Source organism: Plectropomus leopardus, chromosome 6 (genome assembly GCF_008729295.1).
Source record: "Plectropomus leopardus isolate mb chromosome 6, YSFRI_Pleo_2.0, whole genome shotgun sequence".
Classification (NCBI taxonomy): Eukaryota; Metazoa; Chordata; class Actinopteri; order Perciformes; family Serranidae; genus Plectropomus; species Plectropomus leopardus.
The window spans coordinates 12,197,800-12,261,530 of NC_056468.1; the positions used below are offsets into that span (position 1 = coordinate 12,197,800).

General features: G+C 39.5%; 3 protein-coding genes across 3 annotated transcripts; 1 reads left to right on the plus strand and 2 right to left on the minus strand.

Moving 5' to 3' along the window:
• Positions 1 to 3,203: 3,203 nt before the first annotated feature.
• On the minus strand, positions 3,204 to 32,466 carry mfsd3 (major facilitator superfamily domain containing 3). The gene is made up of 6 exons (XM_042487478.1): positions 32,037 to 32,466; positions 30,731 to 31,560; positions 19,650 to 19,797; positions 11,959 to 12,059; positions 9,275 to 9,384; positions 3,204 to 6,036 (listed from the first exon to the last, which is right to left on the minus strand). The coding sequence occupies exons 2-6, from the start codon at positions 31,428 to 31,430 to the stop codon at positions 5,830 to 5,832; spliced, it is 1,266 nt and encodes a 421-aa protein (XP_042343412.1). The 5' UTR covers positions 31,431 to 31,560; positions 32,037 to 32,466; the 3' UTR covers positions 3,204 to 5,829.
• Positions 32,467 to 33,066: 600 nt separating this feature from the next.
• anxa1a (annexin A1a) lies at positions 33,067 to 39,876 on the minus strand. The gene is made up of 12 exons (XM_042487479.1): positions 39,773 to 39,876; positions 39,139 to 39,210; positions 38,275 to 38,365; positions 37,301 to 37,395; positions 37,074 to 37,187; positions 36,702 to 36,792; positions 36,497 to 36,576; positions 35,156 to 35,300; positions 34,161 to 34,256; positions 33,998 to 34,056; positions 33,769 to 33,891; positions 33,067 to 33,611 (listed from the first exon to the last, which is right to left on the minus strand). The coding sequence occupies exons 2-12, from the start codon at positions 39,196 to 39,198 to the stop codon at positions 33,552 to 33,554; spliced, it is 1,014 nt and encodes a 337-aa protein (XP_042343413.1). The 5' UTR covers positions 39,199 to 39,210; positions 39,773 to 39,876; the 3' UTR covers positions 33,067 to 33,551.
• A 15,314-nt stretch (positions 39,877 to 55,190) lies between these two features.
• Positions 55,191 to 59,619, plus strand: LOC121944109 (kinesin-like protein KIN-14E). Its single transcript, XM_042487787.1, has 9 exons — positions 55,191 to 55,223; positions 55,339 to 55,531; positions 56,000 to 56,180; positions 56,329 to 56,566; positions 58,346 to 58,506; positions 58,606 to 58,710; positions 58,841 to 58,938; positions 59,355 to 59,433; positions 59,569 to 59,619. Exons 1-9 carry the CDS (start codon positions 55,205 to 55,207, stop codon positions 59,617 to 59,619), a joined length of 1,125 nt encoding a protein of 374 aa, XP_042343721.1. The 5' UTR covers positions 55,191 to 55,204.
• Positions 59,620 to 63,731: the final 4,112 nt, after the last annotated feature.

Below are 63,731 nucleotides of genomic sequence, written 5' to 3' on the forward strand. Positions count from 1 at the left end.
AAATGTTGCATTCTCTGCCCCTCTCCTCTCCCTCTCTCCCCAGAGGTAACTCTACCGTGCGAGAGATGCAACTGTCAGTGAACTCTCTCTCTCTCATCTCTGGTAGCTCATAAAATCTGCCTTATTATTTCTGTGTATTCTATTGTTTGGGTGTCATTGTGGTGCGTCTTGTGAACGCTGTGATTAGCGGATCAGCCTTGGCACCGAGTGAATGAGCAGGCCTATCCTTTCTGCTGTGTGATACGGGTATAAAGTTGGTGATGTGACCAGACTTGTGCCCCAGCCTGATTGTTAATGACCGAAACTGAATAGCTGTTGACATAAAAGAACAGCCAGCCGTACCTCTCCATATAAGGAATCTGACTCTGATGATAACAGCGCAGGAATTCGCACATGAACAAACACAAGTGCCGTGTGCCCTGCTGCTTCATAGTGAAGTATCCACTGAATAATTGCCTGATCTGTGCACTGTGATAACACTTTTAGGTGTAAGCTACACTCAGTGTTTACAGCACATGCCTGGCAGACTGACCCAGCTCCTCTCACTCTCTCTTGGCAACAAGTCTTATGCAATTCCCATAACTGTTATTATTCCGCAAAATTCACAGACGACATGTGAGGCAACACGCACATCAAATCCACCAATCTATCGCTACAATGGTAGCCGTAGCAGGGAGAGTGGCCCAGAGACACGCACTCTCTCCACGGGGGGTTTCTGCCAATCTGGCAACCGCAGTGGGAGGTCTCACTCTCATCAGCGCTGTAGGATCCAGACCACTTTTCTACCTTTCCTCACTCTGTCGTCTGCACACAGGCTTTAATGCAGAGCTAGCTAGTGATGTGCCTGCAGTTAACACATTTCTTTTTCTTTTTTTTATTTTGTGAGTTTTATTGGAACTACTGTCCTCCGAGGAAATAGTCCCAGTGAAAAGTGTTTACAGTGAGCTCAGTGGATGTTGAGTTTTTCAAAGGCCATTTCTCAGTACAATTAATCTTCATTGTATTGGGATAGCAGCAGAAGCTGGAGAGCTAGAGATCTCAATCCACCCAAAAAAACAACTTTGCATTGATAGATATCACAAAATTACAAAATGTATACATTTCTCTCCAACCACATCTCTGACCTCTTTAAATTACTTTCCTATAATTCGATGACAACTGCTGAGGGAGATCAGATTATAAAAAGCCAAAAGCTCCAGAACACTTACTAAATGGACCTTGCAGACCTTTCAGTTTGTAGACATCTGACACTAAGTCCCCTTTTTCTTTAGCTTACTCCTGCCAACATCACTCAGCAAAGAAAACTACATTTTGGTCTAATTTCAAAGAATGTATGAACTCCAACATTTCAAATCCAAGATGGCATCTGGGTAAATAAAAAAATAAATAAAACCTGATTCTTGACTGAAAGAAGTCACTTCTAGTAAAATGAAAATCTAGAAAGAAAGGGATCGTTTCTTGATGATTTAGAGCATTGATAGTAAAGTTACCGCCAAATCTTGCCCACTATATGGTGCTGGGTGGCCTGTCACCCGTTTTCAAATTCTCATTGAAAAGACACTGATTCACAACGATACGTATTCACAATGATGGATAGATAGATAGATAGATAGATAGATAGATAGATAGATCGATAGATGGATAGATGATTAGATAGATAGATAGATTTTATTTTAAATTTTATATACAAAAACTGCCAGAGTGCATAACAAAAAGCATCACAAATAGCTTGCTTATCCAAAAACACTGCCGGGACAGAGATCTGGACTAGGCCACCAAGGTTCTTAAATCCTAGAAACGCCCCTGCAAACATCTGACCTGTGCAGGGCTGCTGCAACAAGATTTCCCTTTTAACAAAGATGAGTGAGGACAGCAAATCTCAAAAGGCTGAAAACAGGCAATTATTTACAAGCAAGTGGCAACCTACAAAGCCAATGCAGCAGTGTCAAGAACTGCAGCTCCTCAGACGGCCACTTGAGGCTGGCTCCAAAAGTGACTCAGTCCCCAGACTTCAAGTAAAAATGCCCAAATTTACAGCAGAAATAAACACGTTTACAGCCAAACAACAGTTTTGGTCTCTATGGTTAATTTCAATATCCATGATTAAGGAGGGTGGATTTTTATATAACTCAGTCATTTACATTTTATTAAAGTCCAAAGTTACTCATGCATTCTTGTCACTTTGAGTGACAGGCTGTCTGCAAGGCAACGCTGCAGTCTGAGTCAGATCCACCCCTTGCTCCTCCACAACTCCAACCCTCGCCAGAATATGGTCACTTCTGGCTCCAAAAAAACAGCAACAGCCAAAATGCCAAACTTCCACAAACCATTATTTGGTACCAAGGTAGCTATGCTCATTATTTTATACAGCCTATGTATAAAAGTATTATACTGACCATTTTTATTGTTTTTTTAATAAACCGGCCCGTGGCCTCTTGCCATTTTGCAAAAGTGTCCCCGAGCAAAGCAAGCTCAGTATCGTGGATTTAAAGAATGTGTTACTGCTGTAAATACTGCAGTGGGAGGCAGAAAAGGTCAAGTGTAGTCAATTTTATTTAAATAGGGCCAACTCCTAACTAAAGTTATCTCAGGACACTTCTCATATAAAGCAGGTCTAGACCATACTATTCAGACGATAACAGGGAAAGAGGCCCTACTGCCTTATACACAGCATAAACCTTAACAAGTTTGGATAACGCAACACACAGTAGTCCTAGTAGTAGGTTTCATGTGACTTTTCAAAAGACACCAAACTAAACAGGCCTATCACTCTCACCACTCGCTCCTCTCTGAGGATAAACATAAGCCTCTCTCCACAAACCCTCCCTCTTTATCCCTGCGTCGCCTATCCCGCTACACAAACAGTACGCCCAGATAATGAGTCCGGGTGAGAAAGTGTAAAGTGGAGGTGTATTGAGGGGCCATGTAAGCTGGCCTAATCCTCCTTCACTGCATTTGTTGTGTCATTAGAGCTGTAAGGGTTGTGGATCCTGTGACACGGGCCCTATTCACTCCCATAGCCCTCAGCCAGGGCACTGCGGAGAGCCAGTGTTGTGTTCAGAGCCGCTATAAGCCACGCCGGATTTTCAAAGGTGGGAATGTCCTCATAGACCACACAGGACCTCTCCCCCGAGGACAGAAAGTGTGGTAAAATCTGTGAGAGGAGGTAAATACCAGAGGTCACACAAACAAACAACACACGCTAAGATTCACTCAGCAGCTTTATTTTTTGTGCAAATCTCATGACAGAGGACCTGGCTACATGGATGAATCAGAAATGGTGTGATATGGCATTCCTGTAGTTATGATGTAGGTGAAAGCAAGTTTATTTTGGTTGAAATTACGGAGATTACTGTCTTTATATAAACCAATCCGTACTTGTTTTATGTGCCTGTCTCCTTTCAACATAATTCTTAATTTTAGCACCTCTTCCTAACGAGATGCAATGCCAACAAGTGGACATTGCTGTAGTTTTTCCCAATGAAATGAAAAAAAAGCTCGACTTGGCTCTATTTTTGCAACGTTTCTCGTCTTGCTCCACCTCAACTTATTTTTATTGACTAAAAGCGACACTGGCGCCCTGAAGTCCTTGACGTTTCCGTTTCCATCCCAGTCAGCAGTCAACATGGATAAAAAGTCATTTCATCAAGCACAGATTCTTAAGAGAGAAATTCAGAGAAAGAAATCCATTGTACCTGATGTCATACCTCCAGGTCATAGCTAGCTTGCCACCAAATGGAGGGAAGACTTATTAATTTGGTTTCTCAACAGCCAATATTGCAAGGCAAACACTCACGACTAGCTCAAAAACCAGAACAGTTTATGGCTTGATATCACCTAGCAGCTGGGATACAATGTAGTTTATATGCACTTGCTAATGTTTTAAGTTGGGCATGGCATCAAATTTGGGGTCTGATTAATTTATGTATTGTGCAGTCAGCATTGACCCTATGGAATTTCTCTCTCTGGCTCACAGACTGTAGATATAGATGGACGACATGACAGTTCCCCTGCAGCCCCCTGATGGCTTACTGCAGTTTAGGTCATAAAGCCCGCCCCCTCAATGTTAGTGGATTGGACATCAAACTTGTACATGTCAAATTATTTTTTCCCAAAGATGGTTTCTGTCATTTAAGGTTGTTTTTTGTTACTTTGATCTATATCAAAGTCAAGTTTCAGACAGTTTTTTGATGCTATAAAAAGGGGCTTTGTCATCATGATTGACAGCTGTGCATCCCAATCGGTCTGCTTAAGAACAATTAGGCTACTTGCAACTGGCGGCTGTTAGACTTAAAATTTGTTTGTGGACTTCCAGTATTCCAACACTGCAATTTCACTTTGCACTGGTCAGAAACGGTTTGAATAAATATTCTTTCCAAGGTTAAGAAGTGGCATATCTGATATTATCCACAGCAGGAAAGCCATGAATAATAACTTAAATATCTACTCATTTGCAGAGGAATAAATTAGGTTGCAAAAACAATCTAATCCACTCCTCATGCTGCAACATCGATCAAAGAATATGTAGACAATTTTTTGTACTCCATCTGCTAGCATTTGCCTGCTCGCTGTATGTTAGGAAGAGGTCTAAGATTTAATTTCTAGGAATACATTCACCTACAGTACAGAGCCTGATGAAAAGAAAACATTCTGTGCTGCTTTCATTCATATTTTTAGCCTGGAGAATTATTCTATATAGCGTACAGTACCATGGAGCATTACAATATATTTTATAGTACATATTATTAATATTTTCTAAACATAGAACACAAAAGTGACTGCAGTTTGCCAGTGGTATTGGTCTTTTAGGTTTTATCAAGTTATTCAAAGAGTTTATTGATGCGTCTCATTCTTTGAAAAACGAAGACAAGATGGCACCATGCAGTGTGTAAGGCTGACATTTCGCGCAAGGCGAAAGCAGTCACCCATTTGGGATTTTACTCTGAAAATCTGTGGTAACTTAAACAGAATAAATGCTCCCTATTCAACAGCTAAACTGCATTGTTATTCTCTTCCTAAAAGGAAACAGCTGCACTAACTGCAAACCTACTTTGGCTAACTGTTGTGGCTAATAGGTAACATATAATGTATGTGCTGTAACTATTCATCGTGAACAAGGGTTTGCTCTACTTGGTGCAGCTACTGTACATTCGCCTCCTGTGTATCGTACCATACAGCGCTGATACGAGGTAGTAGAGATTCATTTGTTTAGAACTGTAAACCATACAACTTGGGAGAATGACGAATATATTCACATACAGTACAACATGATAGAACGAGCGTCACAGAGTAGCAATATTGCTTTTGGCTACAGCTCTTATTGCTGGCTTATCAAATCAGAAAAATGGCTCAGATGACTAAAAAAAAGCTTAGATTATATTTCCTAAAGTACTTCTTAACTCTCCACAGTTTGACTGTGCATCACTGCCGGTTCTGCTCATCCTTACCTATGTGTTATCTGCAAGTTTCCTCACGCTACTATAAATATTAAGACTTTTCCAGACATGGTCAAATGCAAAATAAATAAATCATAAGGCCAGTTTTGCCAGTGAAATGACAATTGTGCAATTTGAAAAGACAAACTAAAAAAATAAAAGCACACTCTGTAAAAGAGTAATTTACCGCATGGCTGATTTCTCCTTAAAAATGGCAGAACAAGAACTCATTCAAGATCTTTTAGACGAAAATGATTTGCTGAAGTTGTGAGTGTTATATTTATCGGGATTCAAAGACTTTTGAGGTGTCTGAATACTGGTTGTCAAGTTATTTCAAAACATTTCAAGCACCTGCCAACGCCCCGTGTAAGGACCTATCGCCCCGATGCTGATCTCACTTGGGCTGTTCTTTGAGCTGGTGTTCCCTGAGAGCACCAGTGAAGGTAGCCGTCCACACATGCAGGGCCGTCCCAGCGGAGAGGGTGAGGAAGAAGAGGAAGGCAACTTGGAAACCAAACCAATCCACCACGCCTCCAGCCAGAGCGCTGAATGTCAGCTTCCCCAGCACCTCCAGAGTCGCCAGGAAACTGTAGTGGGTCGCCTGACGGAGAGAGGAAAAGCGGGGAGGTGAAATGTGGGGGAGAGAGGAGCAGGAATGATGAGAAAAGAGAAAGAGTGGGAGGTAAAGAAGAGAGAGGTGAAAGGACAAGGGAGAAGGAGAGGGTTTGGAAAATAAAGGCACATTGTAAGTTAACAGAGGGAGTAGCTGGGAAAGTAGAGAGGCAACACTTTATCCTATCAAATTATCAGTTTTTAATCCTGGAATACAGAATAATTTGCAACAACAGACTGTGTGATTTTCAGGAAAAACCACCGCAAAGAGAAACGATATGAGAGAGAGAGAGAGAGAGAGAGAGAGAGAGAGAGAGAGAGAGAGGGAAACAAAAGATGGAAGCCTGAAAGAGAAAGCGTGAGATCATGGCCTGAGACGATGGATGGAGGCCAAACGAAGACGAGTATCTGATCTCGGCCTTGAGGCTTTCAAGATGGAGAGAGGGACAGAGATTACCTAATCTCTCCAAACCTCCTCTCTCTGCGCTGAGAGCAGGCATTCAGGTGAGGCAGGTAAAATAAAATGAAAAAAATGAAATAGTTAACCTTCAGTTGGATGTTTTGATGGCAAGTGTATGAAGAAAAACAAGTGTGAGCATTGTAAAAGTTTCTATTGCAGGAATAAAAATGTTTGTTTTGCTATGCACTATTTATATTGTTAATTCAGAGACAAGCTGCAACGATTAGTCAAATAATTTAGAGTAGATAAAAAAAAAGCAGAGTGTTTTGAAAATCAGTTAATCATCATTTCTTAAGCAAAAAAAAAAAAAAAAACTGGTTCCAGCTCACGGTGTAAGAAAATACTTAGACACTTGAGTATTGCAAATTACGTCTTGTGATACCACATCACTTCTTAGCACCGCTGTGATAATTTATGAATAATAGCTTACATGCAATGATTTGTGGCAGTGGTGATTTTGTGTTGTGCTTTAAAGCCCCGATGGCGAGATAGCAGAGCTGTAATCTATCTGACATCATTTGATCTTCCACAGCAATGTAACAACATATGCTAGTGTGTTACAGGGAGTGTGATACAATAAATACAAATGTAGATCCCAGTGCTCTGAGTTTATAACTCAGATTTTATGAATATGTTGGCGCAGTTTTCCTAAAATTCCCTATCCCCTTGCTTACAGTACCATAATATATGGCAATATAGTGAATCTCGTGCCTGTATTGTGACTCATATCGTATTGCCAGATTCTTTCCAATACACAGCTGAAATTCCAGCTCTACAATGTGATAATTTGCTGCTGTTCTTTCCTTTACATTCTTGTTAACTGAGTATGTTTTAATTTTATACTGAGACAAAAAATAATTATTTTCTTTTATTTTCTGACATTTTGTAGTCTCAACGAACGATGACTTGCAGCTCTAAATTCCCCCATAATATATATATATGAACTGAACCATGCTGATGATTTTGTAACATTTTCATCTATAAACGCTCACATAAATGTCTACGACATAACTCCAAATTCAAAACTGTTTGAGGCTTCAAAGCTTCTTTATAAAGGTGAAATTCAAATTTGCAGCTTTTTTTTTTGAACGTCTATTCATCTATTTACTCGTGTGATTTATGCACAGTTACAGCTAAAATTAGGCAACACTAATATTTTTAGTTTGATTTTTGTTGGCATTGAGCCTTTCAAAAAACATTTACTCTCCTGCTTGCAGCACGCAAAGGGAGGCATTCAACTGTATGAACATGGCAATCTAGCAGCACCATAAAATACATTTATTCATTAAAGGAAGTTGATTTGATTCAAAAAAGAATAATTTATTTAATTGGATGAATCACTTTATTCAAACTGAGGATTTTGTTCAAGGACTTGAATTTTTTATGTTATTTTATTATTTAATTTTTTTTTAGGGTGATGACATCATAAAATATGACAATAGACATTTGGAGCGTAATTGGAATTTAAAAAAATAATATAAGTTTTGAATGTAAAAAAAACACACACATACACACACAAACACACATTTGGAACAGCCCTACTCGAAATTGGCTTTGTTTTCTACCATTTCTATTGACCACCATCATGACGGTCAATACAGTAGAAAAGAAAGACTGAAAATGAGTTGATATCAGCTCAATGAGAGTTGAGGAAGTAGTGGTGAGTTCAGACTATCTGAGCGCTAACTGTGGTCAGTACACTGAGGTAGAGAGCGCTGAGAGGCTGTGTGACCACAGCTAAGTGGAGTGCCTTTATTCTGAGCAACTTGTTTAACAGATTGGGTTTCTTTCTCCTGGGGATCGTTAACAAGCACTCACACTATCAGCTTTCTGTCACTGGATAGCACTACCTTCAATAACACACACACACATGTACACACAACGAGCACAGGAGAGCTCATGCTCCCCCCTCCTGTGTGCGCACATACACACTGATTCACACTCCGACACACTAACAGGCAAACAGTATACTGTATGTGTCATGAGAACCTCTCAAATTAACCGTGGTTCTCATCATCACAGGTTGTGATTGGTTCTCTCCTGTTATTTATTTTATTAGACACCAGATCCTGATATTTGTGTTACAGCCTGTGATTTGTCTCCCCTTTCTTCTCCACTTTGAGAGTGACAGCAATTTAAATGATAATTTGTCACCTTCAGAGATTGACTGAGTGATGTCTAAATGGTTGCGCGAGCAGCGATCACCTCCAGGCAACGATGGCCCAGTTACGATGGGGACAAAAGGAGTTATGTCAAAGAGGAGAAAATGGGAAAGGAGAGGAAAAAGTCAGAGAGCATTTAAAGGACTACAGCATGACAAAGAAACAGAGTGAGGTGGTGAGAGGGACAATGCCAGTGAGTGGGGGGTGAGGGACAGAGAGAAAAGAAACGAGCAATGAATAGAAACTGGGTCTGAGATTTTCCAGGTGGAAACAGCTGATGAAAACTGACAGGTATAGGTGACGGTAGGTGTGGTAATGTATGCTGAGGATTTCCATCTCTGGCTTTTGACATCCAAAGGAAATGACCTACAATTACATAATGGCACAATTAAACCATGACAGAGGAGAGGAAATAAGGGAAGGAAGGAGAAAAGAGAAGAAAAGTTTGCGTCGTCTTTTTACACCACAGGAGATGACCTAACACCAAAGAATGAGACAATTAATACTAAAAAAAATAACGAAAAGAGAGAAAGAAAATTACATAACGGCAGTCTGGGTCTTTAGAATAAGGCTGCTGACAGGTATGAATAAAGTCTGCGTTTTACCTGAATGCTTTCCTCGGCCCTCTGAGTGCAATGCATCATGGTAGTGAAGGTGAGCGTGGTGATGAGCCCGCCCAAGAAGTGCTGAACACTCATGCTCAGGACGGCCATACCTGAGGGAGCAAACACACACGAGTAAAATCAAGCAAAAAAAATCAAGATAAGTTTATCTGAAAAAGGCAGAAAACTAGCAGTTTTACACTGCTGTCTGCTCTGCTACTCTCACTATACTATTCTATGTAGAAGTCAAAGTATGGAGACAAAGCAGCGAGAAACAGTAAGCTGCTAAAGTGTCTCCTCTCCGTTCTCCCACCACCGTCACACACCACCCCCCCCCTCGTCCCCAAAACACATGTAGTGTATCCTCTGAGGGGAAGTGGCAGAGCGGTGTTAGTGGGGAAACACAGAGGAACCACAGAGCCTATCTGTCTCTGCTCCCGCTAACACTGAATTATTCACTCAAGCCGCCAGAGTTTTTCCCGAATAAGACTCTTCAGTCAGCGACACAAGACTGTTGGAGTCACACAGATACACCGACTGATCAGACTGGAAGTGGGAAGCGGAGGGTTATCATGTAATATTGAAAAATCTGAAACTGAATGTTTTTTATTTTTTTTTGGTTGAGTTTTCCTGAAATCTTTGTTCTGGGTTTAAAGGAGGGGGAGAGGGGGAGGCCTCAACTTTCAGCGTGAGAGTCTTGATAGGGGAACAGACAACTCAGACGGAGATAAATGGCGCGAATCTGAATCCCAAAAGCTTTGCGACTGGCTGTGTAACAGAATTAGATGTGTCATTCAGACATTAATAACTGAATGGCTCTCTGGAGAGAGAGAGAGAGAGAGACAGAGACAGAGAGAGAGACAGAGACAGAGCGAGCACCTGTCTGTCAGTGTCCTCGGCATCACTCTCTCTTATAACACTGAACATCTGGCTCAAACACTTGCTGCAGGTCAGTGGTTCAAAACCTTTTTCTGATGTGAAGCTGTGTCCGACAATTTTTGTAACAATCCAACATTCACATAGCGATTGGCCAGATGTGCGAAGGTGAGAGAGTAAGCAGTATATAAACTTCTCTCCAGCTAGTTTTTCATGCTTTAAATAAATATTTCTGTCGATTTTTGCATGTACAAATAAGTGCAACATGATGAATGCCTTCCTGGAGAGACTGTCTCAAAGAGTGCATTGTAATCCCCATATGTATTTAACAAGTGCCGCGTCTCTTACCTTTTGACAGTTGCAAATAAAGTTCATGTCAAATCAAATCCGCCGCCTATAAGATGAAGCGATTTCTCCTTGTGTCCCCTCATCACAGGTTTGAAAATGTCTACATGATCTGTGAGAAACTCAACAAAGCCTGATTTCTGCCTCTGTGACAATTTGATTCATTTTGGAGCGATGAAGAGATAAAACTTTTCTAAAGAAAACAACTAAGTGTGAAAGAAAAAAAACTCACCATTTTATATAATAGAAATATGTTCTTCTGTTATTTTTCCTGTTTCATTATTTATCCTTCACCACCTTTAAAAGTTTGAAAACTTCTGTTAAAAGCTTCAGGTCACTCAACCAAAGACCAGACAAGGAAAGGCGCCAGTTATTCTACTGACAGTTTTACAGCTTTCCCTACGAAGTGAAGCATCTATAGGAAAACTGCGCTGTACAAACATTGTCGAGCTTTAATATGCAGTTACATACCTGCCAGCCAGGCTGAAAGAAATCAGGCGACATTAGAAAAATTGGACAACACACACCTTATGTCACTAACATCCAGGGGCTGAACACACTAACAAAAACACCACAATACAATAGCAGAGTAGTTACAGTGTAGTTTGTGTTGAGATTGTCAGAGGTGTTGGCTCAACTTAAGGCTCATTTTTTAAAATGCAGTTTGTTGTATTGTTGAGTGTGTTTCAGTCACTGTTGTGTAAGTGTTGAAAGTGCCTCTTCAAATGCAGTTTTGCTGTGCTTGGTCAACAATTCATGTAACACGTGTATATTGGCAGGCCTTCCCTGACCGTCGAAAACCAATTCTGGAGGGGTACCTAGTGTGACATACTTCTGATGTGTAGGGCCACTGAGCAGGCATCGGTATTAGGGAGTTGGGAGTGCGAATGTGTTATGTATGGCATTATTAGACTTTTTTTAATTCACCACATTACATGAGTCTGTAGTGTTTATGAATAAGGAGCATACTTAAACAGTAACCTTTAAACAATGTGACTGAGTTGAATAAACAGTTCTCACTCTTAACTAATATATCCCATTTCTAATTAGAAGCTCATGAAGTTCAATCAGTGTGACAGTTTATCATACTCTCACTTCATACATCTGCAGCCTAAAGGCCTGTATTTACATGTACTGCATGTTAATAACTTTATATTCTGTGTTTATTCAAGAAACTAGCAGGTCAAATGAGAACTGTGTGCGTATGGGATCAATATCTGGGAAGCTTAAATATGCGAATCAACAGACTTCAGTAAACAGCATGTGGTGTGCTTATACACTATTAATGGAGAAGATTAAAAGACTAACAGGGTCACTCAAACTTCTTCAATGAGTGATTAAACACTTGGATAGAAAGTTTTATTTTCTTCCTTTCTCCTTTCATCACCTTCTTGCATCATACACTGGACTATATAGGATCACTGCAATTGGTAGAATTTGACTCTGTATTTCAGTCTGTGTCTCACCTTTCATAAGCGGTGATGGTTCCAGTACTGTGAGTAGTGAGCTCTGGAAGACCATGCTGATGGTTCGCAAAACAAACACACGTCGCATCAGAGCCCCGATGCTGAGGAGAGAGCAGCAAACAAGCCAAGTATCAGAGAGATGTTCAGCAGCTTTCATATTTGAGTGTTATTGATGAGCACTGTGACATGTGGAGACAGTGGCTCAAGGCTGTTACCATTACATTTGGAGACATCCCTCTCATGTCACACACAATTACACACACACACACACACACACACACACACACGTATGCGCACACACATTAACATGCACGTGCTTAAGTAAACAAGTCCCCAGACACTAATTGATTCCCTGTTAGCGCAAGAAAATCATCCCCCTGTGGGTTTGGTTCATGACGTAATCAATAACCTAAGGAGATCCCCAGCATGAGGAGGATAATTAATCACTGTTAACACACACGCACACACACAAACACATACAAACATGCGCTCACACTGTTGTGTGACATCAGGGATTAGTGATGCCAATCACTCAGAGGACGCCTGCCACTCAAAGGACTGTGTGTGTGTTTGTTTATGTTTTTTTGCATGTAATTATTTATGTGTAAAAAAAAAAAGGCAGTGAGGAAGAAGGAGCCTGTCGCACAAAGCAGGATATCTGATTTAACAGTTTCGGTCCATGATTGAGATTTTAACATCCATGTTTTTCTCAGCTAAGTTTACAATTTAATTTGATTACCCTAAGAGGTAACCAAACACTGATTCGACACACTTGTTTTGTCTCGAGAGCGTAAACCTGATGAAATCCAGCATGCCCTGGTCGACCTTGGTTACTGTTTGGCTGTTTACCTTTTGATTCACTGTTGATGAGTTTTGTCAGAGTTGTGAATAACAAGCTTCCTTCGATATACCTGAAAAGTCTTTTCACATGTCTGACCATATTTTTGCTATTTGATTACAGTTTGTGTTTCCCTATAACTGTTACCTTCCTGTGGCTTTTTTTAAGTATGTAGTACAACATGGATGACTTCTGAATGTGTTCATTTATTTAGTGGACAGAAGATATGGGACAAGAAATAAGGAGAGGGCAGCTGAAATGCAACAAAGGTATTTGACCACACTCAAACCAGGTACATTAGTATTGTCTAGGGCTTTTTTTGTGATTGATTAATTTGCTTTTTATTTTCCCAATCGATGGTTCAATCTAGAAAACATCAGATAACTACAGAAGCCCTAAGAGGCAAGTGAGAGAAAAACAAGAGAAATTAGAGATTCAAATTGTTTTCTTTCCTGTGTTTATGACTTAAAAACAGGTGGAAAAAAATTTAATCTCAATCACAATGCCAATCATAGTTTCCTAGAACCCAAGGGGGCGTCTTCAAATGTTTTGTTATGTCTGACCAACAGGATCCTATACCTTAAAATCTGTAGACATTGTGTAACATTGTAAATAGTTTTTCGAGTTGTGAACAAAAGCTTTCCTGTCTGTATTCATTTTTTTTATTAAGAGAAGGAAAATATCATTTAAGTGGGTTGTTTAATTTTGAAACATGTACAGTGAGAACCAATGTAAAATACAGATGTATTTCAGTTTTGGGAATCAAATTATGGAATGGACCCAGTGCTGAGTAGAAACTGTGCTGCTAACTGCTGATTTGTAAAAAAGCATTAGAAATGTAAAAAGAGTACACATTATATGGTAAAATGATTATAGTGTAAAAATCATTTAGAATTATAGTGTTGACTATGAGGGTTTTTTATTCTTTTTTTTCAGCTATTGACTAAGAACATTTGTGTGAAATGTTTGTTTCTCATGATGTATGTAACCGAAATAAAATTATTCATTCATTCAACCATTTAAATCCTGAAGATATTCAGTTTACAATAATGTTCCCACACTGACAAGCTTGAACCATCAAATATTTGGTGATTTTTGCTTGAAAAATGAGTAAACGATCAGTCGGTTGTCAAAATAGTTTTAAAAATGTCTGATGATTGACTAATCAACTCACTGTTGCAGCTCTAGTATTGTCAGTGTCTTTGACCACTTTATAAAAAGATACCATCCAGGTGTCAGACTGTAAGCAGCAGGCATCCAAGACATGCTGTGCTAAAAAAAAAACGCAAACATAGTGAGATTAAACACCAAATGAGTATGAATCTGGGGTTGGCTTTAACTTTCACTTTTGTCTGCGAGCGTATTTACAAACTATAACCAACAATTCTGCATAGTATACCTTTCATATTTGCTCCAGTGACCACGGATGAAAAAAAATAAGCCTTTTATGCTACCCCCAACAGAAAATTGTATTCACTCTCAAATACCATGATAAAATAAACTCACCTGTGTTTCAGAGTAAATAGAGCATGACAAAAAATCTGCTTATATAAGAAAAGTAGAGAACCATGACGAATGAACCTTTTTTTTCACTTAATCATAAGTAATTATGAAGAAAACCTTTTGCACATCCTACCTTAAATTCATCTTTAAATCAACTAAATTCTCTTTATTAGTTTACTTTATTTCTGTACGAGACATTGCTCTTTCTCTCTCTCTCTCTCTCTCTCCTCCACCCGTCTCTGTATCCTCTCCCCTCACCATCTCTCCCCCTCTGCACAGCCTTTCCTTACCTCTCTGCTGGAAAGCCAATCCTGCATCATTCACATGCTAAAGACATTCTTCTTCTCTGCTGCTCCTTTACCTCCCTTCTCAATGACAGTCTTTCATATCGCGCACTCTCAAGAGATGCTAAGGTGTGTGTGTGTGTGTGTGTGTGTGTGTGTGTGTGTGTGGCTGTGTGTGGGTGCATGTGTGCGTGTTTGTGTGTGTGTGTGAGAAAGAGAACCTGCCTGGCTGCCACCTCACACGGGCCAGGCCCAGATGAGAATAGCTATGTTCTCAGGTTGCCAGTGGCGGTTGTAAAGGGGGTCACTCACTGACCACTCAGCCGTTTCTGATGGTGGGAGGATAAACCTTCCAACTGAGCTTTTAGAGGTGGGACCATAGCCTGGTGGACAGCACTTTCTCTGTGTGTGTGTGCGTGTGTGTGCGTGTGTGTGTGTGTGTGTATGTGTGTGAGAGAGAGAGAGAGTGTGTGACAGGAAAAGGTGAGGAAAGAGAAGTGCTCATTAGGGTACATACAAGCAAAAAATATAATCTAATCTAGAACATAGTTGTTAAATCTTGGCTTTGCAGCCAGTGTGCTGATTGATCACTGAATAATTCAATATACCGAGGTACTGTCTGATTCTTTACAACAGACAAAGATTTCATGTTTTTTTTAAGTTCCAGTGTGCAGGATTTAGAGGGATAAACTGGCTAAAATGGAATATAATACATTAAATAAGACAGATTTTCTTTTCTTATAATCACCTGAAAATAAGAACCATTGTCTTTTGATTACCTTAGAATGAGTTATTTATATCTACATAGGGAGGGGATTCATCAGTGGAGTCCATCTGTTTTTACAGTAGCCCAGAACAGACAAACACAGGTTCTAGATAGGGCTGCACGATAATATTAACACATCATCAGTATTAGCAAATATCAGCTTTAAAATCAAACTTTGGAATGGGCAAAAATGCTGATTTCTGCCAATATGACAAACCGATTTTTTTGTTTTTTACTGACAAAGTGAATGTGGTCAATACATGAAACCCTAAGTTGAAGTTTTGGGGTTGTTTTGCTCAATGAATGAATATCACCTGCTTTGACAGGCATTGTATGTTATGTCTCCATTTGCTGGTGGGCCACCATGATAAGGGTGTACGTAATATGATGTGAATTCCACTACAGAAGAGACCTGATGATCACTAAAATTAGATGGGGGGGGGCTTCTGATATCTGCATCGGTTATCAGCAAAATGAGTTGTTACATATTGGCATTGGATTTTTTTTTTAACATCAAGCTACTTTATTCAGTGTTTCTACTGGTTTAAATCACCAGGTCTTTTTGTTTTGGAGAGGAAGAGACCTTTGCAGATAATTTGGCTCTTGAACAACAAACACTATAGGCTTTCTAACCGGGAGAAGTTTCAGCTAGTTATGATCAACACTAAATGCCACTAAATCCTCTTAAATCTTAAACACTACTCCTTTAAAGAATGTAAAAATAGGTGGAATAATCAAGTTCAGTTTTTCATCTGTCATACAATATTTCATACAGTGATTGCAAACTGAATTTAAACAAAGGTTGGGAAATTATTTAATGATTCAATGGCTGTTACACTTACTGACCTAACAAATGTGCTTCAATTACTGGTCAAATAAGCTGATGTATAATTTTCTTGTTCCAGTTTATTGCATCATTTGTGGGCTTAAATAGTTGACTGTTGCCTTGAGTTAAATGCTTTTAAAGGAATAAAAAGACATATTCTCACACATTCTTTCCCAATACAGACACAGACACCTTCACTCATGGCAGAAACCGTAACCAGTAAAAGCTGAAATACTAACTATTAACACTCCTAAGACCGATGACTCTAAATGGCTTTTAGAGTGTGTCTGACTCCCAGAGAATTTCAGAGGAGATGAAGTCATTTAGACTGTTTTCTTTCTTTGTCAGTGTGCAAACATTTTGCTGCCTTTACAAGTGAGACAGAGAGAAGAGTGAAAGATCAAAAGGCCAAAGTGTGGCAGTGACATCTTTTGAAAGTGCTTTTCCCCTCAACAAAAACATACTGCATTTGGAGGCTTGTTCTGTGTTAGCTAGTGAAACTTTACAAGATGAGAAAACCTGGAAGCCAGCTGAACAAAAATACTGACATCGGACAGAGCGCAGAGCAGCTGACGTATGTCGACGAATAGGACAGCACATAAACACAGATACCAACACACAAGCTTATCACCACTGACTGACATACTGTATCCCAAATCCTCCTGATCCCTTAATGAAATACATTGGCTGCATCCCAAAACATTTTCTAGATGTACAAAAGGAGGGAGAAAAAAATGGTTTGTTAAGAGTACAGTAACGCCCGGTGTGAGAACTAACACACTATCCTCCATAAAGGCATTGTTGTTATTTATAGCTCTCATTACATCACACTGGCCATAGGCAGGGCTGTGCTATGATGTGATCCTAGTGTACGCAGACGTAAAGCCTTATGCAACGATGGTCCAGTACAAATGGCACAGTGTCGATGTGCTGAAGGGGAAAAACTGCAAAGGTTTACATACAATCGGATTACAAATATTTGCTATAAAAATTTCTCTTCATGCATTCTCATCATCAGTATTATAATTATGCATCAACTGACTTTTTAACACTGTATTTTAAAAAATAGCACATTTAAGGAGAATACCAGAGTTTAAAAAGGGTCATTACATCTAATCACTATAATCAAACTAATCGAACACACTGACACGCAGCCATTTTGTTATATTAATCAGAAAGTCTAACATCTCAGTATCTGTCTGTAAATCTGAGAATTAAATTCCACCAGAGTTGCACGTTGTTTCTGTGATCAAACCCTGAGGGGTGTGTACGTGTGTTTGAGTGTATGTGCACGCATGAGTGTGTGTGATGGATTTGCTGCTCATGCTGTTCTCACACCACACACCAGACACAGGGGGTCCCTGAGCTCTCAAACAAGGCTATGTTTACTTAAATTACTGTACACACACATTCAGACAGGCAGAAACACACACACAAGAGCCTATGAAGAGTGATAAAAAAAATAAATCTGGAAGAACGGGCCCAGAGTGAGGAGGACGAGATAAAGGAGAGGGAAGAAAGCTGCAGGAAAGAAGGAGTCAGTGTACACAAAAAGCTTGGAGGAGGAGGAAGAAGAAGAGGAGCAGGATGAGGAGGAAGATGATGATGATGATGGTACTGTAACATCTGACAGGATGAGAGGACAGAGAGTGAGGCAGTAAGATACATGCTCCTGTGGTGCAGTGGACTAGACCTTATCAATCCTCACCTCTTTCCCAATGCTAGAAATTCCAGACCAGTTTTATATAAAAACACTGGTCTGCTTTTGCTTTCTCATAACAGCTCATGTTCAACACACTGACTTGTTTTTAATTACTGTGTTAAATTGTGTTGTAGGGTTAGGTTAAAACTGTATTCTTCCACTGGTTGTACGGTGGTAACAATTTTCAACTGCATCAGGCTGGCTTGTTTCTATTTTTTTTTTAAAAAACAGTTGTAATTTTTCCCCCTCAAAAAAGAATTAATGTCAAGAAATACACATCCCTGCTGACCATGGCCGCTCAATGTCCGCATTCATGCGTAAACACTGAAGCAAAACAATTTTAGAATCAGTAACTTGTCTAAAAAATTCAATAATTACCCCATTTCAGCTTCTCAAATGTAAATTCTTGTGTTTGTTGACTTCAATGACAGTAAACTGACTATGCTGGGATTTTTGACTGTTGGACAGACTAAACAACACATTTTAAGACTTTTTTTTTGGATTGTGGAAAATATTTTTCAGTATTTTTGGACAACAACATCAAAACATCAAAAATACAGACTCCTACTTCTGTTTTACTGAGATGGAGATGCCTTATTATGGGGATGTACTGTGGTGCACACACACACAAGAGTTCAGTCTCTACTGGAGGAACAGGCAGCTGAGCTGAGAAAAATGGCGACTCTGAAAGGTGGGGATAAAGCAGGCCTGTGCGCAAGGCTTTAAGGCCAATTTTCACAGTGGCCAAACAGTGTTGTTATATCTGTCAAATGCTGCTCTGTGGCCCAAACAGGCTAGGCCTAACTTTTTTTAAGCATCTACCCCAAGAAATGACTCGCTTCACAGTCGGGGGTTTGATTCATTTGCTACGATAACATTTAGAAAGTCTCGAAGATGCACACAACTGAAGCATTTCATCCCCATTAAAGTCAGCGAAGGCTGAACTGGACGAAGACATCTCAAGTCTGTGGAAATGTCCAGAGCGCCTGCTGTATGAACCACACATACGTGGCAGTTGAACTCTTTTGGCTTAATGCACCACTGATCAACTTTCATGAGAATGTACTGTGTCTCCACCTCCAACGCTGTATCCAGTTCTTTTTATACATTCATGGGATAAAGTTACAGTACAAAACCAGCCAGCAAAGCGAGAAATGGCAGGGGAATATCTAATGCCGGGTTCAGCCTTCACGATATCAGCCCAAATACAGCCCAACACGGCCGTCCCATGGTGTCGTCTCAGATCATGAATGTCAATGAATTCCGTGCACGATAATCGATCGTTTTATCCCATGTAGTGTGTCATAGTATATGACAACTGACGCTGTGTCTGGTATGCCTCACAACAACCCGAAAAAAGCCTGGCATGTGTGATTTTTTTTGTCTCTATGTCTCTTTCAGTCACAGCTGTCACTTTGACCATCAGGAGCACAGAGAGATCTGCTCCAAGCCTTTTTGATATTTCCTCTAGGGACGACTATGGTGGTATTTTTCTGTTTAATATGGAAAATAGGTGTAAAAATATTTTCTTTTTTTGCTCTAAAAAAAGGAAATAAACCTCAGATTAATCCATTATTAAATTTTTAGTTGCAGTCTAGTGAATCCTGGACAACTCGGTTGAAGAATGTATAATTAAGTCTTTGACTTTTGATGCATTTTATTCATTGAAAAAAACTTCAGTCACAAAATACTACTGCTGTAAAAAAAAAAAAACAATAATGCTGAAGCCAGTGATATGACCTGGAGGGAATTACAGTGTTTATGAAGGCTACCTGAACTGGGCGAGCAGCAGGCCTCCAAGGGATGACCCACAGATGGAGAAGCCCATGGCGATGACGCCGTTCCAGAAGCCAAGCTCCCTGGCGGTCATGTGATGATCCAACAAGAAAAGAGGAAACATTGTCACTGCACCCTGCTCACCTGTACAGATAGTGACAGGAGATCCAGAGAGGGAGAGGAAGATGGAAAAGGGAAGCATACGAGAAATATAAATGAGTTATCAGTGAAATATAATGATGGCAGAACATACAATCAATACACCACGTACTATGTACTGTATGTCTGTGACTAAGCATTACTGTTTTTCACCTACAGTAAATATGTGAGACACCTCCTGAAAACACACGCCTATTCCAATCACAGTCAAATACGATGAGGATATTGTAGCGAACTGTTTAGCCTGCAAGACTGAACAACATGGTTTTCCTGAGATGACAACTGCAGAATCAAATACAGCACACCGACACGCGGCGCACCTAGGCCTATTCCTGGAAAGTGTCAATAATAGATGCCTGACAAGAAAAAGAATACCCTCAGTCACTTTATCAAACGGGGGCCTAGCACTTTTCCTAAAGCACAAAAAGGAAAACACAACAAAAACACAGAAACTTCCACAGATGAAACAGACCTCACAAAGACCTTTCAGTCAAAATAAAAAGTTTCTGTCAGACAATAAGACTTTCTCTGTGTGGCGTTGAGTGTGGGGGTAATGTTCTGCTGAACATTACAGTAAAATATTCAGTGGCGCCGACTATACGCCATTATTATATTAATGGAGACTGACTTCAGAAAGACAGTGGGACCAAGGAGCTGCGTGAGTGACAGCTTGGCTCCCAGACTGCTGTCAAAGACGACGCAACACAACCAACGACTCACTCACTCAGTCAGCCAGGAGACAAACAAAAATAGAGGAGGAAAAAAAGACAGATGAAACAGACTGAAATAAAAAAAATAATAAGAGAAAGCTGAGAAGCTCCCAGTGATAGGGAGTGCAGCAGCAGAACGAGAGTGTCACCGCTGTAACAGCGGTGTGACAACCCAGCAGAAACGTGGCGTAGGAAATGGATTCTCTGTGTAGGAAACACTTGTCTCTCACTTCTGTCACTCGTGTTTCATTGTTGGCAATAAACACATAGTTAATACATGGGTATGATAATGTTAGAAAGATGATCATTATAATTAAACCCAATAAGATATGCAGCATAGTGACTTTTCCAGAACTGATCTGTTTTATTTTTTCTTTCAGAAAAAGTATCATTGAAAGATAAATGAGAAAAGTAAGTCTACAGAGGTTTTTCACATCATAGCAGACGTACTGACAGTGCCGGACCAAACACAGTAGGGGCCCTTGGCACCCCCCCCCAATATTTGAATATTATTATTATTATGGTTATCATTATTATATAAACTGTATTTATTTCTAAAAAGAACACAAGAGAACTAAACCCAAACAACTCAACTAACAATGTATAATAACAAATAAACAATGAGAAAATACGGTATATGCCAATTTTCACTTCTTCTTGTTTCTGTCCTGCACCTCCGATTATGAGGCCTGGTGGCAGATGTTGGCGGATGGGCCTGCTCATTTCTATGAGAGTTGCTCAGTGGTGCATGAAGTCAAAAAGAATCAATTACTGCGTATAAAATTACCCAAATGATCTGCATCATTGGGCCTATAGAGCAAGCGCAAGAGAGACCTCCGCCACCCGAACCAGCTACTTCCGGTTTAGCACTCTGCTAACTTAAATGGTGATAAAACGATCTAATCTTGTGATGAGTGAGATGACTCATTTTATGGGGGCTGTAATGCTCAAAAATGTACTGATTTCTCTTTCACAGAGTAAGTCTTTTGAAAAAAAGTTTTTTCAGGCCCCATGGCATCATGTGATGTACTTGAGAGTTGTAATTTCCTCTGTTTGGCAACTACAAAAATTGGCCGCGAAACCTTGCGCAACCTCTGGTATCCTGCCCTGACGGCTTTTGCCTTTGAATTTTTTCTTACTCTAATGCTCTCCACATACAGTCAACTCCATCATTTTCCTCATGCTATATTTTGACCCCCTTTGGGTGGCACCTTAGGGGGCTGCATATGCCCCCTTTCAGAAGATCAGCCACTACATACTGAGCAGTATGTAGTTTGCACCAGGGCTACGCAACAAACGAATTCTGTTAACTGGAATGCAATTTTATAAACAAGTCACATGACAGTAGCGTTTATAGATTTTACTCCTCAACCCATGATGCGGTCAAACCCAAGATAACAAGCAAACAGAACGTCTTTATAATATATCACATCACATTACAATCACTCCACACACCCAATGGGAGCTGCACTGATACACTTACACCCTCTCTGTGCATTATTCACATTTTAATCTCCATCATCCTCTGTGCTGAACTGTTTTGAGCTGCATCAACTGTGCAGTAACCATATTAGTCATAATAAAGTAAACATTGGCAGCAGCAGTACCCATGATGCCTGGGTTGTTTACCCATGGTTCTGTGCTCCCGTTCCTGTCTGCCTGTTGTTTAGCTCAAAGCTCCGAGCTTTCACAGTCCTGCCTTCAACTAATTATTTCTTTAAAGAGGGGGGTAGGGGGAGGGCGTGCAGACAAACACAACCAGGCTGATTATTCCTTTCTATAAATATTCTCAAAGCAACAATTGTCCATTTCAGCAGGGATTTCATTAGACATACGCAAAGATTAAACAAGCAGAGTGAAGGGGAAGGAGAAAAGGGTGGAACAAGAGCGGGGTTGGGGGGGGGGGGGGGGGCAGGGCGGGGGGGAGAGAGGGGAAAAGGGGGGCCTCAGAGGAAGTTCAGTGATAACGAGGGAAAATGAAAAAACTCGCCCCAAAAATAAAGAAAAGGGCAGCAAGAGAAAACGCATTAGGCAAAAAAGGGCAAGAGAAATGAGATGTAGAGCAGGAAATCACGATCGAAATGCATTAATTTAAAAAGAAAAAGATGTGAGTTAAACATGAGTGGAGAGATTCGAGAGCAACAAGGGATGGAGACAGCTAAAGACAGAGTTAGAGGAGGGGGGAGGCAGATGAACAGAGACATTGTTAGGAGGTTAGTGAAGAGGAAACAGAGGAGGGATGGCAGGCTCAAAGAAAACTCTGTTTATGTTTACATTAGAGGCAGACAGCACAAAAAGACAAAACAATTTAACACCAAGAGAAGTGACAGGGCTCTTGTATTTTTCCTAGTTATTTAAAGGTGCGTCATGATGTCAATCATTAGAAAAGTGCTGCAGAGTCCAAGCACCCTGACACAAAGACATGGAGACAAACAAAACTCTTATTTTCTGCTAAAGTTTAAACAATTTTGGTTATTTCATGTATAAGAGATTTGTTTCTTTGCTTTTGTTTTTGCTTTTTCTTATGATCCAATTGTGGGTTTGTTTCTCTTTGTGTTGCTCTTCAATAAAAAAAAAACATGCATCTCTGAGGTGATTTAGATTTCTTAAAATAAATTAGTGGTACTTTATTTGATTTAGTTCCCAGGCAAAAAGAACCATTTAAAACCCATAGTACTGGCTGAAAGATGCACTGTCAAAAAGCTGCAAGCATAACTTTTTTATGGTAGATCATGAAAAGATGGCATTTTGGAGAGTGTTACTCTCAATTAATACAGATTTTTTTTGTTAAATTTTTCTTGTTTATTTAGTCATATCTAAGCAATATATTTAATCTTACAAATACTAGAAATAAGAAACAAAGTTTTTAGATGCTCATACGGGGAAAGTGGCACAAAGGCGGGAGACAGGGTTGATTTTTTTATCTTAGTTATTAAATATGCTTTGTGGCAACAACATTGGTGTGTTAACTAGCAAATTAGTACAATTTCAACATGGATGTGATAAAGAATCGGCTGACAGCTTTACTGCACATAAGGAAACTGTTTCATGGCACAAAACAGAAAGAGGTCACTGTATTAGCAGTGCAAACAGAGCTAAAGCTAGAGTTTTTCCAAACAGCCGATGGCTCAGACAGTTAAACACTGATGTTTGTCATTTTGAGCAAAACAAAAGACACAAGCAAGTGTGGCAACAACTTTATGAGGAAACTGCTCTTATTTTGATAAAACACTACCACAAACAGACACAAAAGTTTTTGTTAACGTCTAGTGTGTGGGATTTAGTTGCATCTACCGATGAGGGCTGCAGATTGCAACCAAGTAAAACTTATCCTGCGTGCTCAGCGTGTAGAACTACAGTGGCAGACGAGAAAACGGGAAAGGCCCTATGTGGAATCACTCTTTGTCTATCTTAACCAGTTCTGGGCTACTGTAGAGACCTGCTCTGAACGTAAACAGCTCATTCTGGTGAGGAAAACACGATTCTTAGTTACAGGCGAGGATTTATAATAAAAACATGGCTGTGAATACTACATCCTATTTCTGCTAATAGATGCCCCTAAATAGATGACAACAGACCATGAACTGGCTGCTCAGTTTTCCTTCATCAACACAAAGTATCTCTCATGCAGGCCAGTCTCAGCTGTTTTAGTAAAGTCATTCCAAGTTAGTGTGCAATTACACACTAACTGTTCAAAACGCGACACAAACACCTATCTCCATGGCGATTAGATAGGAGAGGAGGTCTATGTGTGAATGTACATGTGTGGTAGCAGGGGGCTGTGCGGTGGTATAGAGAGGGATCACACTAGGATCAGAGCAGGATGAAGGTGAGATGAGGGTGAGATGAGGGTGAAAGGTCGACAAGGACAGAGGGATCAAGTCGTGATGTCCATGCTGCAGCTTTAGACAAAAGAGCTGGCAGAACAGGAGAGATCACTGACGACACTTAGGCCTCCTGCAAACAACATTATCACTCCCCGCCGAGAGCACAGTAAACAGAGACAGGCTCATACATACTACATGTTTGAGTACTGCACGCACACAAACACACACACACTAATGTCTATGTGCATATACATGCACACACACCTTTCAGTTCCTTAGGCTCCCTGGGGACAAAACAGTAAACAGAGCCCTGTCTATATACACCTTCACAATATCCTAATGCATATTAGTCTATTGACACACGCACACGCACACGCACACGCACACACACACAAGGAGTCCCTGCAGATCAGTGTAGATGTCAAGGAGTTCATTGTGGCCCTCCAAGGGTCATGAACATGGGAAAATACATTTGTGGAAGCAAGATAAGCACCATCTCTTCACCCAAACAACCCTCCTAGGTCACTGGGTTGATTGTTTGCTCTCTGCCATTATTTTCTGAGAAATTATGTCATATTAAAATCCAGTCAGGGTCTCAGAATAAACACACTATCCTCGTCATATTCACAGACGTTTTTAGACGTGAGTAACCCCTTTATGAAGCTTATCCTGGTTATGATCATATTCAAAGTATGGTGTTGACATGAGCAGAGAGAAATCGGGTTATTAATATTCGGCGTATACATCCTGCTTTCTTTCAGAGTACTCCAGCTAGCATATTCTGGTTCCCCATAAATGGAATATGGTGTTTACATGCTCAAGCACATGAATCCAACAACATGATCATAAATGGGTTATTTATGTCCATGTACCTAAAAGCACTTAATAATTGCAGTGGGAACTGAGCTATGCTACAATTTAATTTTGTCTTTTTTGAAAGCACTTTCTAAGGTCACAGAAGTTTTTTTGGTTTTTTTTTATCATACATACACAGACACAATCAAACATGAATCAATAAACCCAAACTACTATAATTTAAGAAGTAGGACCTGCTTCAAGTTTGCCAAATGAATATGCTGTTGAAACACACAGCAAACAATTTTATTAGTGTTTTCTTTTTAAACTATTAAAGGTTTGTTTACATCAGTTATTAAATGTAAGTACGCTAACAAACAAGCTGATATCAAATATTATCTGTTGACAAAAGCACACAAAGCTGTTTTTTTATCATTAGGACAGAGAATCAACTTTGTGTTTGTATAAAGCTTATTATGTGAGATTTGTGTGGGCAAAAGAAATGGGATTCAGTGTTTAAACATCTAGAAAGTTCTTGCAGCTATATGTCTCTGCATGGACAAGTGTGTTTATTGCTATTGCCATTTTGCTCTTTGTCTCTCTCAGGGCACCATGTGGTGGTTGTTCATTAATTCATCCCCTCCTTCAGCCTCCCTCCCTGCAGTCCTTCTTTTTCCCTCTGGATAATACCCCCTCACTCCCTCCACAAGTTTCTCTCTTCTCTCATTCTCACTCCTCCACCTTCCTTCATTTGTCAGAACTCGACGACCTCCACCAAACCCACCATCGTCACCGTACTCCTGCTGGTGTTCACGTTTTTGGAACTGCTCTACAGACTCGACTGTAGGTGTCATGTTAACACTGGGATGTATTAAGTAGGTATTTTTTGAGTATTTGAGATTAGCAGGGAAGCACATTGTATGCATTTGTTTTTAATGAATTGATGACTCTGTTACTGTACTGGCAACCTCAGTGCAGCCCAACACACAGCCCCTCCAAATCCCTCACCTAACCCTCCCAACCTCCATCCTCCTGATGTAGAGAGGTGTCAATTCAACTTTATGGTCACTTTGCAGGCTATAGTTTGTGGTGCTGTCAAACTGTATTGCATTACAATTAAAGCCGTGTCAAATATTTTATCAAAGCCAAATATAGATCTGTTAAAAAATGAATAGATTACTTCAATTTTTTTCTTAGATCAGCATCTCTGCATTTATAGCAGTGCTTTCATTCCACTCCAACACCAGCACACCTCATTTATATGACCAAATGAGGCACTGATTAGATGAAGCACCTGAACCAAACCTTAAAGTATAAGTATAGAAAAAGTATAAAGTTAGAAAAAAGATGCAAAGAAGAGCCAGGCTGAAGTTTGAAAAAGACCATAATGTTTGGATGGTAGAAAACTGGCTAAATTACTTAACCAAAAAATAGATGTTACCAATTATTTTGAGATTTTACACTAAAAAAAATATTCATAAAATCTTGCTTTCCATGTCAGAACATTTTTAAGACTTTTTAAAGATAGATTTTAAGTCACTTTAACACCACTTAAGGCCTTGTTTTTTGATAAATGAATTCAATGCCTTTGACAATTTTTAAGGATCCAGGGGGACCCTGTTTGCATTATTTGAGGTATAAAAGCACTGCCTTTTTTGTTATTTTCACCAGTTGTTATTTCCTGCAAATAAATGTTCTAAAGACAGCATTTATATTTAGAATTTGGGAAAAATGTTGCCAGTAGTTTATAGAACAAAACAAAAATGTTCATTTTACTCAAACACATACCTACAGTTAAACCAGAAAAACTGGTAATTTTACAGTGCTATCTTATTTTTTCCCAGAGCTGTATATCAATGAGGTGCACCTCATAGCATCTGAGTGTATTTTACCATTAATGTTTGTAGCTGTCTTTTTAGATGACAGGGTTAAAAAGGAACACAGCTTTCTTTTTGTGTGTTCATCCATCCATTTCTCCATCCACCTGGTCAGTTCCCAGAGAAAGCCACCATCAGTGTCCACCTCATGTCACCATCACTCACCTCTCTTGTCAAACATACAGGGCTACCGACTCACTGCCTTTGGAAAGAACCAGCCCTGTTGTGTGCAACACTGCTGCATCGCTTATTGTGATGTGTGGTTAATTGTTAAAAAACAATGTAAGAATAATCAAGGCCTAGCAAAACAAAACATTTTAATTCAAAGGATTTTAGGTGCTGATATAGATAACAAAAGAGCAGTAAAATAATAATGTGCCTTGAATTGTCAAATTATAGTAATTAACATATGAGTTTGCAATATCTTTTTTTGCATGTAATAATTATGTTTTGCGGTGCAAACCATGAAATAAAAGACATCGCCACCCCTCCCTCCTCAGGTCACTGAGGGGACTGCACCATCTCCCAGACTCACCCCAACAGAGTGAGAATAACTGCTGCTGTGTGCTTGCTTATTAAATATACTGTTTTGTAATATCTGAAAGACAATAAGGATTGCCATTTAAGCTTTAACTGATGAGTGTTTTAGCAGATTGCCAGCACTGAAGTGAACGGGGCCTGATTCCCCACATTACAGGTATTGAGCATAATCCTAACTGGAAACGCATCTTGTTTACTGACCTTTTCCCCTTACATTTTGTCCCACTATCCCCCTCCCCACACACGCACACACACACACCCTCCAATTCTATCTATCCAGACAGTTCTCTCATCACGCCTGTGGCCTCAGATGGCACAAGGGTCACAGTTCAGACACAAGGCACTCGATGATTGGCCACAGTGTTGGGCAAAGCGCAGACTCAGAGTTCATTAGGGATAGATGAGGGAGAGGGGTCTGTGCTTGGATGTGTGTGTGTGTGTGTGTGTGTGTGTGTGTGTGTGTGTGTGTGTGTGTGTGAAGCAGGGGAGGGGGGTTCAGACAGGCAGATCACTGGTCTCACACAAACATAACCACACACCCCTTGAACAAAAACAATACTGTCTCACAGAAGCAATTACACTGACACATCCCGGCCTATTCTAAAATATTATACAATCTTTTTTTTTTTCCCTGCAAAGGTGGGAAATATTTAGACTGCTACAAAAGAAAATATGACAAGGCTATTAGTGAATCTACAGAGAAAATACGCAGAGTGATTCTTGTCATAATCATGGCCATCAGTCGATAGTGTGTGAGTGACAGAGAGAGTGTTTCGGGGCGGGGGGTTGCTCCCTAGACAGATTAGGGGGTCCAGCCAGCCTTCATATTTTGTCTAGTAGTGTCGTCTGCTGGGGCTCATCCGATTACTGAGCCACCCTTAACACTCTCAAAAAACACACACACACACACACACACACACACACACACACACACACAAAATCTAAAAACAAAGGCATATACATTCAAGCACATACACAAGTGAAAGCTATGCAAATGTGAGAAGACAATTATATTCCCACCACCCACATGCACACACACATAAACACACCAGCGTGATGCGCCGTCTTCCATTTCAGTTTCTGAACGCAACAGACACAAAGACACTCTAATCCTTATATAATCCCCTTCTGCTACCAAACACCAAACTCTGGTCATATCAACTCTCTCTCCCCCACACACACACACATACACACACAAAGGCTTGACGGATCCAAAACTACTTTAAATTTTGTTGTTTCTTATTGGAACTAACTTATTCACATACAAAACTGTCTGTATGAACGTAAAATGCATTCAAACAAACACTGTATTCTTATTCAAGTGCCTTAGGTTTATACTTTGATAACTGTGACATTGAAAAACATCTGCTTTATCTTAGCAGGGAGAGTATTTTACATACTGGACCTGCAGAGACACAATCAACTGTTTAGTTATCGTAACTTCACAAACTTTTTCCAACACACACGTTCAGTTCAGTCTCCATGGACACACCAACAGAGACATCTAGTGGTGAAAGCTGGGCCCTACATGCAGGCAGGAACAACTAAAGACAAGCACACAGTGGAACAGAGAGGACTTTCAGGAAATATAACTTTTCATCACTTCAAGGTAGGTTATATATATATATATATATATATATATATATATATAATTTGTAACAAAGAGCAAGTAAAAAGTGATAAGCTGATAAACTGTTCTCCATGATCTCTGTGGATGAGCTGGGAGTTCTCCTTTATTCTGTTCTTTCCTTTTTCTTTCCTATCTTTTTTCATTTACTGGTTCCCCACAAACTTAGAGCTGCAACCATAAGTCAACTGATCAATTAATTGATTTAAAGAAAATTAATCTGAAACTATTTTGATAATTAGTTAAACTATTTGGTTATTTATTAAACTCCTACTGCTCTGAGTTTTCACCAATTCCAATATATGATTTGCTTATATGACATTTTGTGACATATTATAGATCAAACAATTAATTAAAAAGATGCTTGACAGATTAATCAGTTATGAAAAAAACATTGGAGGCAACCCTGATACAGAATATAGTTTTATCAGGTATGTTTAGACATAATATCAGTATCAAAGGCCCAGTGTGCAGGATTTAGGGACATCTATGGGTAGAAATTGTACATTACATTCACAATTAGGTTTTGTTTGTTATACCATCACCTGAAAATAGGAATCATTAAGCATTTCATTGAATTAGAGTGTATGGGTGTTTTCGTAAATCTAATCTAAAGCTCTGAAATAAAATGAGGGAGCTGTTGTTCAAAGTAACAGAGCCTTCTGTTTCTATATGAATTAATGGATGGTTAAGTTCATCATGCATTCAGTCCGCTCTGCTGCTCCGTCTCCCCAGACGCAGTGACGCAGTACCCAGAGTACACTCTGCCACTCCAAGAATACAGTGTTCTGGATAACCGAACGGTACATTCGAACGGCGCAGCAATATTACAAACGGCATAGTTTGTGCCAGAGTGCACTCCGGCCTCCAGGGGTTTGGGGGATCCACTCAAAGCTGATCTGAACAGATTATGAGAGGAGCAGCTGCTGTAAGTGAATGCAAACTTTTACACCATGGCGTTCTGCTTCTCCGTCTGTGCCCAGAGTACGCTTTGTGCTTCAAGAGTATGGTCCACTGAATAACCAAATGGTACATATATTTCAACAGTGCTCCAAATGAACATTCCTACTCCAAAAAAAAGAAAATCTATTCGTGGCAGCTGTTGTTTTAATCATGGCAGGCTGCCAAAAATAAGGAAATGTGAAGGAAACCTGTCATTTTGTATTAAGTAACTTCAAATGAGCTCTTTGTATCTTCATATAGGGTAGGTCCTCTTCCGCGGAGTACACCATGTTGTTCCACAGTAGCCCAGAGTGGACAATCTGAAAAACTGTCTCTATATGGGTCCATTTGCAATTTTGCGTATTTGTGTCAGCCACCGTAGTTCTCCTACACACTGGGTCCACATGAGAAGTTTCAGTTGTTTGCAGTCTGCAACATCACTGCTAGATAGCTCTAAAACTACACACTGGACTTTTGATATTGAAGTAGCAAAGATATAGAGGTAAAACTTCACAAGGGTTCGGTCTCCAGAAATTATGAGTAATTTATGAGTCTATTCATTTCAATATGAACAGGTGCGTGTGTGTTAATCAGACTCACCTAGTTTGTATGTCAGCACATACAGGACTGTCCAGGGGGTGCCAGGCACCGCCAGCATCTTCCTCCACACTCTCCATGGCCTCATAGCATCTGTTCCTTGCCCTCCTCTCCTGCTGCCATCTGCCTGTTGGCCCCTCAAAGTCTCATCGTCCAGCACAGGGGCCCCCCACACAAACAAAGCCACACCAGCATACACAAACGTCAGCAGCATAAACATCCAGCTCCATCCAGCCACGTCGATCACAGCCAGCAGCCCGCCTCCGGCAAACACCGATCCGGCTTTATAGCCAACGACTTGGGCTGTGTTGCCCAACCCGAGCTCCCCACGACCTTTCAACAACCCCACCGCGGCCCCGTCTACAGCAATATCCTGGACAGAGGCCAAGGTGTTCATGGCCAAAAGGGTTCCTGCTACTCCCCAGATATGTGCTTCTGGGGCCAGGGCAGCACTGGAGAGGCATGTCAGAGCCAGCCCAGATACTGTGCCCACCAACCAGCGGCGCTTTGTGCCAAGCCGGTCCACCAAAGGGGCCCAGAGCACCTTGAGGACCCATGGGAAGTAGAGGATCTTGGTAAAGCCGATGCGGGTGAGGGAGTGACCAGCTCCACGTAGGTAAACAGGAAGCAGGGACGACTGGAGACCGTAGGGGATGCCCTGGACAAAGTACAGCAGGCCCAGGAAGACTAGTTTGTCATTCATGATCTACCTCCACAAGTGACCCTCTGATTGAGCACACACTGCAGTGATCCATTGGTCAGGTCATTGTCATTATTTTTGATTAAAGGTGAGCACTTCAAATGGACTGGAGGACCCAGATGAACTGACTGACCTGAAATGAAAAGACAGAGTGAGGTTCAGGGTCATTGATGTTGGATTTATAGAAGATATAGGGTGACCAAAGACTGTCACAGCTACCGCAGCAGCCTTAAAAGGATGTGTCTGTGCTGCTGCTTCAGTGTCCAGCTCAGTTATCAGTCACGTTAACCAGGCTAACGTTAGCTTCTCAAAGTCAAATGACTTATATGGATAAACATGTTCAATATAACAGAAACCACTTGTGTTTTCAACAAACAATTTATATCGGAACACAAACGTGACTTAGCACCGCTGACATTTTGCTGACAGTTAAGTTTGTTACAAACTGACTGACTAGCTACCGTTAGCCAGCTAGCGTGCTGTCATGCTAATGTTAGTACAGGAATAGCTTCAAAAACACATTTATACAACATGTCAATAGTATTATGGGTTGTGTTGCAATCAGTAAAGTAGTTCAGTATCTGTTAATAGATAAATAGTGGCACATACTGAGAGAGAAAGTTGGTTAGCTTAGCCTTAGCTAACCGGAGATGGTGCTCCGCTTGTTTATAGTTGTGGTCTCAATGAGCTATGAGGTTGCCAGTTTCGTGACAGCAATCCCCCTTCTGCAGATAGCAAACCGAGGGGAGATCGTGCCAGTTTTATATTTGCAACGTAGAGGCATTTGCCTGTTTTCCATTTATTAACATCAGCGATAATTAGTGCTGGCTGTAGGCTATTCCAGTGCAATAAAAATATTTTAACGCCCAACCTTGCAACATTAGGTCCCCAAATGACACTATGATATACAAGATCTGTTCTCAGTCACTCACTCTGTGATTCATTCTCATCTTATCAGAATTTTTTAATAGCTAAGCCAAAGCTATGAAAGCATGTAAACAAAACTGCATGGAACATGCCTGTGCTCCTACAGTCTTTTTTCTTTTGTATGTATGTGCTATCATTGGTGCATAAATAACTGGGCACTGTATCTTTTAGCTGGTTGGTTCATGTCTGTCTGATATGTTCTGAATGTGCATGTGCACAGCGACATGTGGCCTACTACTACTATTGCTGAGGATTCAGTTGAGTCTATAAACCAATATCATCCTCTATAAAACCTGCACACAATCACACAGATACATAGGCTACACTCAGATGCACATACATGCATGCATATACACACTTTCATAATCACTACTTGAGTACACAGTCCCATTTTTCTGCTTTTAATGGTTTTTTTTTTTAAATTTTTATTGTTGTTGTCAGTTGTATATGTGTGTGTCTTCATATTATTATTTTGCCGTCACTTTTATGTTGTCATATTATTTTCTCTGATACTTTGTGGGTTTTTTTTTGTTGTAGTTGTTTTTTTGGTTTTAATTTTTTTTTTTTCTTTTTTTTTGTGGAGGCTTTGAATAAGCCCACTCAATTTTCTGCCTCTCCCTGCACTGTATACTATGTTATTTTTGTCATTGTTTATTTGAAATTGTAAAACAAAAATGAAAACAAACAAAAACAAAAAACACTCTGAGAGGCCTTCAAACTCAAAGCCTTTATTTGCATTTTGTCCAAGCTCCTTCAAGGGTAGGCCTACTGCAGCCACTGAATATGATTGGCACGTGGTGATCTGTTACATCTGATGGCCGCTGCACTGTGTACACTGACATAGCTTCTATTCACGCACCAGGTTTGAGAATCTAAAGAGTGTAAAGCTAAGTCCAAACCAAAGCATAGGTCCACTGGCTACTGCTGTCAGATCTATGCTGAGATAACAAAGTTGGAATGAAAGAGAACAACTTGGAGAGAATATATCTGCTGAAGCTGTGCTGATTCCATGTTAATCTTTGCCCATTGCTGTTAATATCTTCTAAATGTAATGACAGTCACAAAAAAAGACAGTCATGTCAGTTCTCCACGAGAGCATAAGGCACAATATGTGTCAAGAGATAATAGGTGATTTTCCATAGCTGGGTTAGCTAATGGATCTTCAGTTGTATCAGCCTTGATCCCGTTGTTTAGCCATTAGTTTTCACCCCCACAGAGAGCGAGCAGAATCTTCTCATAGTCTCCTTTAGTGTCATCCTGAAGGAAAGAAAACAGTGTGTCAATTCAATTTCAATACAAACTTTACACTGTTTCCTGCTGCCTTGTTTTGTGAATTATTATATGTTTACCAAAAACAATTTCTGATATCTAGGATGGATTTATTATCAGTATCAGTGGTCAAATGTTTGCTTACCAGAATATCCTGGTAGAGTGTTGTGCCGTGGTTTTTCTTGTAATCTTCCTTAATCCGCTTCATGTCGATTTCAGAACGGCTAACCATGATGCGAGTCAGGGTGTTTTTGCGGGTACCTTTACCCTGGATGGGCAGAGAAGAGTCAGTCAGGAAAAGTCTTGGGCAGCCAGCACAGCTTCATGCATGCTTTGCATTTCATCTTGTAAGCAGAAGCATATACATATTGTACCTTCATGGCAAGGTAGAGTTTCTCAGCAAAGAATGCAGACCTGCTTCCAGCACACTTCACTGTGGTTAATTAAAAACATATTTAAGTTTATATCAAGTCTGTATGTGCAGTAATTACTGCATAAATGATCAGATAAAGTTAGAGTCAAATTTTGTGCCCTTACCTACTGCTGTGAGACAACTTTCAATATCTCCCTTCATCTCCAGGTCGATAGCTTTGGCCACATCCACCTTGCTGTACTTTGTGTACCTCTCAAATACTGAAGCAGAGGAAATAGTGGAAGAATGTTAGATCTGACAGGAACAAACTGTAAAAAAAAAAAAAAAAACAAAGAAAAAAAAAGGAAGAAACTGGGGCCAATATTCACATAGCTGCCAAGTACTAAGATTTGCTCCTAACGACACAATTCAAAGACAATTCTGAGAATTATTTTCTAAGAATTTCTTAAGATTAGATCCAGACAAAGAGTTATTCCTAAAGCATTTTATTAAAGCATTTTAGCCCTTAAAAGAACTCCCAAGGTGAAAAACTGTTTGGAGTCGGAGGGAGGACTTTTAGAGGATTAAGACTTTTTTAAGCAGGGGAGAAAATGGCAGAAACACAAAAAGGTCGAAAAAAAATTGCTACACACTGGATGACAGTGAGTAAATGAAATGCTACAGATTAGATAATGCGGGGATGTTTGTGGTCGATTTCATCAGACATGCACCCACATCTCCTGCACAATGCAATAACGCTATGATGCCAGAAAAATGATCACAACACTAAGATATTTGGCAACTGGGAAAATGTTACAGTGCAGCAGTGTGATCACACAAACAATGCTTCCACAGTGTCACATTGTGACACAGTCAATTTAATTTCCACTGGGTGTCCAAACCTTGCAGGCTCACAAAAAGGCGTGTCTGTGACAACCAATCTGTTAAAAGAATGCATCATACCTTGCAACAAGGTCAACCACATTTCCCCAAAAACATGAAAGTTTCTGTATTTCCTTTGCTCAGACTTGCTATGGGAATTTTCCTAAATCACTCCTAAGCTAGGACTCCTTGATGAAAATTTGTGGGCAAACTGAGGAGCTCTCTGAGAATATTTTCAGAATGTTTGCGAATTCAGAGCCCCTGATTTTACTGAGCAGTATAAAGGTGACCAGCTAACCTTTACGGAGATGAGGGCCGCTCCTGCTGGTGAGGATCTCAATGAAGACAGAGCAGTCTTTGCCCTTCCTCCCCTCCCCGGCCTCGTACAGAGCCCTGGCATCGCTGTCAATCAGCTGCTCGCAAACTCCTTCAGTCCTGCTTGCCTGGGATGAAGACGAGCAAAGAACCTTAACAGTGCTGAACACAACCAGAACTTTAAATGTGAGGAAAGGGGGGGGGGGAGGGTATACAACAGACAGTGGAAGGTGACCACCTACAAGGACAGTAGGGGGCAGGGTAGCTATGGCATATGCACTACACTTCATGTACTTTAATTCACCAGTAGCTTACTCTTCATGTTCAAGCCCAATTTGTTAGGAATTGTGTAGTATGAAATAAACGTTCAAAGGCAACATAGGTGCAGATTCCAGAGGGGAAGCATGTAACACGTCATCCTAAATATTTATGACATTTGCATTTGTCTCCATAAAATAAAACATTTAAGTAGCAGATGACTTTTATTTTGACAAAATGAAAAAAATGATGTTAAAAAATAAGGCACAAACTGGTGCATAAAAATTCACCAGCGTGCAAGTGTTTGATGCCCAAAATGTTTTACTGGACAGCCCCCAAACCCTTCATTTTGTGTGTATCCCCCCAATGTTAAAATAAATCGTACACCCTCTACAGCCAGCATCCTTGTGTCATAAAATACAGTGTGTGGTGGCTGTTAGAATTATTGGTATTTTGATCAGTCTTAACATTTTAGGAGCATTTTCTACATTCTTTTGTGAATAAAAACAAAAAGATGTTAAACGCAACAACAACAACAAAAAAAAAAATCAGGTCAATCAGCTTAAAATAATAAATAGCTCTTCAATAGATAGTGAGTACACTAAAAAAAATAGATTAAATGTAAAGAAAATGGTTGAATGTGGAATTAATTTTCCCACCAGGCTGCTCAACTTATTTTCTTTAAAGTTCACTTTATTCAGCTTTTGACTTTATCAAAAATGCGATGAATGTTCAGCATATTGAGTTTGCACTGCTAAACAAACCTGCAAACCTTTGGCCTTTGCAGGACACCCAAACATAAAGCCATAAAAGGTCCAATTGTTAACTTGTGCTGTGTTAGCACGTGCATGTGTATCGAGGGAGTGGGTTTGTTTATTTTTTTTAAAGTCACTCTCATCATAGCAGTGAGTGTAGGGAGTGTTATGTCACCTCCCTACTGTCCGTAACGCATCCTGGTCCTGTGAATGAATAGGTGTCTGTACTACATGTCTCTTCAAAATCCTGTTAAAAGTAAGGCCTGAAACACACAACATGAGACAGAAAGCAAGTGCAGACACTCCTGTACCTTGCAGAGTTCAAGGAGTGCAGCTCTGAAGTCTCCACTAGTATCACCCCTGATGTCATCCTCCAGGTCCTTCTTGTAATCTTGATACAAAAAATATGTTCAAAATTTAATTAAAAAAAATTAAATCTATAATATTTCAAATGTTGTTATTTGCTTCTTCTCCCAATCATTGGCTTGAAGATGCTTAAAATTTGTTGGTACGCACCTTCCTTGTAGGCTTTCTTTATATCCAGGATCTCTCTGTTGGTTCTGGAAGCCAAAATCTCTATAAGGACTTCCTCAATCGTGCCCAGACCCTGAAAAAATGGATGTATGCATAGATAGATTGATACAGACATAGACTTCTTTATTCTTCACTGGCCCAAATCAAACCAAACACACATTTTACCCTCCCAATAAGAAAACAATGCATGAATATGTGGAAGTGGGCGGATCTCATTATGCACCAAAAATAACAGATGATTGTGAGGCCACAACATTCACCTCAAATGAGCCTGGTTTCAGAGTATACCTGTGATTTATACATTTATATCAGTGTTCCTTTTAAGTGAGACTGTTTGCATTTGCGTGCGTGTACCTTCATGGCCATTTTCAGCTGTTGGGCATCGTACTGGGCCGGTGTTTTCAGCAGAGCCAACACCACATCCTCCAGATCTCCCTTCAAAGCGTTCTTCAGAGCTGAATCGAGAGGCTAAAAAAGGGGACAACAGATGTAGTAGTTTGAGAGCCTGTGATCATGTGTGTACAACTACACTTTGGAATCAAGCCTACTTTTCTTGCTCTCTCAATTTTTATTGTCACTACCTTGCCGCTGGCTTGCTGGTAAGCCTCTTTGATCTGCTGTCTCTGCTTGTTGCTCCTTTTCACCAGAATCTCAATGATGGTGTTCTCATCCACGCCTGCACAGATAACAAACAGTATGTATGGAATCTAGTAGGCGTCAAAAGTATTTACATTTTTAACAGCCACTGAATACTTAATTTAAAAATAAAACACCCCTGATTTCAAAGCACTGAAATGTTTTACTTGTTTTGTTGTTGTTTTACTTTGAAAATTATGCATCTGAATTTATTTGTTCTTGAGTTACCTCTTTGAATTCAAAATATGAAACTTCTTGAATGGCAATTTGGATACATCTTTTCAGTGTTCACAAATTCAGATCCAAAATTCAAGTTTTAGAACTAAAAAAATTATGCAGGTTGGTCTGTTTCAGTTGGTCAAATTCAGATCCAAAAAATCAAGTAAAAAATTTCAAATAGCAATGTCTGGGATACCCAGGATGGGATAAGCTGTTGCTGTTGCCTGTTTTTCAGACTTAAATTTTTAGATCTGAATTACACCAATTGAAACTGAGCAACCTGAATCTATTTAGGTTTTCTAATTTTCAAACTTAAATTTTTGTATCTGAATTTGTGAACAATGAAAAAAAAATCTGACTTTGAAACTGCAAATCAATAATTTTTACCTTTTAAATTCAAAGAATGAATTTAGAACAAAGAAATTCAGATGTGGTTTTCAGAGTAATACATTGCATTTCTATTAATTCAGTGGTATTCAAATGTCAATACTAGTGAAGACTGAAATTTGCACTAATTGAAAAGAAAGAAAAACAAAAACATTGTACCACTGACAACTACACAGTTAACAGTAATGGTGCATGATGCCCAGCAGAGGGTGTAGGAAAGGCCAGTAAGTCATACTCCTGCAGAACACACATTGCAAAGCCAAGACATGTTCACACACGCTCCAAAACATCCCTGTGTGCATTTTAAATTCACCTTTTGCCTTGATGGCCTTATCCAAGACTGCTGCATCTCCTTGGGCGCTGAAATGGGGTGCTTCGTGCACCGTTCCCTCGTTGGCCAGGACCTGAGAGGTATAACACAGATTATTGTGTGTTTGGTAAATACTTGACTTCTACAGAATGGTGCACACAAGGTGGGTTTCAACATGCATTTTTCAAATTCCTTAGGTGCAAATGGGCTCCTTAAAAACGGCAAAATCACAGCTTTTACTCCCTGTACATGTTACCTGCATCTATTCTCTACATTATGACAGATACAAGACATGAAAGAAGGTAGATGTGGCAGATTCTTAAGGCACTTCCTTTGCCCTACTTCTCCATGCCTTCAAAGACTATGATGTTGTCTGCACACACCCCTGCTGGACTGGACTGAACTCTTACAGCAGAGCTGGAGAGCACAGACTGGAATTATGCAGGATAACCTGATGCAACTTTCCCCTTAGTTCACTTTAAGAAACCAGGGAAAGCAGAAGTAGCATTTTGTTCTGTTTGCAGAGTTTATAAAGGGAGGGGCGCAGATTCCTGCTACTATGAGTCACACTCTCACAAGACTTATAGTCATTTTTCACACTGAATATAATCTTTATAGTCCCTTTCCCTTTAATAATAGATCTCATCTTATCTGTCTGGTGTGCTCCACTCCTATTCCTTGCATCCTTCCACATTTAAATGGCTCACTCATTCATTTTCTCTCACTTTGCTGTGCACTCCTCTCTTTTCCTCGCTCTCAACACAGCCTGATAAAAATTTTCCACACTGACATACCACAGGAAGAGAAAAAAAGGAAAAACAGGGTTGCTGGCCTGAGCAACTGGAACAGAACCACAGAGTTACGTACTGAGTCATCGGGCATGCCCATGTAGACCGTCTGCTGCAAGAAACTTTGGATCAAAGACATGGTGGAGTCTGTCTGTAGGGGGAGAAGAGAAGATGTGATCAAGCAAAGTACACTTATCTTATTATAGATAGATAGTATTCAAATGAGGAATGATCACTCTTTCATTTGTTCTACTAGTTCTTATCTTTAAAAGTTGTTAGCAGGAAAAAGATAGAAAGTTTGTTTTCCCTCATCCACTCCTGGACAGAACAAGCATCTGCATATTTACTGTAGGTTTATGTTATGTGGTTTTCCACAATGACAAGCATGTTGAGGTGGCCACACCCACGCGCAACTCTAATAGGAACCTACAGTATATTGTAGGCTATAGGATAGAGATCCGGTCTCCTTGAATGCACCTTTAGTTTTTTACTCTTTGTGACACTCTGCCTCGTACTCCAAACAGCGAAACACATCTTGCGTCAAAACCAAAAATTGTCGCTGCTGATTTCCAACCACACCCTTAAAGGTTGCATCAATGCCTTGACGCAGAGGCGATTTAAACCCATCACACCTCGCAATAAACTTCAGCGAACTTTTTAAACCAACAGCTGCCCAACAGAACAGAGATTTTTAATACAGGAAAGAGTCTTACCGTGTGGCTTTGGAGGTAAGAAGTTTGTCTCAGTGAGGTCCGACCAGGGGCGTTATAGAGGCAGAGACAGTATATTTATACTGTTGATAGACCCCACCTAGTAACGGGTCCAGCCCATTCTCCCTCTTCACAGCTGCCATTGGACTGAACCGCTGTGCGCAACAGCAAAGCGCGACGCCGTGCGTAAAAGATTAAGAGCAGACTCTAAAACAGGCACGCTGCTTACTTGAAAACATATGTTCATGTTTATGCTCATAATCTTTCATTAAAGCGGGATCTCATGGAAAATCAATAATACTTAGAGAACACTATGCTATGATGAGGCTTATACCTTTGTAATGATAATATTATATAAAATGGAATTATATAAACGGAGATTTCTGTTTATTTTATTGTATAATTTGTCTTTTTTATTATCTTGTCTTTCATTTTCGTGTTTCAGACCTTCAGATTTTACAAATGAACCACAATTTTGACGTTTCTTCTCTTCTGACCTTTAAATTTTACCAACTTTAGATTGTAATGAATACAAACTTTGCTGCATGTTAAATTTTTAACTTTGCTAACTGAACACTTTTGGCACCATGGGCAGATTAAGAGACTATGGGTCTCTGGGCACAGATAGACAGAAGGCCCCACCACCTCCTCTATGCAGGAGCAAGACATAGACTTTGTGGTGGTTTTGCATCTTTTTGTGGACATTTTGTGTCTCCTGGTGGTTGTTTTGTGCCTCTTTGTAGTCATTTTGGGTCTCCTTGTGGTGGTTTTGTTGCTTTTCGAGGTAATTTTGTGTCTTTTGATAGTTGTTTTGCCCATTTTTGTACTCATTTATGCCTCTTTGCCGTTCCTTTTCATCTATTTATGGACTTTTTGTGTCTCTTTCTGGTAAGTGCATATTCATTTGAATGGCGATTTGTGGGTGAAGGCCAGGGAGATCCCTGACACTTTGGGCTCATAGGCCTGTAGGTCAATAAATCCATCTATGTTCACTCAGTATCTTGCCGATTTTCTTCTTGTGATGTGTTTGGTGGAAGCGAAGTCAAAGTAAGACAAATATATTTTACAAAGCAAAATTTTATTTATGTGAAATTCAGGGCTCTCTATGCACTGAATATCACATATGCAACATTTACAGGCATGGGAGGATCATGACACAAAGGGCCCCTGGGCACAGACATGCACAAGACCCCACCACCTGTCCCTCACACAGGTGGGACACACAGACTTTGTGGTGGTTTTGCCTCTTTTTTGTTGTTTTGCATCTCTTTTAGTTGTTTTGGGTGTCCTTGAGGTAATTTTATGTCTTTTATTTCTCTGTTATTTTGTGTCTCTTTGTAGGCATTGTGCATCTCCTGGTGGTAATTTTGAGTCTCTTCCTGGTCGGTGCATGTTCATTTGATCGACATTTTGCAGGTGAATGCCAGAAAGCCCCCTGACAGTTTGGGTCCCAGGACCTGTGCCCAGTAGACCTGTTCAGGAATCCATCCGTATGTGTTAGTTTTTCCATCCATTCTATCCACCAGCTTCACGGGTAATTTCTTTACTGCTGGAATGCAGAGAGTCCCTAGCATAGGCACTATTTTGATGTTAATGTTGTTTCATTTACCAGAAAACAAAATGAAATAGTACTTCTCTTTTGACACCCCTACTGTTATCAGTGTTACTCATAAATAACCTAATCAAATGAACCAAAGCCCAACTCTGTGCTGACCTGTGAAACCCCTCGTCTCAGTCCCTGCACACCTGAGCATGACAGTACCTGTCTGAACGACTGAGCAAAGACCACCTTGACATTCCTCAGATCGAGTCTGCTGTGGCACGATGAGGTAATGAGTTTTTTTAAGGTGTGGCGTGTCGTCACGGCAACACAGTCAAGGCCCTGACACTACCTGCTGTCTAAGTGCCTCATCAGAGGGCAATGCTTTCACACTGCTGAGATTACCAGCCAAGAAAACACAATTAACTGATTTCATCACTCGAGTTCAGTCACGCTTTATCATTACACTGTTGGGAAGAGTCTGAATAATCAAGTCCTCACAGGCCCCTGATGACGTCCATAGAAACTTTGTGTTTAAAGACTTCCTTTCTCTCTTAGGATCAGTGTGTGTTTGATTGCACAACTTTTTATTTGTTGCAGTTGCCACACATTTGAGTGACACTGTATTCATCCACAGTGTATTACGGCCAGAGCAGGGGTTGGACAGTGAAGAGAGAAGGATGGGGGAGGGGAGCTGTTTTTTCATTAAAGTGGCATCATGGGTGGATTTGTCTCTAAGTAAGGTGTGTTAAACAGATGCTCAAGCTGTGGTCCAAATGTTTTAAATAAATGTCTTAGTCTAAAAAAAAAACAGGAAATCCTCACAGAAGGGCAAAAGGACAAAATAGTACAATACCTTTTAATCAGCAGCAGTAATGGCCATTAAATTGATTTGATTCCACTTCAGGATGAATATGGATGCAGAAAACTGTGGAAGAAGAGTAGAAGAAGAAGAGGAGGAAGAAAAAGAAGAAGTAAGTGTACTTGTAGCATTTTACTCTTATAGCTGCTTGACATGGAGCTTGTTTTAAAGCAGCTTTTGGACAAATTGGCATCATCAGGGGGCTGATCATGAGATGCAAAGAAGAAAAAAATGCGCGGAGTATTTATACAGTTTTTATACAAGATGTGGTCGGGGAAAGGTCAAACAAAGGGTTAGGGTGAAACAAAGGATGCTTTCTGTCTAACTTATCAGACTGTCACAGATCACATCTCTGTCTGACACGCTGTCAGTCTTCCTTTTGTGCCGAAAGTGTGGGTGATGCATAACAGTGGAAGTGTACAGATGCTCAGGCAATGTTGAAGAAGCAATTTCAAAAGGTTAGCTCATAAGATACAATTTTCCATAACAAGAGGTACATACAGTAAAACTTCAAATACAAGCGGAGTCCCAATTAAATGCCCAGTCCCTTTTACGATCTGGGTATAGTGACACATTTTGACAAATAAAGGCCTGTCTCAATTTAAGACCCAGTCTGGTTGCCATGAAGTTCATTTTTGTAGAGGTTCTTTGGATGTAAAAAACAAGGTTGTTGCCGACCTGTTGGTGATTAACGTTAGTTAGCTGCATAGATCACACAAACAAATATGTATGTATCTATATATATATAACTTTTGTCAGTGAAGACATGATGCACACATCATTAGCTTGGTAAGACTGTCCATTATTCAGTCATTCAGTTACTTTCACTGAAACAATGTGCACCAAAGAAGACGATATTATCTGCATAGTAAACAATATAAACACAAAAAAGAGATATAAAAAGAGAGATAGTGGATGTAAAAGACTACTTTTAAAAAAGCTAGGGAAAATTGTCCAATGAATTATATTCATAATTATATATTTAATTGTGTGGGTTTTTTTTTTTTTTTGTTTTGGTTTTTTTTAACAGAATTTCTATATTTTTAAACGTGTTTTTTCATGTGTTTTCATTTTGTTTTACTTCCTCTTTTTTTCTTTGGATTTTTTTTTTCCAAATTTTTCCAAACAGGTAATTTTCTTGTACTTTTCACACATTCTTGCCAACCTCTGGGTCATTTTTTTATTTGTTGTTGCTCATTACCTTCTTCCCATGGTTTTGAATAAATTAAAGCCAGTTTGACTGTATTTCCATGTTTGCTGAGCAAGTTTTGTGTGGGAGGAATTAAAAGCCCATCCCATAGAGACGCCTGTTGAGTTCAATGATTTGAGCAAATAATAGCCACTCTTCCTAGGATAAAACTGTGAACAACTCAAAGACATCTGAAATACGACAGCAGGATGGCACTGTTTTTGGTACAGGATCACAAACCAAATTGACTGGCAACCACTGGTCATATTTTAAAATGCTAAATTTTAAAATCTTGAAAAACAAATAAATGAAGAGGTGTAAAAAGTACACTGTAAAATCTGACACTTTTATTTAACTTTTAAGTCAAATTACTGCAATTGTGTAGCACTTTTATAGTGCTTTCACACTACATGACACATTCACCCATTCACACACACGTTCACACACTGGTGTCCGAGGCAACCATACAATTAATTACACTCTACCACTGAGGGCAGCTATGTATCATTTCTATAAACCTGAGAGTGTGCCAAGGCACTTGTGCACTATACGCACCCTTGCAACTGGTCTCGAAAGGTGCTTTTTAAATAAAGTTTACTGACCTAGTTACTTATTTTCTCTTTTTTGCAACAAACCTGCATGAGGATATTTTCCTGATGCTCCTCAGCGCAGTTTATCTGGATGTGGTTGAACTATTTCAGCCTCTCTCCTTTGACCCACAATCGAGGAAAGTGTGAGGCCTCCTGGAAAACAAACAAGACAGAGTAAACTGTGTGTGTGTGTGTATGTGTGCGTACAAACTATATATGTGTGTCTGTCAGTGTGTGACAGCATCCAGTTACAATCTGTATCTTACACATGGGAAACCTGAGGACTGTTTGGGGCATCTTTTTACCAGCAGGCTGTGTGGGGTTTAAGCTTGTGAAACTCCATCTCTGCAGGTTTAATATTTAAAGACTGTTTAGAGTTTGGTTCCCCTTAGAGATCAGGGTCGATGTGTCCTCACGCTCCTGGTCAGCATAGCAGCACTCAAACTGCACTGAATCACACTGACGGGAACTGATCTGCTCTCAAACAGGTAGACCTTTTATCATCAAGTCATCTTAATTCTTTGTTTGTCAGTGTTCAATCGAAATTGAATGTGTTTTCTGTTTAATTTATGCGTATATTTCAGATTTGTATCAGTGTCATGGCAGTGTATCTTTTTTTGCAGTTCACAAATTTCAGTTTTGAATCATTTGATTTAGCAGAAGCTTGCATTGTGCCAATCTTTGCCTTGTAAGATGTGAGATTTGTCCTGATGCAGCACTGTGAAATTGGAAAGAAAAAACTCAAAGTTTGGGATTTTCAGTTTTTCCTGTGGAGAAGCTCGTAGCTTACAGCCGTTTGGAGAGACTGACAAAAGGATTACTCTCCCTGAGTGAAACTGCTGTGTGAGCTTTATGACATCTGCAACTAGTTTAAATGGTTGAACAAGAGTTCATACGGAGATTAAAATATCTTGGGATTTTCAATTGCATTTAAATTCAAATTTTTCATCTTACTGGGATCTTTGTGGTTTTAAAATAATTTCAACCTTCTCTTCTCTACAGATTTGAGACTGATCCAAGTGCATATCCTCACCTACGAAAACCAAACATAAGGTCAATAGGAACAACCAACTCACAATTATATACAGTATGTATGTGAACTCTTCTGGAGCTGAGAATGGATCTTATTCACTGACCTTCTTGGGAAAGAAAGTGGGGAGACATCACTCTGTGGCGCCTGCAGGCAAGCAACGTGAGTGTAAAAAACAACTTACCGCTTATACAACCGTAATGCTCTCCAACTACATTGTGTTGATGACATCTTTGCGTTCATTTCTGTATCAGTTACCACGCTGTATGTCGTAAGGAGATGTTCTGACTTATAAATGTGTTGCTGGCAGACGGGCGAAGTTAGACAAGGTTTAAATATTTCAGCTGCTTGGCTGCCTCCGCTGTGAAGCAGCGGAGCAGTCAGCGTATCAGAACAAACGTAACATATCGTTCCTGCCAGGGTCTGGTCTGAGATCTGGACATGAAAGTAAGCAGGGTCCACTACAGTTGCAAACCCACATGCTAACAGACGGCACACTTAACAGCTGGTGTGACTGTAGCTGTTTTGCAGATTTTTTAATGTGCAGAGATCTGTGGGTTCTTTTATGATATATAAAGACTGGCATCATGCCTGCATTATGTCACTGTAAGCATCTTCAGTCCAGATGTTTTTGTTCTCCTGCTGCGGCTTCTTTTTAGCATTTCATCTTAAGTGATCATCTACATCCATCTATACTTTGTTTAATTTTAACCCTTTGAAACCTTCCTGTGCTGCATTCAGATGTCTTTCACAGGTATTTCAACCTATGAAACGTTAACAAAGTGGTGCAATTTCTTTGAAAAATATGGGGGGAAAGGCATAGAGAAAAAAGTTGGGGAAAAAATACAATATTTTCAATTATCATAATTTAATTTAATCATTTAAATTTAAATAATTCATTAAATAATTTTAATTGAAATTATTCTACAAAAGAGCACAGTATCCAAGTCTGTTTTGTTGTTTTTTTAAACTAATTTTCAGGTAATGTTCTTGTACTTTTGACTAATTTCTTGCTAATTTTGGGGTCTTTTGTTTTCGTTGGTCATTGCTTTTTTTCCTATGTTTTTTGAAGGAAGTAAAGTCTACACTCTGTCCCTTATTTCTACATCTGTTTGCATATTTAACTTTGCGCTTCTGCACACCATCTGTATGTTCATTTTTTCCCAGGCGCCTGGGAGACACCTAACAGGTCAACCTACCCTGAGGACCATGCAGCATCCTCGCGGCCTGGACGGGTCCCTGTCACAGCCCAGGTGCTGGAGGATTTACCAGGCAGCGTCCCAGAGCTAAAGGACGAGAGGCCGTGTCCCATAATTCACAACACACAGTTTGACCAGTATGAGGACAGCACAGCAGGTCAGACCTGTAAACACCCACATACACACATGCAATTAAGAAGGTGTAAACTGTACCGATTGCTGTAGTGACCTTTAACCTCTGCACTTCATCCCACCAACTTTCCTTTGTAATTCCTGATATAATTTCTGTTTTTCCACTGAAAGGTGTTTCTGGCAGGAAAGTAGCGACATGACGGCACGCCCACATTCCTGTACGAGGAAACAAAGAGGGGAGAGGGCGGGATGGGAATGTAAGAGACAGAGAGATAAAATATTTAAAGGGGAGGCATTTTATGGACTGTGTCATCATTGTAGATACGGCCACACATACTGATGGACAAACTTGAGAATAAACAGGGACTAACTGGAAAATTAACACAATCGCTGAAATCACCTAAATTTTCAATGAATTATCTAGACATGTAAATAGACAATAAACTGCATGCTAATCACTCATTATCATCATAAAGATGTAAAACGTGTTTTAAACATCATAAATAAAATGTAGATGGTTTCACTGAGATTTATGTGTTTTATTTTCCCTAAACCGCATGCATGCCAATGATAAATGCATTTTAAACAAAAATAAACAGTGCAAATCAATTTTGATTAGAAAAAATGATGAGGGAACATGTTGAATGACTTTATCTTGATGTCATACAATTGCTGTATGGTTGGGTTTTTTGTTCATTTTTGAGAGCAATCTGCTAAAATATGACCTTCAGGGTTTGGGCACTTTACACACACAAAGCTGAAAGAGGTTCCAGGGCATACATCTGTATACTATTATGATTATGTAATTGAATTTTTGAAGTCCTCCTCAGTTAAATGTCTAAAGAATAACCCTCTGGATTGCTATAATTCTTTTGTTGTTGTTTGTGTTTCTCAGATAGCAGGAAATACAAACAGAGCAGAACTATTTTACCTTGTTTGACAGTGAAAACATCTTAAAATTACATAACTAGTTACCAAAACGATGTTGATGAACCACAAACAAATTTGTTTTTAATTATGACAATTGAAGTTGCACCTGTTCATTATTCAGGTGTGGTGCGATTCAAAATTGTAATATTACACATTTGCATTCACAATAATAAGACAATAGAAATATGTGTTAAAAGAGCTTTTACTCTCCTCTGTCCCTCGCCTATTACTCCACTCTCTGGGCTGTTTCCAACTGTTCCTCAACATTTGCTTCATTGTTCAAGCTGTCATTCATCACAAAAGCCTGTGGATGAGGAGGTGGGCTGCGTTCAGACGCTGGATCGGCGCCGACCACAGAAAATACCCCAGACAAGAAGTCAACCGAGGTGCTGTAAAATGATGAAGAAACAGAGAGGGTGGGGTGCTAGTAGAGAGGGATGATGTTGATGAGGGGGTTAGGTGGGGAGGTCAGAGAGATACTGCAGGAATAAAGAAGCTGCGGAGGTTAGAGAACTAAAGCTTGATATTGACTATCATGGTAACACATTATCATGATGGTACAAATCACATAGTTAAAGGTCCAGTGCGTATAATTTAGGGGATTTAATGGTACCTTGTGGTAAGGATTACAGACTGCAACCAGCTGAAACGTCTCTCATGTGCCAAGCGTGAACTCACGGTGAGGATTCCTTAAGTGTTCATTGTTCAGTTTTTACTGGGTGCCTAATTGTCTACAGAGGTCAAACCAGCAAAAACAAAGAATAAAGGAGTTTTATATAAAAAATAAAATGAAAACAAATTCTGTGATTTTTCTCTTCGCAAAGGGGATTTCTTACTACAGTGGCCAATGCAAAAACATGAAAACAATAATGGCCCTATCTAAAGCCAGTGTTTGGTTTGTCCATTCTGGGCTACTGTAGAAAAATGGCGGTGCAACTAAGCAATCTTCTAAGATCTGCTCCCTATATAAACGGCTCATTCTAAGGAGACAAAAACAGCAACTTTCATTTTCAGGTGATTAAACCAAGATTACATTAGATTACACTAAAGAAAACATTCATATAATATTATATTCCATTTCTGCCAGTATATCCTCCTAAATAATACACACTGGAACTTGAAATATTGTGTAACTAATGTATGGCTCGTGATGATTTAATGCATGAATTAATGCAGGATTTATGATGAATTCCTGTCATTATGAATTAATCTGTTTACCTCACATCAAGTTAGAAATGTTATGCGCATTTATTTCATACTTTAATCAATGGGATCAAATTAGCTGGATTCCAGTTACATCAAAGTTTATTTTAGATCCATGCAGCTTCTTTGAAAGCAGAACAGATTCCCACAGACATATGAAGCCTTTTTTTAATTAAATTACACTTGTCCTGGGATGCAAACCAAGTGTGCAAACACACATATAGTTAGTTTGTTTTTGTTGTAAGAAGAGGAGTTTAGCGCAGTAGATAATCAGGGGTGCTTAAATACCTTTGTGCAGAAAGAGAATGTGATCGAGGCGTGGTTTATGTTCCTGAACAATGAATACTTATCATGATCATTATTAAACATTATTGAATATTTTCAATCAGCAGCTTCTGTACATAAGAATCTGTATCAGGCTTGAAAAATGGTCTGTAAGGTAGGAGATAACGTTAGGCGACTTGCGTAACTTGAGTTCTCACAGTAGCACGAGTGAGATGTCTCACTACGGGATACACCTGTAGTGAGACATCGAAGCAAATGCTATTAATGAGAACTTTAGATTACTTGCATAACCCTGGTTCTCAGAGGATCACGTGAGAGATGTCTCAATATAGGTGTATTCCACTGTGGCCCACTTAAGGTCAAATTTATGTGGCCTGTTAACTAAAATGAGTTTGACACCCCTGATCTAACAGGTGTCGAGTGACAAATTTCAGGAGAATGGACAGGAAAAAAGCATATTATTTATGAGGATATATACTCTTATGCTCTCAGAGAGGCTGAGCTTATGTATAGATCTGAGGTGAACTTTAATGTATCGGGAATCCAGCTAATTTAGTTGAGCAATTAACACTTTGAAACCTGGATCAGCATCACTTTCATTTGCTGCGTTTAGACACCTTTCACAAGTATTTAAACCTTTGAACTATGAGCTAATTTGGTTCAAATTCTTAAATTCTTTTGGAAACATGGGGGAAAACTGCCAGGAAATGTCCAGGACTTTGAAAGAAAATAGTTGATTAAAAAAAAATAATCTTCATTTATAAGTGATGTTCTTGTACTTTTTATTAATTTCTTGCAAATTTTTGGATCATTTTTCTTAAGTTGCTCATTGCCAACTTCCTATGTTTCAAAAGAAATCAAGTATTTTTGCTCATGTTTTGAGGGTTGATCGAATAATCAATCATTACTTAATGTATGACGTAACTGTGTATTAACATTCTGTACTTGATCGATTTGAATGGACTCATCACATATAGTCAAAGTGACTTAATCATTTGTAAATGGTGAGCCACAGTAATCCATGATATGTCCTGTGTTCGCTCATGCATTAAATCTTCATGAGCCATGCATTAGTTAAACATTTCTTTAGTATATGATTTGTACCCTTATTATAAATGTACATAGTGATAGTGGCTGCTTTCATTTTGCATGCATGCAAACTGAATGGTGATTTACAGCATGTTCTGTCTGCAGGCACATCAGAGTCTCAGCTGTCAGACAGCAGTGAAGCGACAGAGGCAGACAGGTCACAAGAGGTCAGGATCTACATCCCCTACGAGTCAGCCGAAATCTGCGTCACTCAGGTAAAATCATCGATCATCGCGGGACAACAGCACAGAACAAGCACCGTGTCTTACACAGCGAAGTGCTTATGTTCCGAGGAGAATCCATTTAATAGCACTAGACATAAATATTGAAAAACAAGTATGACTCCAAACTTCTTATGAAACAGTGATTTTCCTTTAGACATGTGACTTAGAGCGTTTGCTGTTTCCAGTTGTTCAGTGAGATAGCAGACACACAATGAAGACACTGTCAGACACTGTGTTGTGTTGTTCCTCACACTCACATGGCTGCCCTGATGCTGCTGCTGTGGCCCAGGGAGGCATTTAATCTAAAAAATTTAAAATGCATACATGGTAGAATTTGAAAAGGATAAGGTAGATTCTACAATGAAAAATGTGTTAGAAAGAAACAAATTTCAGTACTAAACCTTTTTTTTTTGTTTTGTTTGTTTCGTTTTTTTTATTTTGCTGTTTGTTTAGGTGTGTGTGTGTGTGTGTGTGTGTGTGTGTGTGTGTGTGTGTGTGTGTGTAAGAATATGGTTCTGCACAAAATGTTAGACCAACATGCACAAATCTGTGTGCAAGTATTGTGCAGCTTTACATATATCTTTGTATACCTCGTTTTGTTATGCTGATTGCATATGCTTATGTTTCTCAAAAATCCCAACATAAACAATATATTTTAAAAATAATGATACTCTGCAGATCCCACGTAACATCTTTTATTCTTATTAAAATGAACGACCTGATCTCCCCTCTTTGTATTAAATGTAAAAGAAATGCTGGGACATACATTCAATTTTTGGGAATGTCCTAAGATCTCAAAATTCTGGAGCAATATTGCACAGGAATTGAGCAAAGATTTTTTTGCTGAAAATAACTAAATGAAACTAAAGATGAAGGCCTCTTCATACCGAGCTTGCCATCTAAAACACTGTTCCTGAGTAAATCTGGCTTCAAACTATGTGACAAACTCCTACTCCTTGGTAGGAGATGTATCTTAAAGCAGTGGATAAGTGACAAACCTCCCTCAGTCACACAGTGGCACCAGGAAACTTGCAATGTCTTACTCTTAGAGAGACTAACGGCACAAAGTAAAGGGGCATGATGGTCTGTTTGAGAGAACTTCGTCATCTTTCTTGATGTATCTGCCTTTTTTTATATAGATGGTTGTTTTTTAGTTGTTTTGTAAAGTTTATTTTAGTTTCTTTTTCTTTTCCCTATTATATTATTGTCTATTATTATTTTATTTATTTGTTTACTTATTTTTTTTTGTATTTGAGAATGTGGAGAGCATTGTGCTGTTATGGGATGTATAGTACACACATAAACACCTTATAATATTAATATTATAATCTAAAAAAAAATAGTATTTGCAACCAAGATGCTATTTCATACATGTGAGGTGTTTATGTGTGTACTATACATCCCAAAACAGATAGCTGCAGACATGGAAGCAATGAAGAGAAGACACCTGGAAATGGTGCAGGAGCTGGAGGAGAGCTTTCAGGTCACAGTGCGAGAGAACCAGGTCAGGAGGCATGTAAGCGTGTATGAGAGAGAGAGAAAAAGTCCTAGCAAATAACAGTGATACCGATCTCACTGTGTGATCAGGAGTGGACCGCGCAGAGGATCAGATCTCATCACCAGAACAAGTTAAACACTCTGAGGAGGATCCTGGACGTCTACCAGGAGAAGGTGGAGAATAAGAACGCTGACTGGGAGAGGAGAGTCGCGGTCAGTGATGGTCATTATTAGTCAGTCGTCCATCTCTCCCTCCCTACCTCTTAGCAAAGTGTCTTTATTATTTCAAACCTAACCAACTCCCTAAATTTTCCTACTTCCTGCCTTATTATCTGGCTCACTCCCCTGCAACTCCTCATGTGGCACATTTTGTTCTCACTCATCGTGACGTTCAACAAAACAGTCAAACTCTCTGATCTCTGCTTCAGAACTTCAGCGGAAATGTTGGCGTTATGTTACAACCCATTTAGCTGAGAAGTTTAACAGTTTTATCTATTTATAATGTATTTCATGTCCTTCCTGTTTCCTGCAGGCCTTGACTGCGCAGAATGAGCAGCTGCTGGAGGAGCAGAGAGCGGAGAGGAGGAGGAGTAAAGAGGAGGCCCTACAGTGGCACAGAGAGAAGGTTGCATAGGCTTCATAAACTTGTATGCGTTCCTTTGGACTGTAGCACACCCTTGTGGCCATATTTCAGTAAAGGCACCTTTTTTTTATAGTATTACATAATTAATGGACCAACTTTGGTCTTTCTTTTAGAGCAAAATGCTGGAACTGTTCTCCAACAGGCTGGATGCCCTGCACAGCCACCAGGCCTCCAGTGAGTCTGCATGCAGCCATTTATACTATATGTATGCCTGCAAAACAACTGACCTTTGCATGCAATACCTCAACTAACGCCCTGTGACACTGACCAGCACTACAGGAGCTGCAATTGGCCAGACAGGAAGTAGGAAAAGTCCAAGAAATGTTGACAGTAACATCACAGGAGCAGCAGGAAGCTGCAGAGGAAGGTGAAAGCACAGAGAACAAAGGAGTTTCTGCTCAACACGCTGTGGTGGGTTGGAATTAGTTACCATGGCAGCCTGATCATATCTGAGGTGCATGAGCTAAGATTATAAACATATCAACAAAGTAACCAATAGAAAACTTCATGAGACACCTTCTGAGGGAACAGATGTGGAACAGGTCATATTACAAAGACTGGGAAATGATCCGAGACTACCACATTAAACACGTTTGATATTTAGGTATTTGGGTGGTGGCAGAATTTTTGAGATATAATCTGTATGTCAAAATATTTTTTTGTGATTTGAGCGCACTGACCCTTTAAGGTGGCTCTGTCTACAGGCTGGCAGTGACCCAAATCAGCCACTGGAGGGAGCTAAAGCCCGTCTGGAGGAGCTAAAAGAGAGCCTGTGTCAGAGGGAGAGAGAGATCACTGAGCTGCTGGAGGCGGAGAGGAGCCCTGTCCCTAAGCCACCCTGCAGTGTCCTGCTTCCCACTGTCATACACACGGTGCTGTTCAACTATAAAACTATGTGGAAACCAACTTCTGAATGTCTGTGTCTTAACTTATTTTAAATATGGCATTCTTGTTTTCTAGTGACAGGAAATACTTATTCTGCTTGTTCCTACCTCTATCAAGCTTTTAAACAATGCTGCTTAAGGCTGCAGGGATTGCGTGATAGTTCAATGATGTTTTAACAACGGGTGTGTGAAATATGTGTTATGTGCAATGTATGTGCATTATTTTGCATGTGCTTTTTGAATTATGTCCAATTTATTGGTGTGATTTGTTGCAACTGGTGCTGTTTTGTACATTTGTGTTTTGTTTTATTGTGAGTACGAAGGCATTTATGGGCGTAGTATGAGACTGAGACTACAGGAACAATACAGTGTCGTATCATATCGTATCGTATCGTATCGTATCGTATCGTATCGTATCGTATCGTATCGTATCATATCGTATCATATCGTATCATATCGTATCATATCGTATCATATCGTATCGAATCGTATCTTTAGATATAACCCTGATTTTACGACTTTGTTGTATTGATACCATATATTGCATTGTTTTGTTTTCCAGGCTCATGCTATCTGCAGTGCTGTGTCTGAGACCAGAGCTCTTCTGGACCACATGATTGAGGAGAATCGGCTTGCTCTGGTTGATGCCAGAGACAAACTGGACCGTCTACAGATGGCCCATGAAGATAGTAATGACAGAGAGGATAAAACCACCGACCAAGATGGGTTAGAGATCATTGACATAAACCATAACTGACTGCTTGCTGGTTGAAATACCCACAGATAATTTCTATATAAAAGTGGTAGGGTAAATGGGGCTAATTTTCACATTGCCTTTCTTTCATTTAGTGTCTGATATATAATCATTCAAATGTTTGTTTTTTTCGCATTTCAGGTTAGATGAATATGAGTCAAGTTTGTCTTTACTACAAGAAACAGTGAGGGGGCACGAGGTCTCTCAACTGGCTTTGGACTGCATCAAAACTGGCAAAAGTCCTGAAATATATGGTAAATAAATATGTTGACTGCAGCCAACTGTAAATGAATGATTATACTCACATCACATGCATTCAGCAGTCAAGAACGCCTTAACCAAGACCAAGCCAAGACACACATATATATATATATATATATATATATAATAAACAGATATGTGTGTAATAAACAAACTCTAAGGAGCAGAAATGAACTTAGCCATTTTTTCAACACTATATACATATATATATATATATTTTGCACAGGCAATTTATTGATATCCTCACAGTTGTAGTCTTGACCAGTCTTGAAATAAAATCCATTAATCCATTATTCTGTCTGAGACCAAGACAAAACTGAGACATTCAAAAAGTAGTCTTGAAACCAAGACTCATCTTAAGTGCTACAACATTGCTTTTACTATTAACTGTAATACTTGCACTAGGCGCTATCACGTACATCTGTCTCGCTGTACAAAAACTGTATGTTTCTGTATCTGCACTATAATTGGCTCACAGGTGCATGTGAGTTTTCATTTTTGTTTTGCTCAGACTGCGACACGGTCTCAGAGCTGGAAGACATACTGGGACAAGGGACGATCCGAACCACAGAGGGAGTGAAGAGTGTCGGTCAACAGCTTCTCTTGCTGCAGGATCAGGTTGGTTTTTTATCACACAGGTCAAAGTATCAGGTCAAGCCTCAGAGATGATAAGCTGCCCTCTATATTCAGCAAGAAACAGAATTGGGTATTCGTTGTTATTTTACACAAGTGCCACTTAATAACATCTGTGGTGAATTTGCTGAATTTCGGCTGTACCATCATGAGGGCAGACTGTGACATAAATCACATGAGTTGTTAGGGCATCATACATACCAAGCCTGCGGCTGTTGTGTGATGGTTTGGATGCAGTCAGCTGACATAAACTGGATTCATTATTGTCTGTGATTTAACAGCTTGAAGACATTGCTGCAAATATACTGACTTGCATAGAGTCAGTATATTTCTAGTCCAAGCAGCTACAAAATACATGTTTTACACCGATTCTTCAATTCAGCTGTGTGTTTTCATACTCTTCTCTAAAGCTAAAGCAAGTCAAAGAGGAGAAAAAGAAAATAATTGAGAACTACACCTCAGAAAGACAATGAGGAAGAAGTACTACAATATGGTGGAAGACATGAAAGGTAACACAGTCCCGAAAATTAAAGGTTTATGTGTGAAATAAAACACCAAGAAGTGAGGCCTTCTCAGTTTAAACCTCTCTTTTATTATGGTGTTGTGTCCTATATTTTTTCTTAGGCAAAATCAGAGTGTTTTGTCGGATTCGACCATTAAACCGAACAGAGACTGCACAAGGTGGAGCCGTCGTTGTGGAGAAAATAGATGATTACTCTGTCACTGTAGAAACCCCCCGTGGGCAGAGAGAGTTTCAGTTTGACAAGGTGTTTAGTGCTGAAGCCTCTCAGGAAGACCTGTTTCATGACACCAACAGGTGAGCAGGATTATACAGAATATTCACAAATTTCTCTCAAACTCTTGTAAGCCGTAAGCAAACTGGCTTGATTTTTTTCAAAAGGTGGCAGTGATTAGCATCTTGAGAAATTTCCCACAATTTAGCATGACATTTGTAAAAAGTTACAAGTAACTATTGTAACTAAGGAATTACCTGAAATGAAGCCAAAAAAAAGGAAAGTTTTTTTTTTTAAAGAAATAATTAATAAATAAAATAATCAGTACCTGTAAAAAAATATTATATATATATATATATATATATATATATATATTTAGTAGTAGTAATAAATAAAAATAGGCTGCAAATTTGTGTCAATTCAGCCTACGGTAAAGGTTTAGTAGCTTTAGTCACATAGGTAGCTGATGGAGGTGCCTGAGGGGCCTGAAATCAAAGTACAGATGTTTCAATGCTATCAGCAGAGCAGTTCAGAATTTGTTTCCTCCACAGGCTGATCCAGTCAGCTATCGATGGTTACAACGTCTGCATCTTTACGTATGGTCAGACGGGCTCAGGGAAGACCTTCACCATGGTCGGAGATAAAGAACAGAAGAACCCCGGGATCATGCCGAGATCTTTTAATGCTATATTTGATATCATACGGGAAAGCAGCGCCAAATTTGACTTCAAGGTAACAGACAGTGTATCATCGATGTGACTGTATCTGGGAGAATGGAAAGATTTTACATTGAATTAAATAAATAATGAGAACCTCACATCATCTCTCATCTCCCCTGACTTTATTCCTCTCTGTCTGCGTCTCCATCCTTTTACCTCAGGTTTCAGCCTATATGCTGGAGCTGTACAACGACATGCTGCAGGACCTCTTTGTGAGCCTGGCTGGTGAGGCCCATGCACAGCCCCAGTCCCATGGCCAGGCCAGGCGGGTGGAGATCAAGAGGAACAGAAAAGGGGTTGTTTTCGCCCAAGGAGCAGAGACAAAAGAGGCTTCCAGTGCCCAGGAGCTCTATGCTCTGTTCCAGCAGGCCTGCGCCAACCGACACATCTCTGCTACCAGTGAGTCCTCTATACCGTGCCATGCTGCCCAGTTCAAACAGGGCCCTGCTAAATGGTTTGGATTAATCGTGTTAGTTACAGTCAGTATGACGGGGCGGCAGCTAGGTACATCATTACTGGACCAGGCAGTGAGTGGCAGCGCAGCAAAACTGTGAATCAGCATACTGTAGGAAGAGGAGCAACATTGTTTTATAGATGCACACAGGTCATCAGATTCATCACAGGATGCGCCTCATGTTTTAGTAACAGGGAGCTGGAGCATGGGCAGATTAGGAGACAACAGGCCCCTGGGCACAGATATGCAAAAGGACCCACCACCTGAGCAAGACACATGAACTTTGTTGTTTTGCCTCTTTTTTGTTGTTCTTGTTTTTTTGCATCTCTTTGTTTTTTGTCTCTTTGATGTCATTTTGTGTCTCTTGTTTTCATCTCTTTGCAGCCCTTTTTAGTCTTTTGGTCAGTATACGTGACAATAATTTAAATGACATTCTGCAGATGACCAGTGGGGCCCATGACACTTTGGGCCCCTGGTCTGTTCAGTAATCCATGCATGAGCTGGAGAAACAAACTACAAAATTATGCATAACAATAACTAATAAAAAAAAACTCACACACTTATATTTTACTAAATACTATGGAAGAAAGGAAGGTACAGAATGATAAAGAATAATTGTGTTGTAACATTATATATAGTGGGGCCCATGACATATATATATATAGTATATATATATAGATAGATAGATAGATAGATAGATAGATAGATAGATAGATATGTTTTTAATGGTAATTTTGAATTTTTTTCCTCTTTAGTCACAGACATTTTGACTTGATCTAAAACACTTCAATTATTAATTGATCCTAGGAATTTTACATGTTTTTCTCAAGAAAAATAATGTCAACATTCTCAAATGTTTCTTTTTTATATGAATCTAAAATAAATCATTCTGTTTTTGAAAAACATCACCTTGGGCTCTGGGAGATTGTAATTAGGATTTTTTTTAACTATTTTATTTTAATTCGATTTCACAAATAATTTGTAAAGAGCACACAGAATTTTTCAACATGATGATTTCCCATCTCACCCCAGCCCAAACCTAGTGCAAAACAGCACATGCCATTATACCGAGATCTCATTAAGCTCAAGTAGAGTCTCAAAACAACAACAACAACAACAGCAACAACAAAAAAGGGGGGAGAGAAAAGACAAATACAGCAAATACAGGCTACAATTATATTACATAAGCTGCTCTAGTTTACCCCCCATACTGGGGATATAATCTACAACACGAACCCAGACTTTTTGAAAATGTAATTGTTGCCCTCTTATATGATACATAATTTTTTCAGGGGTGTAATAAGATAACAGTTCTGTCCACCACTGTTTATTTGAGGGAGGGGTCTTTGATTTCCAGTGATAGCCAACAAAATAAGTTTCATTTCATGACCATCAAAGTTTATCAGCACTTTACTATTGCCCAGAATAGCTATACGGGGGTCAGGGGTCAGATTTTTGAGAAAGATTTTAGACAGTTGGTCAAATTTCCAATAATGATTCAAACTCTCACATTGTAATTAGGATTTTGTACTTGTTGCTGACATTTCATAAATAAAATAAGTAATCAAAGTTAAAACTACTACTACTGTACGAGGACCTAAAACTAAATGTGTAAATGTACTTTTTCCACCACTGAATAATTTGCTGAATTGGGATTATCTGTATCTAACGTCAAAGCTATCAAAGTCAATTCAGCGACTTTTATGTCGTGTCTGTTTCCCAAGAGATGAATGTGGAGAGTTCCCGCTCCCATCTGATTGTTTGCATCATGGTGGAGGGCAGGAATCTGACCAATGGGAGCGTGAGCACGGGGAAGCTGAGTCTGGTAGACCTGGCAGGCAGCGAGAGAGCGGCCAAGACTGGTGCTAAGAACCACCAGCTAAAGGTCTGTTCAAAATGTTTTTGTTTTTTTTTGATAGGCTCATCAGTTGATTGTAAAAATAATTGAAAGTATTATGGCCTCTAACTCTCCTCTCGTCTGCAGGAGGCTAACTCCATCAACAAGTCTCTGAGTGCGCTGGGCGATGTGATCTCAGCCCTGTCTGCTGAACTGCCACATGTACCCTACAGGAACAGCAAGCTCACACAGGTAATCATTCAAAAAAAACAGCATGCTTTGAATTTTGAGTGAATTCAAACACAAACCTGTAGCAATGAGCAATAAACTGCTTATATGTGATAATGGACTGTAATGCAGACATGCGTTTCATCTCTCCCAGGTGATGCAGGACTCTCTGGGTGGAAATGCCAAAACCCTCATGATCGTCAACATCTCCCCTTCAGAATGCAACCTCGATGAGACGCTCACATCTCTCGTGTAAGCTACAAATAGAGATCCATCTTTTCTAATTTACTGAATGCTAACAAACTCCTATAAACACCTTAACCCTTTTAAACCTGGAGCGACATCACTTGTCATCACTTGTCTTCTTTTAGACACCTTTCACAAGTATTTATATCTTTGAATTACTAAAATTTTTAAGCACTTTTTCAAGGTCATTTCCTTGTTTTTTTATTGTCATTTTGTGTTTATTTATTCATTTATTACAAATTTTCAAGTAATTTTCTTGTGCTTTTTTTGTTTCTTTGTTGTTGTTTTTTTTTTTTTTTACAAATTTCTTGCAAATTTTGGACAGTTTCTTCTTTTGTTGCTCATTGCCTTATTCCCATGTTTTGAATGAAATCATGCCAATGTGCTCAGGTTTAAAAAGATTAACTTCCTGAATTTTCCAGTTATGCAACAAGAGTGAAGGCCATAACCAACAATGCTCAGAGACATGTGGAGAGCAAAGAGATTGCCCAGCTGAAAGAGGTTTGTGTTACTGTATGTGTTACAAAAGATGACTAAAGATGTCTATGTAAAATATCACATATTTTGATGGCCACATTCAAACAGTCATACTAACTTTATTTGTTTTTTTCTGTTTCCATTTCCTGTTTTTGATAGGTCATTACGAAGCTGAGGTCGGGACAGACGGTGGAAGAGGAGGAAATCTGAACTGTGTACAACAGAGGAGTAAAGTCAGTGGTGGATGGAGTACAATAAAATACCCAGATTTCTTACTCAAGTGAAAGTAGAAATACCACAGTGTAGAAATTCTCTGTTATAAATAAAAGTTCCGCATTTACATTTTTTTTACTTCTAAAAGTATTTAACAGCTGGAAAGATGTTCTTTTGATAAAGCTGGGCTGTCTATTGTAGAAAGATGCAAAAACTGTTGAAACTGGTGCTATGTGACCAGAGAAAACAGAAAAAACGGCATTTGCTTTAACTTAAGAGGAAGAAAACCTGCAACTACCACAATTGACTGTGCTGCACCAGAACAATAAACACTTCCACTGGTGGGTGAAGTAATGCAAGTTGTCTGAAAACAATATGGTGGCCAGCTGGTAACAAACAGTGTTGTATAACAGTTAAACAGTGCACTAAAATTTGTTTCTGGTTTTACCTTTTGATCTCAGTTTTTTTCAGCCTCCTATTACAGGAAACATATGGCACAAACTTCTAGTTCACAAACTCTTGTATAACAGCTAAACAGTGCACTGAAATATGTTTCTGGAGACATTTTAGGTGAGAAATTGGCAATACAATAAAATAAACTTTGTTTATACGGATCAGCACTGCCTAGTTTTACCATTTAATATGAATTTGATCTGTGTTTATGAGTGAGAGAGGGGTGGCTCTGTCTCTCAGTCTACTTCTATACTCTTTGTGTCTGTGTTGGCAGGCATACAAAAATGCTGGAATACAATCTGTAGTTTGAGTTACAGCCCTTCAGCCATGGATTTTTACTGGCAGATGACGAGGGAGATGTGGGTGCTGGCTCATATACACATAGTACCCACACAAAGCTAGTTAAAAATTGGCAAAGTATCCCTTTAAATAAAAGTTTAAAAGTTTAGCATCAAAATATAGCCTACATAACCCTTTGAAACTATAAAGTAGCAGAAAATGTAAAATGCTCAAATCAAGTACAAACTAGTAAGTATAGTATAAGTAGATGTAGGCTACCTCCACTACTGCAGTAATGTGTTGAATTGGGTTCGTTTGAGCCATTACTTGGTGGCCTATTTTATATGTTGTATGCATTATTTAAGCTGTACATGCTTATGAACCATCATATAAGTAATTTAAATGTATAATTTTGTCAAATGGAAGGATGGGTGACATCATCGGGGCAGCTGCATTCAGGGGATTGCGTGCAGTCTGTTAATGGGCGCTGCCTGCCTGGATCTATAGAATGAGGCCTCTACAATGCAGGGTCCAGCGTGTAACTGAAGAGGCAAATAGTCAGTTGGTCAATCAGTTCGCACTCCTATTGTATGTGGGAAAAGGCATCGAGTTTATAGCCCATTAGCAGAGGTTAAGTCTCCAGGGCCCATGACCTGTTCCTACTCTATAACGGGGTCATACCCTTTGGCTGGGAATGGACACTCTCAAACACGCAAAGGCCCTGTCCTGTTGTTGTTGTTGTTGTTTTCTTTTTTCAAACGGGTAGTGGGTTTGCTAAAATTAGAGCTTTATGAATGAAAGTAAAGAAAACTGTATAAAAAGTGCCAGAATTTGCAGGAGAAAATAGCCGATTTTTTTACTTTGGAGGTGTTAATAAATAGGCAAGGTCTGCTTTCTCTTCATATGGTAAGGTTTTGTATATGTGGCTATGTGGAGAAGCAATGATTTGGCCAACAGAGAGGCTGACTCTGGGGTTTATTGTTTTTTTGTCTCATTCTAAACCTTAATTCAGACTAAAACAGTCACAGCAGAGTGGAGGCTTCAAACTGAAATTTTTTGATCCAGGGTGACATGTCAGTGCTGAACAGTTTCTATTAGAAGACCGTCTTTTGTCTGCGATTATGCCCAGTCTTAATTGTTCAGCATTTTTAATCTATACCGTGGGCCCCTCAAGTGCTTCTCTTTGTTCTGCCACATTAGAGCCACGATTCCTAGCTTTGCGTGCAATGTTTTATTGGCTGCTTTAGATCAGCTGCCACTCAGCACATGTTCACTGTGATTTGTTATTCTTTAATGACGGCCATAGTTTAAATCCTACTGTGAGCTCTGTGGACTAGAACAAAGTGTGAGACAAAGACACAGAAAGCACATGGGGAGAGAACATGGCTGATGAGGGGGCCAGGGTCTCATCCTCTTGGTGTGTTTTGTTAATTAGTCGACACAAAGCAATTCGGCACTGTAAATGGTTTGTGTACATGACCACACACACAGGCGGACTGGGAGTGATGCCTTTATACAGTAAACAGTTAGTGTTAGCATTTTTGGAAGCCATTAAGAACACTCTTAGTGTTACAATACTTTTATATGACAAATTTGTTTTTTGGGTTTTTTTTTTTAGAGTATAGGGACAAGTATGTTGCACAAAACGATGCCACTCAATGCAGCCTATATAGCCTAAGCTAATTTACAATACCTGCCCCTAGATGGGTCTTACATGAGTAATACAAAACACAAAGTCAACAATAAATATATACACTAAAGGTATACAATGCTGGATTGTCTGTAGCTGTTTGTAAACATGCTCACCATCACAAGTTAATGCAAAAGCCAACTCAAGATTCACTTTCGCATGGCGTTTCACCTCACTCAATTTGCATTTTATTCGTGCTGTGTCTCTTAGATAACGGCTGCAAATGGTATGGCGCTTGGTTGCTACCTTTTTATAAAGCCCTGCCCTGAGTGCTTTAGGGGGACACATCCATAAACATCCCAAACACAGAAATAAGAAGGACCGAAGAAATTCTGCATGTTCCTATCTGTCCAAACGAGGATTTAAATAAAGGTACCTTGCAGTTCCTGCTAATGTGATCTTATTGGCTTTCTGTCAAGAATTTGAATTGCTTAACTATGTATCATAATAAGAGGCTTAGTTGTAAATGGGGCTTGTGATAAAGAGGTTACACAATAACTTAAGTTTGAAAAGATCATAGAGTATGTGAAACTATCTGCATCATGAAAAGGTAGGTAGTCTCAAAGAAGTCAGTTTATTTATTTTTGCTTTTGCAACCTTACTCAGCATTTAAAAATGCTTTTTAGGAGGGACTTTTAACTTCAGGCTGAGATATTCAAAACCTGTTCAATACCTTGACCATTAATATTTAGATTTAACTTACTGGCTACTAATGAGGGATGAGCCCTTGAAGACACGCAAAATGACACCTTTTAAGGCCTCTTAACGTTGAGTCTAAAACAAGAGTTCTCAAACCATGCTGCTATGGTTTGAAAATTATATGACAGCTGTGTGAAAACTGACAGAGATGATCTACCAGATACATATATGACTGTATCATCTGCATACGTCTGAAAACCAGCTTCAAGACATTACTGTGGCAAGTCATTGATATATAAACTGAAAAGAAGTGGACCAAGGACACAACTCTGTGGGACTCCTGTTTAAGTCTTTAGAAAATATGATTTCTCATTATTAAAAATAACACATAGAACAAGATTGGAAAGATAGGACTACTGTAACTGTACTTTAAGCTACTGTAAACACTTATAGGTGAGATTAAATTTGTTTTAAAGTTTTAAGTTAAATAAGAATATCATGGTTTAATCTGTCAAATGCATCTTTGAAATTGGGAGAGACTGCTCCAACTGCTTCATTTTATTTAATCGATTATTCAAATTACTATATAAAAAAGACATTGGCAGTCTGTGTGGAATTATACGGGTGTAGATCAGTGGCCTAAGTTAGTAATAATGGGCCCCAGTGCAGGCTATTATGATGGTCTGATGACTTCTTAGCTACAATGCACACACACACATACACACATTTTGATATGCACACACAATTAGGCATATATATACAATACCAACCATGTGTTGGATTTTACAGTGGAACCGTATTACCTGGGCTATTGTATTTGCAGAGTACAGAGGTCAAAGAGAAAGTGATCAGAAGCATGGACAGTGCTGTGACAGCCAAAGTTCACAAACGTGACAACTAGCAACTGTTGTGCTGACATGACAATGCACTTTTTCGGGCACTTTTTTGTACAACAACCTCATGACTAACAACAGCTGCACTCCTCTTGGACATGGAGGCAAGAGATTATTGTAAATAAGAAAGAAGAGAGCTGCTATACTTATAAACA

Bases quoted from the DNA above. Each gene is read 5' to 3' on its own strand.
- anxa1a (XM_042487479.1), bottom strand. From the start codon at position 39,198: ATGTCTTTGATCCAAAGTTTCTTGCAGCAGACGGTCTACATGGGCATG. The intron at 34,057-34,160 runs GTAAGGGCACAA...AATTAACCACAG, and splicing joins AAGTTGTCTCACAGCAGTAG to TGAAGTGTGCTGGAAGCAGG. The intron at 33,892-33,997 runs GTACAATATGTA...CTGCCCATCCAG, and splicing joins AACTCTACCTTGCCATGAAG to GGTAAAGGTACCCGCAAAAA.
- mfsd3 (XM_042487478.1), bottom strand. From the start codon at position 31,430: ATGAATGACAAACTAGTCTTCCTGGGCCTGCTGTACTTTGTCCAGGGC. The intron at 19,798-30,730 runs GTGAGTCTGATT...CTATCTGTACAG, and splicing joins TGTGCTGACATACAAACTAG to GTGAGCAGGGTGCAGTGACA. The intron at 9,385-11,958 runs GTGAGACACAGA...TTGCTCCCTCAG, and splicing joins ACCATCACCGCTTATGAAAG to GTATGGCCGTCCTGAGCATG.
- LOC121944109 (XM_042487787.1), top strand. The intron at 55,532-55,999 runs GTGAGCAGGATT...TTTCCTCCACAG, and splicing joins CTGTTTCATGACACCAACAG to GCTGATCCAGTCAGCTATCG. The intron at 59,434-59,568 runs GTTTGTGTTACT...TGTTTTTGATAG, and splicing joins AGATTGCCCAGCTGAAAGAG to GTCATTACGAAGCTGAGGTC.